At 52.1% G+C, this 68,759-nt stretch overlaps 3 protein-coding genes across 4 annotated transcripts in view; all 3 read left to right on the top strand.

The window, feature by feature from the left end:
* Positions 1 to 2,633, top strand: part of fdxacb1 (ferredoxin-fold anticodon binding domain containing 1) — an 11,526-nt gene extending 8,893 nt beyond the window's left edge. The window contains exon 7 of the mRNA XM_088939769.1: positions 1 to 2,633. This exon is cut by the window's left edge and continues 2,755 nt beyond it. The gene's annotated coding sequence lies outside the window, so the exon portion shown is untranslated.
* Positions 2,634 to 5,316: 2,683 nt separating this feature from the next.
* On the top strand, positions 5,317 to 31,662 carry alg9 (ALG9 alpha-1,2-mannosyltransferase). The gene is made up of 15 exons (XM_088940022.1): positions 5,317 to 5,483; positions 6,782 to 6,917; positions 7,745 to 7,879; positions 8,220 to 8,290; positions 10,560 to 10,648; positions 11,072 to 11,207; positions 12,351 to 12,438; positions 12,614 to 12,719; positions 13,782 to 13,904; positions 16,324 to 16,478; positions 16,608 to 16,737; positions 16,832 to 16,979; positions 19,097 to 19,226; positions 26,427 to 26,557; positions 29,492 to 31,662. Exons 1-15 carry the CDS (start codon positions 5,338 to 5,340, stop codon positions 29,613 to 29,615), a joined length of 1,848 nt encoding a protein of 615 aa, XP_088796148.1. The 5' UTR covers positions 5,317 to 5,337; the 3' UTR covers positions 29,616 to 31,662.
* A 7,090-nt stretch (positions 31,663 to 38,752) lies between these two features.
* ppp2r1ba (protein phosphatase 2, regulatory subunit A, beta a) lies at positions 38,753 to 66,767 on the top strand. Of its 2 annotated transcripts, none has more exons than XM_088940020.1 (16): positions 38,753 to 38,822; positions 38,937 to 39,114; positions 41,102 to 41,192; positions 43,261 to 43,361; positions 43,760 to 43,992; positions 44,848 to 44,995; positions 45,954 to 46,109; positions 48,407 to 48,521; positions 49,774 to 49,844; positions 56,352 to 56,486; positions 58,644 to 58,817; positions 59,469 to 59,529; positions 62,416 to 62,570; positions 63,372 to 63,514; positions 63,998 to 64,089; positions 65,152 to 66,767. In XM_088940020.1, exons 2-16 carry the CDS (start codon positions 39,037 to 39,039, stop codon positions 65,166 to 65,168), a joined length of 1,770 nt encoding a protein of 589 aa, XP_088796146.1. In that variant the 5' UTR covers positions 38,753 to 38,822; positions 38,937 to 39,036; the 3' UTR covers positions 65,169 to 66,767. The 2 variants fall into 2 exon arrangements, with proteins under 2 accessions (XP_088796146.1, XP_088796147.1); XM_088940021.1 differs by having other exon boundaries at positions 38,753 to 38,827.
* The last annotated feature ends 1,992 nt before the right edge of the window (positions 66,768 to 68,759 follow it).

Genomic DNA, 68,759 nt, shown 5'->3' with positions numbered 1-68,759 from the left:
TGAGCTCATCTGTTGTGTACTGTATTGCTGAGTTCATCTGTTGTGCGCTGTATTGATGAGTTTATCTGTTGTTTACTGTATTGTTAAATGTATCTGTTCTGCACTGTATAGATGAGTTTATCTGTTCTGCACTGTATTGTTGAGTTTATGTGTTCTGCACTGTATAGATGAGTTTCTGTCGTGTGCTGTACTGTTGAGTTTATCTGTTGAGAGAGTGTCTTTATTCTCTTGGGGGGGCAAGTTGATTTCTGTATTTTTTAGTTTCTCTGTTGTGCGCTGTATTGCCAGGTTTGTACCCTCAGCTGTTGTGAGGGTTTCCAAGTCAATTATGAAGAGGACGGGCTGCTGATGGGACTGGCATTCGGTGGGTCGGGGTATGATTTTACTCCCGATCGCTCAAAAGCACCGGGACTCTCACGTGCGACAAGCAGGCGTCGATGACCCTGAACTGTGGTTTTGGAAGTGAAATGTTCTCCGGCTCGTTCTGTCTGAAGGGTGTGTGTGGCAGGCCTGCTCGACTGTGAGACGTCTAACCCAGGTGTGTCAGTGACTCAGGTCTGCAAAGCGACCTTCGGCTTATTGATGACATTGATAGTGTGGGTGGTTTTGGACTGATTTATTTTTGTTTGCGGAGGTCTGACTGAGGGAAATTAATGATGCAGCTGTGATTCCCATTAGCAATAGGTTCCTCAAAGCAGGAATGAAAGGATCCAGAAAAAAAAAAGCGAATTCAGAATACAACATTACAAGTCGCTGTGTCCACCGGTGGCAATAAAGAAATGTGATCTGGACATCGGTGGCTCTTTTTAAAAGGCTGTGCCCTCATTCTGGCGTCTCCTGCTACCTGAAGTCGGGTTCACCTCACCCGATGGATGGTGTTAATCTGTAAGCAGTGCTGCTGCTTCAATGCTACATGAAGTGTAGGTGTATCTGACGTGTTGGCAGCAGCGATGGTGGTCTCTGTTGTAGGGAAGATCTCAGCCCTTTGCTGTCGTGCCCGGGCATGGAGTTCAAGAGTGGCACGGGGCTGTGGGGCTTCAGCCCTGGCAGAGACGCGGGGAACAGAGGTGTCGGAGGACTGGTGCGCTCCGGGCAGGACGCGTGCTTTCTCTCCCGCGCGTCCTGAAAGTCAGTAGGAGAACGACATTGCTTTGCACAGAAGAAGACAAGCAACCCTTACTGGAGACTGTTTTCTGCCAGTATAATATCGATCGAGGGTATTGATAAGATAAGATCACTTTATTAGCCCTATACAATTTCTTGCATTAGGAATTTGTCTATTCGCAGACCCCAGCTTGCTCTCCAGGAGACACACAGACAGGGAGAGAGAAGCTGGGGGTCAGAGCGCAGGATCAGCCATTGTACAGCGCCCCTGGAGCAGTTGGGGTTAAGGGCCTTGCTCAGGGGCCCAACAGAGTAGGATCCCTCTACTGCCGGTTCAAATCCGGGATCTTCCAGCCACAGGCGCAGATCCTCAGCCACAGAGCCACCGCTCTGCCCATTGTGGACATTGAAGCTGTGGAAGACCGGGTGAAAAGGTCAAGACAGTGACTGTGCGCGGGAAAGGTTTTCTGTTTGTACGTAAGACCACTGTCTTAGGTGCAAACTAAAGCCTGTGATTCCTCACACCCATTCAACCAGAGAGAAGTGAGACAGATTGCAGGATGCCAAATGGCATCTTCCTGACCTGTTTGTTTGACTTCTGACACTGCCCCTTTTCCCCGTATGTTCCTTTGATATGTTAAAGTCTTGCCCACTTTTAATGTATAGAAAGGAAAGTGTCACTTCAGTGCAGGGAGCATGTCTTCCTGAGTGCTAGGGGAAACCCTTTCTCTGCGATATGCTCCCCTTCAGCTGATTGAATTAAAGATCTCTGTTTGACAGTCTCCCAACCTGAGTGAGGACTGAGTTTTCTTCAACAGAGTCCACAAAAGCTCTGGGGGTTCACCCGTGTTCTGTATTTGTGTGGATCGGCTGTGGTCAGCTCAGCAAAAAAAAAAAGAAAGCTGCAGGTTTTAATTGATGGCGAAACAAATCACTGTACGTTGCCTCATGCTTTTATTAATTCCACACCCTGTGTCCCCATTTTCTGAATACCGTGATGCTACGTTGTGTCTCACAGTACCTCGGTTTGGGGGGTCTGAACTGGCTCCATGTGTTTACTGAGGGAATTATTTTGAGATGCAGAACGTTGCTATCAGGTTAGCATTTGTCTCACTTTTTTCTTGATTCTGGGATCTAAAACTTTAGGGTTTTTATTGTATAGATTGGAAACCGTTAAGTTCTGTTAAACATTCGTAGCTCCTCTTCCTGCTCTGATTGCTAAACTGCTTGCTTATTCCAATCACAGTCCTAACACAATTGTATCGCTTTATTTTAATCTCTTGGCTTTGTAGCTTTCCTGCAAGTGTGCTGTGTGTGAGTATATTTTGACCACAGGCTGTGCCAGGCTCTGTGCAGTGGTCAATAGTGATTCGCTGCTGATTCTGTCACTAAAGTGAGTGGCCTGTTGTGCTGAAAGCTGCGCTCTTTTTTCTCTGGGGTCAGACCACAATCACACTGGCTCTGCTTTGTTGTGGCACTGGATGCACCTTTGTATGCAAAATGTGAGAGGTTTTATTAAAAGAGAAACGTGTAAAAACTGGGTTTATCAGAAGTTTGCTTTTCTTCGCTGGGCCCTGGAGGCCCATGTGTGTGTTACAGACCAGGATACCAGAAGTGTGTAACGCCTGTTACACACCCTCCCTATTCTACACGTGCAGGACGCGTCTGTTAGTGGGCGCGTCACCCAGCTCCAGTCATGGGCCAAGAAAATTCCTCTACACAGAGAAGTGAGACACTCATCCCCTCTGCTTTATTTCAATCCTGTTCCTCTACTGTTGTCTTCAACTTACCAAATGAGTCCTTGACTACTGGTGTGTTAGCAATGGCCTTTAAAACAGCTGCAGTTACCCCTGTGAAAAAAAATCTATTTCTGGACAACCTGAATAATGTTAATCCAATATCCGGCCTACCCTTGCAAAAATATTGGAACATGCTGTTACAATTCGGTTAATAGACCATGTCATTGCAAATAACCTCTTTGAACTCTTCGTATCTGGTTTGAGACAACTACCCAGCAGAGAAACGGCTCTGTTAAAAGTCACTAATGATCTTATGGCTTCTGACTCTCTTTCTATCCTCATTCACCTTGACCTCACTGCTGCTTTTGACACTGTTAACCATGACATCTTACTTTCTCAACTTGAGACTGTTTGGAGCTTCTGACATTACTCTTAAAGGGGATGTGTACTCCCAGTTTCTCAGACCGGTGATTAAATCTTGGTAACAAAATAAATCCACGGACGTTTTAAACATTTTAAACAAATTTCAGATTAAGCACAAAGTCATGAACGTTGTGAAAGTACCAAGTTGCCATGTTGTTGCAAACTTACATTCGAGTTCCCACGAATTGCGAATTGTGATGCGGCCCTTCCTGCTCACTAGTCACTGGAATGACTAATGTAGTGTGATGGACGAGGGAATAAGTACAGGTTGTGCAGCAGACGTTTCACCACAGACATGTTCCAATGTGATCTGCATGCAAAGTTAGAGTAATTTAATGAGTAAAATTGTCTGCAAAACCATCTCAAAATCTAAAGTAATATTTCTATTGGATTTAAAAGATGTATTCACAAGCCTGCTCATTGACGGTGCAATAGGACTACAACACATCATCGGAGGTTTTGTCGCATTATTCTGAATCGCAGAACGTGGCCCTGCACATACCTGGAAATTTCCTCTATTATGTGATGTAAAAAAGGTTTTACAGGGTAATGTGTACATTTTACTTTCACTGTGGTTTGAAATGCACTCATCAATGCCGATTCTTTCTAAGCCCGAAATATACAAATAGTATTGCAGATCACCTTTAAATGGTTCAAATCTTACCTCACTAACACTTTTTCTACCTTGGCAGTTTCAGTTCTGAAGTCGGACTCGTAGAGTCTGGTGTTCCTCAGGGCTCAATACTGAGTCCCCTACTGTTCAGCATTTACATGTTCCCATTTGGTCAGCTATTAAGATCACATTGTCTGTATTATCATTTCTACACTGATGATACTCAAATCTACGTCCAGACTAATCCTGACACTGATGTCGTTGTCTGCTCTATATGCATCTCTGACATAAAAGCATGGCTGACTGCAAATTTCCTTCATTTAAGCTCAAAGTCATGCTTCTCGGCTCCTCCCATCAGCTGTGTAAAGTCAGTGCAGTAACCCTGTCTGTGGATGGCTCTTTACTTAAGCTTCAGTCTAAATTGAAGAACATGGGGGTGATATTTGATCCAGGCTTGACGTTTGACCCACATGTGCAACATATTGTAAAAACATCATTCTTCCATCTCAAAAATATCGCCAAACTACGTCCTATGTTGTCACTAACTGTTACTGAAAGACTGGTCAACACTTTTGTTTTCTTTCCATTTTCTTTTGATTACTGTAATACTCTACTCGCTGGGGTATCTAAATCCAAACAGAATCCTGATCTGGTGACATTACTCCCATCCTGGGGTCCCTGCACTGGCTTCCTATCCGGTTTTGTGACAACCGCATAATTCTCATGTTCACTTATAAGGCTGTGTTTGGCTCTGCACCTCAGTACCTGTCTCAGTTATTATCTCCCCACTCCCCACCTCGCAGCCTTCGTTCGTCTGACTCTGGTCTCCTGTACTGGTTGTCCCCCAATCCCCCACTCTGTGGGTGACAAGGCCTTCTCCTGCTACATCCCCAAACTCTGCAGTTCTGTCCTCAAGGATATCAGAGAGTCGCCTTCCCTGAGCACTTTCAAATCTGGAATCAAACCCTTTTTTAGAAGGACTTTAATTTAATTAATTTGCTTTCCTACTCTATTCCAAACCTTTATTGTAATTGTGTAATTATGGTGTCTCCTCTTATTGTGTGTTTTTTCCTTATTGCAAAGCACTTTTGGCCACTTTTAAAGACTATGTATTATATATAATTATTATATATTGTAATTTAAGACCCTCATTATAAACCGTATGTACAAAAGTATTGCAGGTTTTTCTGGAAATAATCACGTGCAAGTCCAAAGAGGTAAAATATTTTACTTCAGATACCTTCATCTTCTACATGATTAAAGCTTTAATAATTAATAATGGTAATAAATAATGGTCAAACTGGAATTGCGTTATCGATCAATCCTGTGTAGTTTGTCCAATTTATGACGCTGTAGTATGGGCTGTACGTGTGCCCTTACTCAATATGGCCACCTGACAGTCCATTAGGTCCCACGGTTTTTGTGTGCGACTGAAGCCGAGCCGTGCCAGTAGCAGACATGGCGGCGAGGGGTCTCCGGCAGAGAGTCAGGCGAGGAAGCAAGCAGGAGGTAAACAGCGGGAGCCCCAATGTCGGCAGCGACCCCAGGATCAGAGACGAAATCAAAGGGTCGGAGGAGAGTAAAACCTCGGAAACCAGGAATGAGTGAGTGCCGCGATCTCTCTGACAGTGTCAGCAGCTCGCATCTGCCACTCCATTTAAGCTACCCGAGCAATCCCTCTTCTCCCATCTCGATTGCGGGTTTAACATTCAGTCAACGGCATCACGCCTGACTTAGAGATCGGGCTCCGTGCTTTCAGGAGGAGACGCTGATTCGTGCCGGAAAAGAAACGCGCATTGCTTGTTTCGATCTCTTTTCATTCATTGCGAAGCTGCCTCTGCACGACACGTAGCCGCGCACCCGTGCGCTCTGACAGCCGGGAAGAAGAACACGTCACCCCTGCCGTGCGCCCAGAGGTGTCCAGGTGCTGGTGGTGTCGGGCTATGAACATCACGATCAGAGGGTTCCTCCCTGACCCGTGCTTCAGTTCAGTTCAGTTTATTTGTCGTATGCGCAAGTGCAATGAAATGCTTATTTGCATGTATGCTCCGATACTAAGACGTTAAAGAATCACCAAAACATAAACACAGAACAGCAGCAACAACAACAAGTTACAAGTCACAAGCAGTGTGAGAAGAAAAAATGAGTAGCTGGTGTGTGGGGAGAGGACTGGAGCATCATCCAGGTGGGGCTGCACACTGGTGGGGGTGGAGGGGATCCCCGTGACCTGTAAAGTGTTTTGTGGAGTGTCCAGAAAAGTGCTATAGGAGTGTGAGGAGTTATTATTAATTATTATTAGTTCAGTAGTCTGACAGTTTGTGGGAAGAAGCTGTCTCTGAATCTGGAAGTCCGTGCCGTTATGCTCCTATAACGCTTCCCAGAGGGTATGGGGGAGAAAAGTGAGGAACTGTGACCGTCGCGGTTCAGCGCGGGCTCGTGCCCTCCGCCACCCGGTTCGTCCCGCCACACCTGGGGCGCGAACCCCCAGGGAGGGCGATGACGTCACCGTGTCCGAACTAGCTTCGCTACACAACCAGGCTGGCAGGTCTGAGTATCCTGTCCAGCTGTGCTGTGAGTGAATTAAGAGAGGGAGGTATAACACAGCACACAGAAACAGTGGTGCAAGTCTGTTGAGGGGTGCTGTCAATCTGGGGCACACCAGGCTGCTCTGAGAGGCGTGGCAGTGCCGAGGGAGAACTGCGGAGATCTGCGGGTCTGTTCTCACCCCTGAGCTGCCCCAGCCTGGGTGAGTGAGCTCCTGGGGTACTAGTGCAAGTTCCAGGCCTGTGGCAGTCGCCTCGCTAGGATACAGTCACAGGTCTTGTAACACTCTGTGCCTGCTGGTCCCCCGCGCTGCGTCTGCCCCCTTTCACCCGTCTCTCTGTCTCTCCCCCTCCTGCAGGGGCTCCAGCAGGGCGGGGCAGGTGTGGGCGCCCGAGGGCTCCACGGCCTTCAAGTGCCTGGTCTCCGCCCGCTTCTGCGCCGCGCTGCTCAGCAACATCTCCGACTGCGACGAGACCTTCAACTACTGGGAGCCCGTGAGTACCGCCGCCCCGCCGCAGGGCTCCTGACTCCTGCTGCCTGCTCCTGGCTCTCACAGGGCTGGGCATGTTGTCTTGGACACAGCCACGCCGGCTCACGACAGCTCACGACAGCTCACGACGGCTCACACTGGCTCACACCGGCTCACGACAGCTCACACCGGCTCACGCCGGCTCATACCGGCACACACCGGCTCACGACGGCTCACACTGGCTCACACTGGCTCACACTGGCTCACACTGGCTCAGACTGGCTCAGACTGGCTCACACCGGCTCACGACGGCTCACACTGGCTCACACTGGCTCACACTGGCTCACACTGGCTCACACCGGCTCACACCGGCTCACACCGACTCACGACGGCTCACGACGGCTCACGACGGCTCACGACGGCTCACGACGGCTCACGACGGCTCACATCGACTCACGACTGCTCACACTGGCTCACATCGACTCACGACGGCTCACACCAGCTCACATCGACTCACGACGGCTCACACCGGCTCACGACTGCTCACGCTATCAATTTAAACTACCTACTGTAGATTCAAGTGCAATAGAAATAAGTTCTCCTTTAGAATCTTATATTCCCAAGCCTATTGACCTGCTTAATGTGAACAATTGATTGTATATTTTATTGCATTTATGTTTATTTTCTTTCTTTTTCGTCATACATGTATTGTATTATTTGTTAATGTGTTCATGTTGTGTTAACTGTATTGTGCATTGCGTTGTGTTGTTTACCTACCTGCAAAGCAAATTTCCCATCTGGGACAATGAAAGGGAGCACAGTGCAGTAAGTCATGTGTCTCCTCCCTCCTAGACCCACTTCCTGCTGTACGGGAAGGGCATGCAGACCTGGGAGTACTCGCCCACGTACGCCATCCGCTCCTACGCCTACCTGTGGCTCCACGCCCTCCCGGCCTGCTTCCACGCCAGGATCCTGCAGACCAACAAGGTGAGCGCCCCCTGCAGGGCAATAGACTGACAGGGTGAGTGGCCCGTGTAGACTGACCAGGTGAGCGCCCCCTGCAGGGCAACAGGGTGAGCGGCCCCTGTCTGTGGTGGCTCATGGGGCAGCAGAGAGGACACCGTGTTGCACCAGAAGCTCAGGCTCTCCCCCTTGCTGTGGCCCTCGCGGTCTCTCACGCTCTGGAGCCCAGATCCCCCTCCAGCTGTTCCCCACGGATCCGGCGCCCCCTGCAGGTCGGGTCTCGGGAGAGGCCAGCCTCCGGCTCCAGAGACTCCCCCCTCCCCTGCCTGCCTGCCTCTGACAGTCCGCTCTGCTCCCTCCGCAGGTCCTGGTCTTCTACTTCCTGCGCTGCCTGCTGGCCTTCGCCTGCTGCGTCTGCGAGCTCTACTTCTACAAGTCAGTGAGGACTCCCACGCTCGGCTCCCGCCCGCGCCGCGCCCCCCCCCCCGCCACTCCCCCTCACTGCACTACTGAACGTAGGAATGCTCACAAACGAGAGGCCCTTCGGCCCGGCTGGTCCGGCTGGGGGTCGGCAGCTAGTCGATCCTAGCTGGGTCTTCAAGGGAACTGCAGTCCCGGCTTCTCAGACCGGTTATTAAATCTCGATAACAAAATAAATCCGTTGACGGTATAGAAAAAAAATTACGAATTTCTAATTAATCACAAAATCGGGAGCTTTGCGAAAGTGCTGTGAGTCACCATGTTGTCGCAAAGCCCCGGTCTCACCACGGGTGAGAGTGAGTTTGTGAGCACCGTGACGTGAGGCGGCCCTTCCTGCTCACTAGTCCCTGCACTGACTGATGTAATGGGATGGACGAGCGAATATGTACAGGTTGTGCAGCAGACATTTCACAGCAGAAACGTTCCAACATGATCTGCAGCCTGAGTTAACAAGTATGTTGTATTTGTTAGCAAGCCTGTCTCGAAATCAAGCAATATTTCAATTCAATTAAACTTTATTTGTCGTTATACTTACAGGGGTGCAAAGTATAGTGAAAAGTGTTTCTCATTAGTCTCTCGGGTGCAGTATATAAATAGAACAGAAGACAAGACAACAGACAGTAACGCAATAACAATAACAGTGTAAACAACAGTATGGTGCCAGTGCAAAATCGTCAAAAACTGCAAATATCCAAACAGAGAAAAGTATACAAACAGGACAAAAACAGTGCAAAAGTAATACAGTGATTAATAAATAATACAACTCCACTAGTACAGTTTTAAGTACAATTTTGGCTTACATTCAGTTGTCGTGTATGTAGTGGTGTTGGAGTACAGTCATTGTGGGTACAGAGGAGAGATCATAGCATGATGGGAGGGAGCGGGGGCGTCACCAGCTTGACGGCTCTGGGGAACAAGCCATTTTGGAGTCTAGTGTGCGACTGGAGTGCCCAGAACCTTCTGCCAGATGGTAGGGGGGACAAACAAGTTATGACTGGGGTGAGTGGGGTCAGACATAATTTTGGTGGCTTTTTTCAGACTGCTGGTGTTGTAGATTCCCTGGATGGATGGTAAGGCACCGCCGATGATGTGTTGGGCAGTTTTGGCCACCCAAAACTGGTCAGCTGCCGTGCAGTTGCCGTACCAGACTGCGATGCAGCTGGTCAGTATGCTCTCCACCGTCCGTCTGGAGAAGTTGGTGACGATCTGTGGATGCAGGCGGATTTTCTTCAGCCTTCTCAGGAAGTGCAGCCGCTGTTGTGCCTTCAGGATGAGACTGGAGGTGTTGAGTGCCCATGTGAGGTCCTGAGAGAGATATTTCAGTTGGATTAAAAGAGATGTCTTCGAAAGCCTGCTTGTTTCCGGTATCACAGGGCTGCAACACGTCACCAGACGTTTTGTTGAATCGCAGAACGCGGCCCTGCGCGTCCCTGGAAATTTTGTCTATTTTGGGATGTAGATTGGAGGTTTTACACATAACTGTGTCCATTTGACTTTTATGGTGAGTTGAAACGCACTCGTCAATGCTGACTCTTTCTAACCCCGAAATATGAAGGTAGCTTTGTGGTTCCCCTTTAAAAAGAAGCCAGAGTATCAGCTTCTACAGCACAGCTGGACAGCTTGCTCCACTTTCCTAAAGCAATTTGTGGAAAGGTGTGCCTCCTGTCCTGACGGGCGGCTCTCACCCAGCTGTGTCCTGAAAGACCCCAGGGTATCGGCTGGGTTTCCTGCAGCCCCCTGTGTGAAGGAGTGCCTCCTGTGCTGTCTCCTCTTGGGCGGAGGGTGGCTCTGCGGCTCAGGATCTGCGCCTGTGGCTGGGGGGTTGCCGGTTCAAATCCCGTGGCTGGCAGAGGAATCCTACTCCGTTGGGCCCCTGAGCAAGGCCCTTAACCCCAGCTGCTCCAGGGGCGCCGTATAAATAGCTGACCCTGTGCTCTGACCCCAAGCTTCTCTCCCTGTCTGTGTGTCTCATGGAGAGCAAGCTGGGGTCTGCGAAAAGACAAATTCCTAATGCAAGGAATTGTACAGGGCCAATAAAGTGATCTTATCTTATCTCTTCCTCTTGGGTTCTCTTGTGTCCTTTGACTTGTATTTCGCTGTTGGTCTTGAAGGCATCCATGGAATGCAGCACGTTGGTCATGCCCACATGAAAGGTCAGGGCCCTGGGTGAGCAGCTGCCCCCTGCCGGGCCCTCACAGTGTGTCCTGTGTTCTGTGTGCCGCAGGGCCGTGTGCAAGAAGTTCGGGCTCCACGTGGGCCGCCTCATGCTGGCGTTCCTGGTGCTGAGCGCGGGGATGTTCTGCTCGGCTGCAGGTAGGGTGTGGCTGGTCTCGTCCGGGGGGGGGGGGGGGGGGCCGGGCCGACGCCCCCAGCGTGGCGGAGAGGCGCTGCGGCTGGTCAGCCAGCCCACGGCCGACACCCGGCACGAAACCGAGCCCTCACAAACACGCCAGTATCTGTCGTCCTCGGGAGGTCGTCCGGGTTTGTTTTTTGCTCTTTGACCCGCAAAGCTCTGTGCTGCGCGGCTCCCTGAGCTAAACCCGAGTTAGCCAGTGCCCAGTGTTCAGAGTCATTGCGGGATCCTGTTGGGGAGCAGTCCTGGCTCTCTCTCTCTCTGCCAGGACGCCCTGCTTTCAGGTCGTGTTTTTCAGAAATGTGCTGGAATCGTTGCCTCTTTCCTCTCTCTGTCTGGACGCCGAGCTGCGGGCTGACCTTGTCTGGTCTCTGCGTCCCCAGCCTACCTGCCGAGCAGCTTCTGCATGTACTGCACCCTGGTGGCCATGACGGGCTGGTTCCAGGACCGGCCGGGGGTGGCCGTGCTGGGGGTGGCTGCCGGGGCCCTCGTGGGCTGGCCCTTCAGCGCCCTGCTGGGGTGAGTGTGCCGGCCTGCGCTGTCGCTGGGGGGGGGGGGGGGGGGCAGATTGAGTCGCCCAAGAAGCACATGGACACACACACAGTCACTGAACTTCCAGGTAGTGATAAACCCTGTTGATCCGCAGTCTGACGCCCTGTCTGCTGGGCGTGACCCCACGGAGATTTGGAGAGCGAGAGATTTAAGGTTTGGGATGGACGTTGGGGAAACGTGGAACGATGGGACCCTGATCTTGAGCCTGTTACCCTGCAGACGGAGTGAGAGCCCCAGCTGTCTCCCCTGGCTGTTCATCACAAATTCCGTGTGGAACGTTTTAATAGTAATTCCTTACTCTTATAGAGCTCTTTTCTGGACTCTCCACTCAAGGCTCTTTACAGGTCATGGGGATCCCCTCCACCCCCACCAGTGTGCAGCCCCACCTGGATGATGCTCCAGTCCTCTCCCCACACACCAGCTCTCAGTGGGGAGGAGAGCAGAGTGATGAAGCCAGTTCAGAGATGGGGATTATTAGGAGGCCATGACTGGTAAAGGCCAGGGGGGGAATTTGGTCAGGACACTGGGGTAACACCCCTACTCTTTTCGAGAAACGCCCTGGGATTTTTAATGACCGTAGAGAGTCAGGAGAGTCAGAATTTATTTTTTTACAGTATACCTTTGTACAGTATGATATCTTTTTTACAATGCCCCATCACTGTACTGGGGCATTAGGACCCACACAGACCGCAGGGTGAGCGCCCCCTACTGGCCCCACTAACACCTCTCCCAGCAGCAGCCTCAGCTTTCCCAGGAGTCTCCCCTCCAGGTACTGGCCAGGCTCACACCTGCTGAGCTCCAGCGGGGCTGCCAGCCGGGAGCTGCAGGGTGATACAGCTGCTGGCACTTTCTTTCTTATTGAAGACGATCAGTTCGCCCACAGCAAAAAGTTAAAAACACTGCAGCAGTCTGGGCTTGAACACATCGAGGGTCGCAGGCAGCCCCGTCGTCTCGGGGGAGGGGGTTGGGGGGAGTCATAGCCGCGTGGGGTGGGGTGGGCCCCGAGAGAGAGCTGCCCACGCTGGGCTGGGCACGCGGCAGCTGACAGGACGCTGACAGAGCGCCTCCCGGCCGCGACCTTTGACCCCGGCCCCTCCTGTCCCCCCCCAGGCTCCCCATCGCCTTCGACCTGCTGCTGCGGAGGAGGAGGTGGAGGAGCTTCCTCTCCTGGACGCTGCTGGCCCTGGTGCTGTTCCTGGTAAGGCCGCTGGACCTGCGTACAGGGCAGGAGCTCACTGACCGGCAGGCCTGCGGGGGCGGGGGCGCTCTCCCGCGCTGTAGCCTTGTATCGCGGCTCCGGAGAAGAGTCTTGAGATCCTGTCGTCCCCCCCCTCCTCTCGTGTCAAACAGCGCGCTCTCACCTCTCTGCTCAGGTCCCTGTGGTGTTGCTGGACAGTCACTACTACGGCAAGCTGGTGATCGCCCCCCTCAACATCGTCCTCTACAACGTCTTCACCCCCCATGGGCCTGACCTATACGGTGAGGGCTTTATTTTTGTTCCTTTTTTCTAGTTCTTTAGACGTTTGCCATGACGTAACTATGATAAATAACTCTACCAGCCTGCTGCAGGACTCTTTTTCCCTGCAGTACACCGTGTCCCACGGGGCACGGAGAACTGTAATTGGAGGGAATGGCCACAGGAGGGCAGGACGGAGGCTGTAGTGATCGACCACCAAATATCAGCATCGAGCCTGCGAGCTGTAATTCTGAGACACAGCCACAAGAGGGCAGCGTCGAGCTTTGGGCGTGCACAGTGCGGGGCTTCCTGTCTCTGCCCCAGTCCGCCCTACCTGCAGCTGACTGTACTGAGCAGAGGAGCCTGATCAGTGGGGCGTTTCTGCAGCGACCTCGTCCTGCAGTTTCTCCATCTCCTCCAGATTCTGTGTAGGATGAGTGGTGACTGTGGGAGACGCTCTCTCGAGGCGAGAGGCCGTGGTCCAGTGTGAATGCAGGTGCAGGAACCCAGTGTGCTGAACGGGAGCAGGCTTCACAGTCAGCTCAGCGTGGGGGTCCCGGGTTCACCTCCCAGTCTCTCCTATAAAAGCCGGATGGTGAAAAAAAACTTGTTGATCCGCAGTCCGACACCCTGTCTGCTGGGTGTGACCCCCTCGGAGATTTGGAGAGCGAGAGTTTTAAGGTTTGGGATTGACGTTGGGAAACAGGGAGCGATGGTACCCCAATCTTGAGCCTGTTACCCTGCAGCTGGAGTGAGGACCCCAGCTGTCTCCCCTGGCTGTTTGCTATGAATTCCCTGAGGACTGTTTTTCTTGTTGGAGACGAGTACAGGCATCTTTTTTTCCTCGCGACATATCCCATGATGCCCGTTAGTATCGTCCGTGTAAGGCCCTGTGTGGGAGAGCTGCTGAAGAGTCAGATTGCTCTTGTGTTTTTCTTCCTGAACTACGGTTGTGTGCTGTGACCTCTGAGCGTTCGTGCTTGAACAGTCTTCGGTCCCGGTGCAGCAGGGACTGTGATAAATCCAGAGGTCAGGGAGCAGCTGCAGCAGGAAAGTCAAGGTCTGCTCTGTGTGTGTGCTTGCAGGCACAGAGCCCTGGCATTACTACTTCGTGAACGGCTTCCTGAACTTCAACCTGGTGTTCGTGCTGGCGCTGCTGGCCCTGCCCCTCACCGCGCTCATGGAGGCCTTGCTGCATCGCTTCAACGGTAGGGATACCGGATACCGGATACCGGATACCGGCCGCAGAATCCCAGTGTGGATCTCTCGCTGCTGTCTTGATCATGCACAGCTCAACCCTGGTGTCCGGGGCCGTGAGGGGTCAGTGTGTCCGGGGCTGTGAGGGCTCAGTGTGTCCGGGGCTGTGAGGGGTCAGTGTGTCCGGGGCTGTGAGGGGTCAGTGTGTCCGGGGCTGTGAGGGGTCAGTGTGTCCAGCACTGTGAGGGGTCAGTGTGTCCGGGGCCGTGGGGGGTCAGTGTATCCGGGGCTGTGAGGGGTCAGTGTGTCCGGGGCTGTGGGGGGTCAGTGTGTCCGGGGCTGTGGGGGCTCAGTGTGTCCGGGGCCGTGGGGGGTCAGTGTATCCGGGGCTGTGAGGGATCAGTGTGTCCAGCACTGTGAGGGGTCAGTGTGTCCGGGGCTGTGAGGGGTCAGTGTGTCCGGGGCTGTGGGGGGTCAGTGTGTCCAGCACTGTGAGGGGTCAGTGTGTCCGGGGCTGTGAGGGGTCAGTGTGTCCAGCACTGTGAGGGGTCAGTGTGTCCGGGGCCGTGGGGGGTCAGTGTATCCGGGGCTGTGAGGGGTCAGTGTGTCCGGGGCTGTGGGGGGTCAGTGTGTCCGGGGCTGTGGGGGCTCAGTGTGTCCGGAGCTGTGGGGGGTCAGTGTGTCCGGGACTGTGGGGGGTCAGTGTGTCCGGGGCTGTGAGGGGTCAGTGTGTCCAGCACTGTGAGGGGTCAGTGTGTCCGGGGCTGTGAGGGGTCAGTGTGTCCGGAGCTGTGGGGGGTCAGTGTGTCCGGGGCTGTGGGGGCTCAGTGTGTCCGGAGCTGTGGGGGGTCAGTGTGTCCGGGGCCGTGGGGGGTCAGTGTGTCCGGGGCCGTGGGGGGTCAGTGAGTCCGGGGCCGTGGGGGGTCAGTGAGTCCGGGGCCGTGGGGGGTCAGTGTGTCCAGGGGTGTGGGGGGTCAGTGTGTCCGGGGCCGTGGGGGGTCAGTGAGTCTGGGGCCGTGGGGGGTCAGTGTGTCCAGCACTGTGAGGGATCAGTGTGTCCAGCACTGTGAGGGGTCAGTGTGTCCGGGGCCGTGGGGGGTCAGTGTGTCCGGGGCCGTGGGGGGTCAGTGTGTCCAGCACTGTGAGGGGTCAGTGTGTCCGGGGCCGTGGGGGGTCAGTGAGTCCGGGGCCGTGGGGGGTCAGTGTGTCCGGAGCCGTGGGGGGTCAGTGTGTCCAGGGGTGTGGGGGGTCAGTGTGGCTGGGGCCGTGGGGGGTCAGTGAGTCCGGGGCCGTGGGGGGTCAGTGTGTCCGGGGCCGTGGGGGGTCAGTGTGTCTGGGGCCGTGAGGGGTCAGTGTGTCCGGGGCCGTGGGGGGTCAGTGTGTCCAGGGGTGTGGGGGGTCAGTGTGTCCGGGGCTGTGGGGGGTCAGTGTGTCCAGCACTGTGAGGGGTCAGTGTGTCCGGGGCCGTGGGGGGTCAGTGTGTCCGGGGCTGTGGGGGGTCAGTGTGTCCAGCACTGTGAGGGGTCAGTGTGTCCGGGGCCGTGGGGGGTCAGTGTATCCGGGGCCGTGAGGGATCAGTGTGTCCAGCACTGTGAGGGGTCAGTGTGTCCAGGGCTGTGAGGGGTCAGTGTGTCCGGGGCTGTGGGGGGTCAGTGTGTCCGGGGCCGTGGGGGGTCAGTGTGTCCAGCACTGTGAGGGGTCAGTGTGTCCGGGGCTGTGGGTGGTCAGTGAGTCCGGGGCCGTGGGGGGTCAGTGAGTCCGGGGCCGTGGGGGGTCAGTGTGTCCGGAGCCGTGGGGGGTCAGTGTGTCCAGGGGTGTGGGGGGTCAGTGTGTCCGGGGCCGTGGGGGGTCAGTGAGTCCGGGGCCGTGGGGGGTCAGTGTGTCCAGCACTGTGAGGGATCACTGTGTCCAGCACTGTGAGGGGTCAGTGTGTCCAGGGCTGTGGGGGGTCAGTGTGTCCGGGGCTGTGGGTGGTCAGTGAGTCCGGAGCTGTGGGGGGTCAGTGTGTCCAGGGGTGTGGGGGGTCAGTGAGTCCGGGGCCGTGGGGGGTCAGTGAGTCCGGGGCCGTGGGGGGTCAGTGTGTCCAGGGGTGTGGGGGGTCAGTGAGTCCTGGGCCGTGGGGGGTCAGTGTGTCCGGAGCTGTGAGGGGTCAGTGTGTCCGGAGCTGTGAGGGGTCAGTGTGTCCGGGGCCGTGGGGGGTCAGTGAGTCCGGGGCTGTGGGGGGTCAGTGTGTCCAGTGTTGTTTTGGACAGTAAGTCCAGGGCTGACACTCATGACAAAGATGAACAGGGCAGGTGTAGCTCCTCTCAAGCTCAATAAGGTCCGTGGAGAAGGAGCCTGGCAGCCTGGCTGTGGGAGAGAAGAGGCCTCGTCTTCTGAGAGCAGCAGAGAGCCTCAGTGTGACCTGTGTGTGTGTGTCTCTCTTTCCAGTGCAGAACCTGGGCCGGCCCTACTGGCTCACCCTGTCACCCATGTACATCTGGATGCTGGTGTTCTTCACACGCCCCCACAAGGAGGAGCGCTTCCTGTTTCCCATCTACCCCCTCATCTGCCTGTGCGGAGCCGTGGCGCTGTCGTCCCTGCAGGTGGGTCAGAGAGAGGAGCGCGCGGAGGGAGACGGAACGGGCAGGACACGAGACAATGACCTGCCTGGGGCCGCTGCAGGTGTCCGCTCGCGCCCTCTGACCCCGGCCTGTGTCCTCTCCGCCTTCCAGAAGTGCTACCACTTCCTGTTCCAGCGGTACCGCCTGGAGCACTACACCGTGTCCTCCCACTGGCTGGCCCTGGGCTGCGTCCTGCTCTCCTCCCTGCTGTCCCTCTCGCGCTCCGTCGCCCTCTTCCGAGGTGAGGCTGCCGGCGCCGTGCACGCCCGCCTGCCCGCGGGCCCCCGCCCGCAGCTCTGTCGTGACGCCCCCCTGTCCGTCCTGTGCGCCCGCAGGGTACCACGCTCCCCTCGACCTGTACCCAGAATTCCACCGCATCGCCAAGGACCCCACCATCCACACGGTGCCCGAGGGCAGGCCGGTCAGCGTGTGCGTGGGCAAGGAGTGGCACCGCTTCCCCAGCAGCTTCCTGCTGCCGGACAAGTGAGTGGCACCTGTCTGTGCCCCCCCTGCCACAGCAGCTGGAGCTGGGGCACTGCAGAGTGTGTGTGTGTGTGTGTGTGTGTGTGTGTGTGAGTGAGTGTGTGAGTCTGGAGGAGTGTGTGTGTGTGAGTCTGGGGGAGTGTGTGTGTGTAAGAGTGAGTGTGAGTCTGGGGGAGTGGGTGTGTGAGATTGTGGGGGAGTGTGTGTGTGTGAGAGTTTGGGGGAGTGTGTGAGACTGTGTGTGAGAGTTTGGGGGAGTGTGTGTGAGTGAGAGTTTGGGGGAGTGTGTGTGTGTGAGATTCTGTGTGTGTGAGATTCTGTGTGTGTGAGATTCTGGGGGAGTGTGTGAGAGTGTGTGTGAGTGAGAGTTTGGGGGAGTGTGTGTGTTTGAGATTCTGGGGGAGTGTGTGTGTGTGAGATTCTGGGGGAGTGAGTGTGTGTGTGTGTGAGATTGTGGGGGGAGTGAGTGTGTGTGTGTGTGAGATTCTGGGGGAGTGTGTGTGTGTGTGAGAGTCTGGGGGAGTGTGTGTGTGTGTGAGATTCTGGGGGAGTGTGTGTGTGTGTGTGAGAGTCTGGGGGAGTGTGTGTGTGTGTGAGAGTCTGGGGGAGTGTGTGTGTGTGTGTGAGATTCTGGGGGAGTGAGTGTGTGTGTGTGAGATTCTGGGGGAGTGTGTGTGTGTGAGATTCTGGGGGAGTGTGTGTGTGTGAGATCCTGGGGGAGTGTGTGGGGGGAGTGAGTGTGTGTGTGTGTGAGATTCTGGGGGAGTGTGTGGGGGGAGTGAGTGTGTGTGTGTGTGAGATTCTGGGGGAGTGTGTGTGTGTGTGTGAGATTCTGGGGGAGTGAGTGAGTGTGTGTGTGTGAGAGTCTGGGGGAGTGTGTGTGTGTGTGTGAGAGTCTGGGGGAGTGTGTGTGTGTGTGTGAGAGTCTGGGGGAGTATGTGTGTGTGTGTGTGTGTGTGAGAGTCTGGGGGAGTATGTGTGTGTGTGTGTGTGAGAGTCTGGGGGAGTATGTGTGTGTGTGTGAGGTTCTGGGGGAGTGTGTGTGTGTGAGAGTCTGGGGGAGTGTGTGTGTGTGTGAGAGAGTCTGGGGGAGTGTGTGTGTGTGTGTGAGAGTCTGGGGGAGTGAGTGTGTGTGTGTGTGAGAGTCTGGGGGAGTATGTGTGTGTGTGTGAGGTTTTGGGGGAGTGTGTGTGTGTGAGAGTCTGGGGGAGTGTGTGTGTGTGTGAGAGAGTCTGGGGGAGTGAGTGAGTGTGTGTGTGTGAGAGTCTGGGGGAGTGAGTGTGTGTGTGTGAGAGTCTGGGGGAGTGTGTGTGTGTGAGGTTCTGGGGGAGTGTGTGTGTGTGAGAGTCTGGGGGAGTGTGTGTGTGTGTGTGTGTGTGTGTGTGAGAGAGTCTGGGGGAGTGTGTGTGTGTGAGTGAGATTCTGGGGGAGTGTGTGTGAGTGAGATTCTGGGGGAGTGTGTGTGTGTGAGATCCTGGGGGAGTGTGTGGGGGGAGTGAGTGTGTGTGTGTGTGAGATTCTGGGGGAGTGTGTGTGTGTGTGTGAGATTCTGGGGGAGTGAGTGTGTGTGTGTGAGAGTCTGGGGGAGTGAGTGTGTGTGTGTGAGAGTCTGGGGGAGTATGTGTGTGTGTGTGAGAGTCTGGGGGAGTGTGTGTGTGTGAGTGAGATTCTGGGGGAGTGTGTGTGTGTGAGAGTCTGGGGGAGTGTGTGTGTGTGAGAGATTCTGGGGGAGTGAGTGTGTGTGTGTGAGAGAGTCTGGGGGAGTGTGTGTGTGTGTGAGTGAGATTCTGGGGGAGTGTGTGTGTGTGAGAGTCTGGGGGAGTGTGTGTGTGTGTGTGTGAGAGTCTGGGGGAGTGAGTGTGTGTGTGTGAGAGTCTGGGGGAGTGAGTGTGTGTGTGTGAGAGTCTGGGGGAGTATGTGTGTGTGAGAGTCTGGGGGGAGTGTGTGTGTGTGAGAGTCTGGGGGAGTGTGTGTGTGTGTGAGAGAGAGTCTGGGGGAGTGTGTGTGTGTGTGTGTGTGAGAGAGTCTGGGGGGGTGTGTTCCTCAGTTGCACACCCGGAGGTTGTTCCTCTGTGTCCTGGTGACACTCCGGCCTCCCTGTCTGCTCTGTGTCTCAGCTGGCATCTGCAGTTCATCCAGTCAGAGTTCCGCGGACAGCTGCCCCAGCCCTATGCCAAGGGTCCCTGCGCCACGCAGACGGTGCCTGAGCACATGAACGACCAGAACCTGGAGGAGCCGTCCCGCTACGTGAGTCCCGCCGCCGGGGCCCCCCAGTGCAGCACGAGGGGCTGCATGCAAACCGAGGTCCTTCAGCCCGTGCACCCCCATCCCCCCTCCGTGCGTGCTGCCTGCTCTTGCTCACCCTCTCCCTCGTCCTGCGGGGCCGGGGCTGCAGCCCTCTGCTGGCGCCTGCGCCTCTCGCTCGGGGCGAGACAGTGCACCCTGGGTACCGTCTCGTGTGCACCTGCGGGGCGCCTCTCTTTGTGCTCTATGTCCGAACGACCCCCCCCCGCGGCATCGTTTCGTTTTGCAGCCTGCACCCCTGATTGTGCTCTTTGTTGACGCTGGGGGGGCGACCTGTCGATCGGACAGACGGGCAGTGTGAGCCCGGCGCGGGCAGGCTGGAGCGCCGGAGCCCCCCGATCGGGCAATACCGTGCTCTCCTGCGCCCCCTCGTCCGCTCGGCTCACGGACGCGCCACCGACTTTAATTAACGCGCGATGGAGGAGAAAGGCGCTATATGAGCGTGATTCATGGTGGGTTGAGAGTCCCGCACAGCCCGCGGGTGGCGGGGGGGTTAGCGACCAGGGGCCGTGCCAGGGCGGCAGTCTGGCTGCTGGCTCCTGTCCCCTCACTCGCGCAGTGCAGCGTGCAGAGTCTGGGTCACGCTGCCCGACCCTTCTCCCTGGGCCTGTTTCTGAGACACAGGCGCAGAGGGAACGAGAAGAGAAAAGTTGTGCGTTTGAAGTTTTACTCCCAGAAATCCTCCTGCCCCCCAGCCCCCACCCCCTCCAGTGAGCAGTGAGTCATGGCTCCTGTTACAGGGCCCTGAGTATTTTTCTCATTTGCTGTTGTTGGTGTTGGAATCGCAGAGAATATTTTTGTGTGCGTGTCTGAGTCACTGGATAGACAGCTCTTTCTCTCTGGGCCTGGGAGCTGTGCAGCAGGTATTTATGGTCCGTTGACGTTGCCTGTCGTCATTGCGTTCAGGCTACAGTGAATCGGAGAAGCTGATCATCTTGCTGCTCTGTGAGACCCTGCTGTCCACACCCTGTTCTCCTGTCTGCTGCTCCGTGATTCCCTGCTGTCCACACCCTGTTCTCCTGTCTGCTGCTCCTCGATTCCCTGCTGTCCACACCCTGTTCTCCTGTCTGCTGCTCCGTGATTCCCTGCTGTCCACACCCTGTTCTCCTGTGTGCTGCCCCATGATTCCCTGCTGTCCACACCCTGTTCTCCTGTCTGCTGCTCCGTGATTCCCTGCTGTCCACACCCTGTTCTCCTGTCTGCTGCTCCTCGATTCCCTGCTGTCCTTAATCTGTTCTCCTGTCTGCTGCTCTGTGATTCCCTGCTGTCCACACCCTGTTCTCCTGTCTGCTGCTCCGTGATTCCCTGCTGTCCACACCCTGTTCTCCTGTGTGCTGCCCCATGATTCCCTGCTGTCCACACCCTGTTCTCCTGTCTGCTGCTCCGTGATTCCCTGCTGTCCACACCCTGTTCTCCTGTCTGCTGCTCCTCGATTCCCTGCTGTCCACACCCTGTTCTCCTGTCTGCTGCTCCTTGATTCCCTGCTGTCCACACCCTGTTCTCCTGTCTGCTGTTCCGTGATTCCCTGCTGTCCACACCCTGTTCTCCTGTCTGCTGCCCTGTGATTCCCTGCTGTCCACACCCTGTTCTCCTGTGTGCTGCTCCGTGATTCCCTGCTGTCCACACCCTGTTCTCCTGTCTGCTGCTCCGTGATTCCCTGCTGTCCACACCCTGTTCTCCTGTGTGCTGCTCCGTGATTCCCTGCTGTCCACACCCTGTTCTCCTGCGTGCTGCTCCGTGATTCCCTGCTGTCCACACCCTGTTCTCCTGTGTGCTGCTCTGTGATTCCCTGCTGTCCATACCCTGTTCTCCTGTCTGCTGCCCTGTGATTCCCTGCTGTCCACACCCTGTTCTCCTGTCTGCTGCTCCGTGATTCCCTGCTGTCCACACCCTGTTCTCCTGTGGCTGCCCCATGATTCCCTGCTGTCCACACCCTGTTCTCCTGTCTGCTGCTCCGTGATTCCCTGCTGTCCACACCCTGTTCTCCTGTCTGCTGCTCCTCGATTCCCTGCTGTCCACACCCTGTTCTCCTGTCTGCTGCTCCGTGATTCCCTGCTGTCCACACCCTGTTCTCCTGTCTGCTGCTCCGTGATTCCCTGCTGTCCACACCCTGTTCTCCTGTGTGCTGCTCCGTGATTCCCTGCTGTCCACACCCTGTTCTCCTGTGTGCTGCTCCGTGATTCCCTGCTGTCCACACCCTGTTCTCCTGTGTGCTGCTCTGTGATTCCCTGCTGTCCATACCCTGTTCTCCTGTCTGCTGCCCTGTGATTCCCTGCTGTCCACACCCTGTTCTCCTGTCTGCTGCTCCGTGATTCCCTGCTGTCCACACCCTGTTCTCCTGTGTGCTGCCCCATGATTCCCTGCTGTCCACACTTGAACTTGAACTTGAACTTGAACTTTATTGCCATATGTAACCGGTGCTGGTACAATGGAATTCTTACTGACAGAAAGTCTCTCGATTGTAAAACAAGTGTAAAAAACAAGACAAAGTGCAAACAGTGCATCAAGACAGTGTACAAACAAACAATAGACAATGTGCAAGTAAACATGTAGACAGTTTGAATGTAAACAATACAGACGTGTAAACAATGACTGGAGATGTGCAATAGATAAGAAATCATAAAGAGGTAGATGGTGATGGTGTAGGTGTGGTCCGAGGGGGATGGCTAAATGTGTTTGCCAATCTCACTGCTTGTGGGTAGAAGCTATTGAGGAATCTGGTGGTCAGTGTCCGTATGCTCTTGTATCTCTTGCCTGAGGGCAGTGGGGTGAAGAGCTCATGCCCGGGGTGCTGACTGTCCTCTGTGATGGCCAGAATTCTACCACGGCAGCGGTCCTCATAGAGCTGTTTAATCTCGGTGAGACCGCAGCCGATGATCTTCTGGGCCACATTGACCATTCTCTGCAGTGCCTTCCTCTCTCGAGAAGAGGTGTTGCCGTACCACACGGCGATCCCGTTGGTGAGGACGCTCTCGATGGTGCAGCGGTAGAAGCTCACCAGCACATGTATTGGCATCCCCCATCGCTTGAGGCACCTCAAGAAATAAAGGCGCTGCTGAGCCTTCTTCATGATAGAGTCAGTGTTCACAGTCCAGGTTAGATCTTTAGAGATGTGAATTCCCAAAAACCTAAAGCTGGTGACCCTGTTCTCCTGTCTCCTGTCTCCTGTCTGCTGTCTCCTGTCTGCTGCTCCGTGATTCCCTGCTGTCCACACCCTGTTCTCCTGTCTGCTGCTCCTCGATTCCCTGCTGTCCACACCCTGTTCTCCTGTCTGCTGCTCCGTGATTCCCTGCTGTCCACACCCTGTTCTCCTGTCTGCTGCTCCTCGATTCCCTGCTGTCCACACCCTGTTCTCCTGTCTGCTGCTCCGTGATTCCCTGCTGTCCACACCCTGTTCTCCTGTCTGCTGCTCCTCGATTCCCTGCTGTCCACACCCTGTTCTCCTGTCTGCTGCTCCTCGATTCCCTGCTGTCCACACCCTGTTCTCCTGTCTGCTGCTCCGTGATTCCCTGCTGTCCACACCCTGTTCTCCTGTCTGCTGCTCCTCGATTCCCTGCTGTCCACACCCTGTTCTCCTGTCTGCTGCTCCTCGATTCCCTGCTGTCCACACCCTGTTCTCCTGTCTGCTGCTCCGTGATTCCCTGCTGTCCACACCCTGTTCTCCTGTCTGCTGCTCCTTGATTCCCTGCTTTCCATACCCTGTTCTCCTGTCTGCTGCTCTGCGATTCCCTGCTGTCCACACCCTGTTCTGTCTGCTGCTCCTTGATTCCCTGCTGTCCACACCCTGTTCTCCTGTGTGCTGCTCCGTGATTCCCTGCTGTCCACACCCTGTTCTCCTGTCTGCTGCTCCGTGATTCCCTGCTGTCCACACCCTGTTCTCCTGTCTGCTGCTAAGACAGGCTGAAAGAACTGATCCTTTTTAGTCTTGAACAGAGCAGATTATGAGGGGGCCTGACATGGGCAGTAACAAAGTCAACCCATCAGACTTCTTCAGAACCAACAATGAAAAACAGACTAGAGGTCACAAGTGGAAACTACATGGAAGTGCATTAAAAACCGAGAACAGGTGGTGCTCCTTTGCCCAAAAGGTGGTGGGAGTGTGGAACAAGCTGTTCAGCCATGGTCTTGAAGCTAATAATTTGGCTTCATGGCTGGATGAGATAATTGGAACAATAATACGCTTACTACAGTTGTACTGAATACTTTTTCAGGGTCATGTGTCCGTGTACGAAAACATGTCTAAAACCTGCAGTGCTGTGCTGTGGGAGATGGGTCTTTTGCTGTGTACGGCAGAGGCCATGGTTTAATAGAAGTGCAGTAGAACAAGACCAGACCCAGGAGCTTATAGAAAGTTGGTTTAACCAGCAGCCATATCACCCTGCAACTCACAACTGGCAGCCCCACTGAAGCTCAGCAGGTGTGAGCCTGGTCAGTACCTGGATGGGAGACTCCTGGGAAAGCTGAGGCTGCTGCTGGAAGAGGTGTTAGTGGGGCCAGCAGGGGGCGCTCATCCTGTGGTCTGTGTGGGTCCTAATGCCCCAGTATAGTGATGGGGACACTACACTGTAAACAGGCGCCGTCCTTCGGATGAGACGTAAAACCGAGGTCCTGACTCTCTGTGGTCATTAAAAATCCCAGGGCGTTTCTCGAAAAGAGTAGGGGTGTAACCCTGGCTTCCTGGCCAAATTCCCCATTGGCCCTTACCAATCATGGCCTCCTAATAATCCCCATCTCTGAACTGGCTTCATTACTCTGCTCTCCTCCCCACTGAGAGCTGATGAGAGTACTGGTGCACTATGGCTGCCGTCGCATCATCCAGGTGGGGCTGCACATTGGTGGTGGTGGAGGGGAGTCCCCATTACCTGTAAAGAGCTTTGAGTGGAGTGTCCAGAAAAGCGCTATATAAGTGTAAGCAATTATTATTATAGTAAGCCTAGCAGCGAGTCTGTCAGTTTGAAAGTGAGTCACTGGAGGGAGGTATAAAAAGGTACCGGCTGAATGTGGTTTGATAGAATTGTCTCTGACCGTTTGAACAAACAGCATTGCCACTAGAGTCAGGCATTGCCTTTTGAATAGTACCTTCTACCCTTTGGCATTTGAAGAAAGAGATGTATGCTTTGTTTTTATTTCTTCCTTCATTTCACATTGCTCCTTATTTCTTTCAGCAAATATTTGATTCATTTCTTATCCTCAGAAATGAGTCATATCTCTTGAAGCTACAGTATAATCATCTGTCCCTTTGCAGAGCAGACAAGGTACAACACAGGAGCTCTGTCTGTGTATGTACAGTACAGCACAGGCAACAGGAGCTCTGTCTGTGTGTCTACAGTACAGCACAGGGCAACAGGAGCTCTGTCTGTGTGTCTGAAGTACAACACAGACAACAAGAGCTCTGTCTGTGTGTCTGCAGTACAGCACAGGGCAACAGGAGCTCCGTCTGTGTGTCTACAGTACAGCACAGGCCAACAGGAGCTCCGTCTGTGTGTCTACAGTACAGCACAGGCCAACAGGAGCTCCGTCTGTGTGTGTACAGTACAGCACAAGGCAACAGGAGCTCCGTCTGTGTGTCTGCAGTACAGCACAGACAACAAGAGCTCTATATGTCGGGTCCCTACACAGGTACAGCAGATTCAGCAGATCCACCACAGTGTCATTATCCTCAAAGTTACTTTCAATGCACCCCAATCCTACCCAGCTGTTATTGAGAAACAACAATGCTTTAAAAAAAAGCACTGGCAATGCTGATAGCCGTTTGATGGAATGAAAGGGAATACTATTGGACGGCTCAGATCCCTTAGTCCAACCACGTTGGGAAATGAAATATGTACTTGGGCATGAGGATTACCGGGATTTGACTTTAAAATGTTAAAAGTGGGAAAACACGTCATGACTGGGATCACGGGTGTGAGCGTCTGCAGTGGATCAGAGGCAGGAGGGAGAGAGGGTCCCGAGAGGGGGGGTAGGGGGGGGAATTGCCAAGAGCAGATTAGTACTTGAGTCACCTTGTCAGCGCGGACCTGAAAATAGTCACGGCCTCGGCTGTCACAGGTGCAGCGTGTTCCGGAGGTGTCTGGGTTGGAGCTGGAGGAGAGCAGCTCATACAGGAAGCGCACTCCCACACTACGGGCACAAACTCCCCTCCTGTCTCTGCGCTCCGTTAGACTCCCATTGCATAGCGGATAGAGCCATTCCAGGGTTTACCTGCAGCTTCAGCACCCTGCATCGGGGCCATCCTGGTGCTGCTTTGTACGAGCTCAGCTCCCTTCTGTGAGTGATGATGTCAGTATCCTGACAGACGTGCTGTTGCTGAACTATAAACCAGTACGATATGTACGAGAGCCAGCAGGTCTTAAATACAGGAAGGGACCAAAATACCCTGAGCTGGGAAAGGGCTCTTATTTGTTGTTTATCTGACAGGGAAGATGTCCAGTTGTTGACTTCTGTGTCATGGCAGATGTGGCTGTGAGCTAGGTTCCACCTGCGGTGCCCAGATCTGGCCTGTGCATGTTTTGAAAACCCGAGTTTCAAAAAGGAGCTGGCGAGCTCTACACGCAAGTCCAGGTTTAGAAAGATCGAGCACAGCCCAGTCCTGCATGTCTGCCAGTGTGTCCGGCGTGTGTGCGGCGTGTGTCCAGTGTGTGTGCAGCATGTCTAGTGTGTGTCCGGTGTGTGCACAGCGTGTCCAGTGTGTGTCCAGTGTGTGTGCGGCATGTCCAGTGTGTGTCCAGTGTGTGTGCAGCATGTCCAGTGTGTGTCCGGTGTGTGTGCGGCGTGTCCAGTGTGTGTCTGGTGTGTGTGCAGTGTGTGTGCAGCATGTCCAGTGTGTGTATGATGTGTGTGCGGCATGTCGAGTGTGTGTCTAGTGTGTGTGCGGCATGTCCAGTGTGTGTCTAGTGTGTGTGCGGCATGTCCAGTGTGTGTCTGATGTGTATGCAGTATGTCCAGTGTGTGTCCGATGTGTATGCAGCATGTCCAGTGTGTGTCTGATGTGTGTGCAGCATGTCCAGTGTGTGTCCGGTGTGTGTGCGGCATGTCCAGTGTGTGTCCGGTGTGTGTGCAGTATGTCCAGTGTGTGTCCAGGCGGAGAGCATGTGGCGCCCCGCTGTGTGACTATACTAGTGTTGACACGCTCGTCCTCCCCAGGTGGACATCAAGCAGTGCCACTACCTGGTGGACCTGGACACTGCGGCCGAAGCTCCTCGAGAGCCTCGCTACGCGGCTAACAAGGAGGAGTGGACTGTCATCGCCTACAAGCCCTTCCTGGACTCCGCCAGGTGAGCAGCTGCACTGACCGCTGGACGTCCAGCCCAGTGACTCCCAGGAGCAGGGGTGGTGTCGAAGGTGCCTGCCTGGGCTGAGAGACAGTAAGAACCCCACTCTCTGGAGCTCCGGCAGACAGCTCTGTCACAGGACAAGGGCACAGAATGTCAATACATACTGCACACATTCCAGCTGTGCCCTCCCCTGTCTCTCTCTCTGCCTGCTCCTCTCCCTTTCCTCCTGCCCGTCTCCCTCTCTCTCCTCCTGCTCCTCTCCCTCTCCCCTCCTGCCCCTCTCTCTCTCTCCTCCTGCCCCTCCCTCTCTCCTTCTGCCCCCCTCTCTCTCTCCTCCTGTCCCTGTGTCTGTCCTGCTGCCCCCCCCTCCTCCTGCCCCCCTCTCTCTCTCCCTCCTGCCCCTGTGTCTGTCCTGCTGCCCCTCTCTCTCTCTCCTCCTGCCCCTCTCCCTCTCTCTCTCCTCCTGCCCCCCTCTCTCTCTCCTCCTGCCCCCTCTCTCTCCTCCTGCCCCCCTCTCTCTCCTCCTGCCCCTGTGTCTGTCCTGCTGCCCCCCTCCCTCTCTCCTCCTGCCCCTGTGTCTGTCTTGCTGCCCCCCTCTCTCTCCTCCTGCCCCTGTGTCTGTCCTGCTGCCCCCTCCCTCTCTCCTCCTGCCCCTGTGTCTGTCCTGCTGCCCCCCTCCCTCTCTCCTCCTGCCCCTGTGTCTGTCCTGCTGCCCCCCTCCCTCTCTCCTCCTGCCCCTGTGTCTGTCCTGCTGCCCCCCTCTCTCTCCTCCTGCCCCTGTGTCTGTCCTGCTGCCCCCTCCCTCTCTCCTCCTGCCCCTGTGTCTGTCCTGCTGCCCCCCTCCCTCTCTCCTCCTGCCCCTGTGTCTGTCCTGCTGCCCCCCTCCCTCTCTCCTCCTGCCCCTGTGTCTGTCCTGCTGCCCCCCTCCCTCTCTCCTCCTGCCCCTGTGTCTGTCCTGCTGCCCCCTCCCTCTCTCCTCCTGCCCCTGTGTCTGTCCTGCTGCCCCCTCCCTCTCTCCTCCTGCCCCTGTGTCTGTCCTGCTGCCCCCCTCCCTCTCTCCTCCTGCCCCTGTGTCTGTCCTGCTGCCCCCCTCCCTCTCTCCTCCTGCCCCTGTCCTGCTGCCCCCCTCCCTCTCTCCTCCAAGGTCACCCAGCAGCGCAGCAGCAGGCTGGACTGAGCAGTGGTTCCAGTTGGAAGGGAACAGCTGGAGCCTCTGTGTGGATGTTTAAAAGAAATTAGCTTTGAGAAGGAAGACGAGGACAAGCTGTTTCACTCCCGTAGATCAGACCGGATCAGGGGGCCCCATGCAGAGCCGGTAATGAGCCAGCTCTGTTCCCACTTTTTCCAATAAACACCCCCCCCCAAAACACACACGCACAAAGACGGTGTGATCAGAGTTCGGGGGGGAGTGTAGGCCTGACTTCATCTTTGGGGAAGGAGGGGGACGGGGGTTGCTATGGTGATAAAACTCGTTTCCATGCCTGCAAAGCACCTTGACAACTGAGCTGTTATTGATGCTCGCTCTCTCTCTCTCTCTCTCTCTCTCTCTCTTTAAACATCCCGCTGTGTGTGCGTGCATGTAGGTAGATGTGTTTTGCTTTGGGGAGGGTGGGAGGGTTGTGAGTTTGTGTTCAAATGGGGAATCAGGAAGATAAAACGCTACAGTCGCCCGCCCAGCTGAGTGTAAGAAGAGTGAGGACAGTTCCTGCTCGCCCCAGACAGCTCTGCAGCTCCGGCGGCCCCCCCCCTCCCCCCCGTGCAGACTCTCGCTCCTGCGCGCTAAAGAGAAACTTCAGGGCTTCCAAGAGGAGACGATACCGCCGAACAACCTCTTCCCCCCCCACGTTCATGCCTCTTGCAGCAAGGCCTTGTGGGACTGCTGGCGTCTCCCTGCTTGACGTCACCGAGTGCCAGCTCGGCCCCCCGGGCTGCCTGCGCTGATAAATGGTGCCAGTAATTGAATTAGAATAGCGATCTGAGCCGGGCAACTAATTATGCCACTCGGGCAGCTCATTCATGTCAGAGGTACCTCGTTCGCTGAAGAGCCTACTGCTGCACGAGGCTGTCACACAGCAAGCCTGGCAAGGAGAAATATGTTCACGAGTCCACCAGGGAGAAGGGATCTGACTCTTTTAGCTCTTTTAGCTCCAATAGCTGCAGTGAAACAGTTGTTTTTTTTTTCTTGCAAGCATGTAAACCACTGTCTTTAATCGAGTGGTACTGCAGCTCGCAGAACAGGCTGCGCAGTGCAGGCACTGGGCACATCTCTCACCTGCGCAGGTGTGCAGGGCAGGACATGGTAATACTGGGGGACGCACGACGGGGTCCCTCTTCTGACCTCCTCTTTCCGCAGTCCGCCTATCAGGTCCCGTGGCCCCGTGTTGTGGAGAGCACTTCCACTGCCTCATCCAGCGTCGGCCTCTAGCCTCTCTTCAGTCCTCAAGCCGCTGCTAATTTAAAAAGACTTCGAAAGCCTGGTCGAAACGGTCTGTGGAGAGATGGGGCTGCAGACCCCTGGTCTAATCACTTCCCCAGCCTCCTGACCCTTCTCTGCTGTCATTAGGCTGCAGAAAACAGACCTGTTCTTCCCCAGACAGGAGCACCTGGCTGCACAGCCCCACCGTGGCCACCAGAGGGAGCACCGCACTCACACTGTCCCCGCCACCCTGGACCAGGGGAGGCCACAGCGGCTCCCTTGTGCTGTCTTTGCAGCCCTGCGGTGTTTCGAAATGTCTCTCTTTCTTGTGTTCTTGTGTGGTTTGATGTGATTTCATTTGTCTTGCTACATCGGTTATTCCTTGTTTCACAGCCTGCTCGGGGAGTGTCGGCAACATGAGATATAATCGAGAGCAGGACGTTTACAATCGCCCTGGGTGTCTCTGTGCGGTCTGGCCAGAGCCGGGACAGACTGACCGCTCTCCCTGTGCCCTGCAGGTCCTCTCGGCTGCTCCGGGCCTTCTTCGTGCCATACCTGTCCGATCAGCACACCCGCTACACCAGCTACGTCATCCTCAAGCCCAGGAGGCCCAAACCAGCCCGGAAACGGACTCAGCCCTGACCACGTGCGCCCCCCACCCCGGCCTCTCCTCCCTCTCCGCCCGCCAGCCTGTGGGGTGGGGGGTGGGGGGGGGGAGAAGGCGGGGCTCGGTGGACCCCCGCGCTGCGCTCTGGGCCCCGTCTTGCCGGCGCGCGGCGCTGAGGGATGGGCGCAGGTCACTGGGGTGAGTGGGCGCTGGACTGGAGCGCTCCCTCTGCTGGGGTCCCCGCGGGCTCCACCCACATCAAAATACAGGGGTCCCCAGGTGTTCTACACACGTCACAATACAGGGGTCCCCACGTGCTCCTCACATGTCAAAATACAGGGGTTCCCACATGCTTTGCCATGTCAAAATACAGGGGTCCCCACATGCTTTACACACATCAAAATACAGGGGTTCCCACGTGCTCGACACACGTCACAATACAGGGGTCCCCACGTGCTCCTCACATGTCAAAATACAGGGGTTCCTACATGCTCGACACACGTCACAATACAGGGGTCCCCACGTGCTCCTCACATGTCAAAATACAGGGGTCCCCACGTGCTCGACACACATCAAAATACAGGGGTCCCCACGTGCTCCACACACGTCCAAATATAGGGGTCCCCACTGGCCTGTCACACATCAAGTACAGGGGTCCCCACGGGCTCCACACACGTCAAATACAGGGGTCCCCACTGGCCTGTCACACATCAAGTACAGGGGTCCCCACGGGCTCCACACACGTCAAATACAGGGGTCCCCACTGGCCTGTCACACATCAAATACAGGGGTCCCCATGGGCTCCTCACATGTCCAATACAGGGGTCCCCACAGGCTCCTCAAATGTGAAATACAGGGGTCCCCAGGGGGAGCTCTGACTCCGTCCCCACGTCTGCGCTGTGTTCAGACGCTGTCCCCGTTCTGAGCCAAACCGCGCCCCTCCCCAGCGCTCGGTCCACGGGGAGGACTGGGTGGAGACGGGGGAGGGGGGGGGGTGCGAACCTCTCCTTCCGATCACGAGCGTCCCTCCTCTCTGAAGAGCCGGTGAGGGAGGGCGGGTCTGCAGCCAGCGATGCGATGTGCGGAGCTGGGAGGTCGTCCGCTGGCGTCCGGTGTTTTGAAGTCGTCGTCGCGCCGAGCCGGAGAACTCTCGGCGCTCCTCGGGCAGCGCTGGCTGTCCCAGAGGCCTCTCCTGGGGTTTTGCTGACCGTTCAAGCGGTGTGCGACTGTGGAGCTGTGGAGACAGAGGCCCCGTCTTCCTGTCCGGCCTACATTTCGGTGTGAAACAGCAGCCACGGTTTCCAGGCAACACTGAAGACCGCGGCGCCTCGCCTCCTGTCCCATGATGCCCTTTTGGCGGTTCTTCAGGGCGCCGGCCGCCAACCTTTCCCTCACCAGCAGCGGGAGCCTCACTCGCGCGTACACTGAGGGGGGGGGGGGGTCGTCCGAGTCTCTTTCTTCCTTTCATTCCGGTTTGTTGCCACATTCCTACTTCGGTTGTCCTACCCAGCAGAGCTTATTCCCTCTGCTGCTGTTCCTTTTCCGTTACTGTCAGACTGCGTTTGGGGGAGGGGAGGGGGGATAGAGAACAAGGAAGAAAATGAGCATCCTGGACGTCAGGTGACACACTATGGTCCTGCTTTCTCAGCACGAGAAATAAAATCCTATTGTGGGTTCTGGCCCAGCAACCCTGATGTAGAGGGTTGAAGGGGGCAGAAGGCTTTATCCTCTGACCCTGACTGTGCTGGGGGAGCTGCCTGGCACAGCGAGTTCTGGAGGACAGGGCTCGACCCCAGCGGTCTCCTCCTCCCCCCTAGCCTCGGAGGGCCGGCTCAGTGTGGGGGGGGGGGGGGGGAGCTTTGGTGAAGAGTAATGGGTTATTCTGGGACTTCTTTCTCTATTTTTTTCGGGGTGGAGATTGTGTTTGTGTTTGACCTCCTGGCTGGGTAGCTGGGTTTTGGTAGGGGTGTCTGGTCATCCGGCTACTGAAGAGGGCACCTCCTGTCAGTGTTTACATTCTGGGTGTCCGGTGTGTTGTACAGGAAAAGTGTTCAAATCAAATAAAAAAAGTTCAAAATCAAATATATACGAGTCTCCATCCCCGAGCAGCTGTGTTCCTGTGTGTGTTTTTTCCACAGTTCTGGTGCTTCCCTGTATAAAGTCACATTGCCACTCTTGTTTTCATCTGGCTGATTCTGGATAAGTGGGCCGCAAAAGTAGATTTAATTAGCTAATTAATGCATGACCTTGGAAAGTTTTTGCTTCTGCCTCAACGTCAACCTTTTCAGCTCTTTTCCAAGTCACCACTGTGACTGTGACATTTCCAACACGGTCACCACTTTTTATCACACTCAAAACGTCGGTTCACTGAGGTTTTACTTGCTTTTGCAACTTGGCAGTGCTAAATCTCCCCCCCAAACGCATACTTTCTCTCCTCTGTCCCACCGAGCAGGTGCTCGGGGCGCCTGCCTGTGTCTGCCCCTGAGGGACACCCTCCAGGTTGCGCAACAGGAAGTGGGGCGGGGGAAGACAATAGGTGCTGCACGGCCTTCAGTGCGCTAGTGCTGATCTGAGTGTGTCATTATGTTAATGTGGGCAGAAAGAGGAGAAGACAGCAAGACATCAGGCCATTGATCAAGACCGCTAATTACAAAGGAGCAGCCCTTTAGGATGTCTTGAGCCTGTGCCTCCTGGAGTCCCCTCTGGTGTCCCACAGACTGCATACCTGAGTGTCGGCGAGACGGCAGTAGGCACGGTGTGCGCGTGTGTGTGACCCCGCCTGTACGGCTGCACATCAGCTTCTCTGTTCCTGGGAATGACGAGACTCCAGCGTGGTCACATGGTCCCCCGCGGGCTGGCGGGCAGGGAATCTCTTAACGAGGGCAGAACTGATGAGAGGGAACGCTGGGGCTTCCCATTTGCAGCCTAATGAGGGGGGAAGGAAAGTGAGGGGATCCGTGCGTCTTCCTCAGGGAGGAAGGGTTGGCGGATGGCACATCTGGGTAATTTTCCGGGCCGGATACTCGGCAATCCCTGGTGGAGCGCGGTGGGGACCCGTTGGAGAGGCGCTCATCCGCTCCCCCTGGTGGTCCTGGGCTGCAGTGCAGCTCAGGTCCCCCTGAGCCAGCAGTGGTCAATCATTGGATTCTGCGTCACACAGCACCGTCACCCTCGGTCTGGGCCGAGCCCCCTCCTGCCCTGGGAAGAAGATCTCATTGTGCAGCGTGATTTTAACGGATTTAATGGGTTTATCTTTATCTTTATTTTTGGGCGGAGCGGTGGCTCTGTGGCTCAGGATCTGTGCCTGTGGCTGTGGCTGGAAGGTTGCTGGTTCAAATCCCGCAGCAGGCAGAGGAATCCTACTCCGTTGGGCCCCTGAGCAAGATCCTTAACCCCAGCTGCTCCAGGGGCGCTGTACAATGGCTGATACTGCGCTCTGACCCCAAGCGTCTCTCTCCCTGTCTGTGTGTCTCATGGAGAGCAAACTGGGGTCTGCGAAAAGACAAATTCCTAATGCAAGAAATTGTAAAGGGTTAATAAAGTGATGTTATCCTCCACCCCAGTAATGACCAGCACAGCTGTGAAGGGCCCACCCAGTTCGAGCCTGTGCTGCCTGACCAGAAGTCCGCCAGCCAGGACTGAGTCACCCGGCTCTGCTGTGCTGAGGGGCCGGCCAGCAGGGGGCAGTCTGCTCGTGCTGCTGTGTGAAGGCCTGCAGAGTTCAGCTCCAGTGCCGTCAGGACAGGGGCTGACTTCTCCACATGGCCCTGAGCTCGCAGGACTGCTGGGTGCTGGGGACCTCTCGTCCCCAGCGAGAGAGAACAGGCACAAGACATCAATCACTCCAGCGTCTGTGGATTTCACCTCTGTGGGAGAGGAAATGGGTATTTTCAATAGTCAGTGTGTTTGTCTCCAGGTGGTGTTCCTCCCCTGTTACTTATTGCAGCCTAAAGCACAGCACTAAGGCCTGATTGATGACGGGTAATCCAGGGAAAACCCACCTTTATGAGCAGAAAAGCCAGTGGGAAGCACACAGGCAGCCCAGAGAGCTTGTGTGCTTCTCAGTGTGACCTGCGCAGAATAACCTGCACAGCAATTTACTGCACTTTGCTCTGCATTTACTGTGGTTTTACCCTGATCTCACTGTGTGTTGCTGCACTGCACTGTGGTTTTACCTTGATCTCACTGGGTGTTGCTGCACTGCACTGTGGTTTTACCCTGATCTCACTGGGTGTTGCTGCACTGCACTGTGGTTTTACCTTGATCTCACTGTGTGTTGCTGCACTGCACTGTGGTTTTACCCTGATCTCACTGGGTGTTGCTACACTGCACTGTGGTTTTACCCTGATCTCACTGGGTGTTGCTGCACTGCACTGTGGTTTTACCCTGGTATCCCTGGGTGTTGCTACACTGCACTGTGGTTTTACCCTGGTATCCCTGGGTGTTGCTACACTGCACTGTGGTTTTACCCTGGTATCCCTGGGTGTTGCTGCACTGCACTGTGGTTTTACCCTCATCTCACTGGGTGTTGCTGCACTGTACTGGTGTTTTACCCTGATCTCACTGGGTGTTGCTGCACTGTACTGTGGTTTTACCCTGGTATCCCTGGGTGTTGCTGCACTGTACTGTGGTTTTACCCTGGTATCCCTGGATGTTGCTGCACTGCACTGTGGTTTTACCCTGGTATCCCTGGGTGTTGCTACACTGCACTGTGGTTTTACCCTGGTATCCCTGGGTGTTGCTGCACTGCACTGTGGTTTTACCCTGATCTCACTGGGTGTTGCTGCACTGTACTGTGGTTTTACCCTGATCTCACTGGGTGTTGCTGCACTGTACTGTGGTTTTACCCTGGTATCCCTGGGTGTTGCTGCACTGCACTGTGGTTTTACCCTCATCTCACTGGGTGTTGCTGCACTGTACTGGTGTTTTACCCTGATCTCACTGGGTGTTGCTGCACTGTACTGTGGTTTTACCCTGGTATCCCTGGGTGTTGCTGCACTGTACTGTGGTTTTACCCTGGTATCCCTGGATGTTGCTGCACTGTACTGTGGTTTTACCCTGGTATCCCTGGGTGTTGCTGCGCTGTACTGTGGTTTTACCCTGGTGTCACTGGGTGTTGCTGCTTTACATTGGGAATCTCAGGCTGGTAGTGCTTCAGGTGTTTGACGGCCGATGAGGGACAAATTGCAACACTCATATCATTCCCCACGCCACCTCCTCCCAATGTGCCTTTCACATAGATTTTCGTGGGCAAGTCAGTGCTGGGCGGCTTCTACAATGTCAGAATGAGAAGTCATGGCCAGGAGAAGCTCAGTTGGAGCACAGGCTCCAGGATGAGAGGCTCCACCAAGGGGCTGCAGAGCGATTTCTTCTTGCACGCACTCTCCTGGAACGGCCAAGAATAAAAACGAATTTCCCTCTGAAGGAAACAGCCAGTAAAATGAGAAACAGACTTTTTCTTCTTCTGAGAGAAGTTGGGCCCACCTCCCCCTCTGGGAGATACAGTCCTGGTACCGACACACTGTGTGGACCGTTTCTACGTTCCCACGGACATCCTGTCTGTAAGGAGCCTCAGGCGATCTGCGCAGAGACAGCGCCAGGGTGCCCACCGGCACCTGCAGGAGGGACTTGCCCTCCCTGATGAAAGACTCCAGCAGTCCCTGCTAACCGCGACTTCAAAGCCCCCAAACCGAGCTCGCTCGTTTCCAGATCTGCTTATCAGCTGCTTAATGGCATGAATAATGGAGGGCTTTGTTTATTGAATAGATCAATTAAAGGCACGGAAGGGCAGGAACAACTGAAAAGCCACATCAGGGCACGTTTTGATCAGTTGGTTAAGTGTGCCTGTTTCCGTGCGCATTTATAATAATAATAATAATAATAATAAACAACTTTATTTGATATAGCGCCTTTAAAGGTGGCTTCTCAAAGTGCTTTACAGGATGACAACAGCAATAAATAAGAAGAATACACAAGATAAAACACAATTACAATATAGAGAGGAGACCGTGGATGGTGGTAGTAAGAGAAGCAGAGGGGTGAAGAATGGAACCAGTTCAGTAAAGGCTCTTCTGAAGAAGAGGGTTTTGAGTCTGGATTTGAAGGAGTTTAGAGAAGGTGACTCTCTGATATCCTTGGGGAGAGAGTTCCAGAGCTTGGGGGCATAACAGGAGAAGGCCCTGTCACCCATACAATGTAGACGGGCTTGGGGGACAGTAAGGAGACCAGAATTTGAAGAGCGGAGGTTGCGAAGTGGGGAGTAGGGCGATAATAGTTCAGACAGGTACTGAGGTGCCAAGCCATGCAGAGCCTTATAGGTGAGCATGAGGATTTTAAAGTCTACACGGAATTTGACCGGAAGCCAGTGCAAGGACTCCAGGACAGGAGTGATCATTTGCCCTAGACCTGGTCAGGATTCTGTATGTTGCGCTCGTTATTCTGTATGCTAATTGTCGCCTTTGATTTGCGCTGGACGCCGGGCCCGGTAACGCGGCCGCACGGCTGCTCTGCCCGGCTGAGTGTCCGGGAAGGGGACCGGTCCGCGTCTCCTTTTGGGAGGAGTGAGCCGCCGCCGCACCGGAAAGATCCCGCACGCCGGGAGCCGGGATCGACGTCCGCTGGTGTGAGGAGGCCTGGGTGATCCTCTCCGGGCTCCTGCTTCTCCTGCTCGGGAGCCGGGACAGGAAGCTGCTGCTGCACAGCGTTCCCAGATGCCGGCGTGAGGAATGCCTGTGAGGTAAGGAAAATCTGGCTGCCCTATGGTTCCTCCCTGACTCCCAGCGGGGTGCAGGGTTTTAACACCAGTCGTTCACACACAGCCCTGCACCCCCCCCCCCCTCCTCCTCCTCCTCCTCGCACAGGACCGAGAACCTCTGTGGCCCCCTGGGAAGGCAGGGATTGGACAGCTGCCACACCTGCAGCTGCCTGGAGCACAGAGGCAGAGGAGGGAGGCCCTGGCTTTTACTACTGCCGAGAGCCGGCGTGGAGGGAAAGAGCAGGCCAATCCGGATTAAAGAGCCGTCCCAGCGGGAGAGGAATATCGGCCATCATACACAGGGGCCACGAGCTCCACCATTACTATCAGCTGACCGCCGCCCTGAGTCTCATCGGCCTCTCTCCCCTCCACCCGTCAGCACGCGGGCAGGATCTCATGCGAGCAGCGGATGTCAGGGGCCGATTCCCTTTCACTTTCCTAATTGGCTCGTCTCCTAAGCTGTTATGCATGCCCTCTCTCCCATCCTCCTGACTCTATCACGAAGAAGGCTCAGCAGCGCCTTTATTTCTTGAGGTGCCTCAAGCGATACATGTGCTGGTGAGCTTCTACCGCTGCACCATCGAGAGCGTCCTCACCAACGGGATCGCTGTGTGGTACGGCAACACCTCTTCTCGAGAGAGGAAGGCACTGCAGAGAATGGTCAATGTGGCCCAGAAGATCATCGGCTGCGGTCTCACCGAGATTAAACAGCTCTATGAGGACCGCTGCCGTGGTCGAATTCTGGCCATCACAGAGGACAGTCACCACCCCGGGCATGAGCTCTTCACCCCACTGCCCTCAGGCAAGAGATACAAGAGCATACGGACACTGACCACCAGATTCCTCAGTAGCTTCTACCCACAAGCAGTGAGATTGGCAAACACATTTAGCCATGCCCCTCGGACCACACCTACACCATCACCATCTACCTCATTATGATTTCTTATTTATTTATTGCACATCTCCAGTCATTGTTTACACGTCTGTATTGTTTACATTCAAACTGTCTACTTGTTTACTTGTACATGGTCTACTGTTTGTTTGTATATTGTCTTGATACACTGTCTGCACTTTTTTTTTGTTTTTTACACTTGTTTTACAATCGAGAGACTTTCTGTCAGTAAGAATTCCATTGTACCAGCACCGGTTACATATGGCAATAAAGTTCAAGTTCAAGTTCATCCTCCGCTCCCCAGCTCACAGGGCAGCTGGCCAGGCCGGCCCAGGTCTTCCAAGGAAGTGTGCCGGGGAAAGAAATGTGTGTCACCCGCTGCCTAGGAGCCCCGTCCCGAGAGCGCGAGTCCTGGGACCCATGCGCCACAGACACACTTCCCTCCCTCCATCCTGGCCGTTTGCTCCGGAGCTGGATTTGCAGGAACAAAGTGGCAACACAAACTGCTGCCGCCTGTGACAGGGTCACCCGGGACAGAATGTGGGAAAGGAGAACAAGAAGCATGTGTGTCAGCCGCCTCCTGAAGGAACTCAACGGACAGGCTTCATTCGCCTGGCTGGGCTGCCTGTTCCACGCTCCCACCACCCTTTGCGTAAAGTGTTGCCTCGTGTCCTGATTGGAAGCCGGTTCACTTCCAGCTGGTTCTTTGGAGAAGCCAGAGTGAGTGGCTTCAGCCTCTTGGCCCGGCAGCTTGTTTCACACTCCCACAACTCTCTGGGTAAAGAACTGCCTTCCATTCTTTATGAATAAACGCACTTCTGCACTGTTTCCAGCAGTTTTCTGCCATTTCGTGTTTCATCCTTTGTTTTGAAGAAATCCTGTGTTGAATCTGAGAGGGGCTTTGGGGATTTTGAGTAGTTGCTCAGGTTTCCTCACAGTCTTCTCTGTTCAAGACTAAAAACATTCAATCCAGAAGCTTCATTCAAATAGTTTGTTAAAATAATAATAATAATAATAATGAAAAGCACCAATCAAATTGTATTACAAAATACACTCAAATTTAGAGTACAAAATTAATTCTCTTAATATAGGTGGATGCTGCACACTGGTGGTGGTGGAGGGGATCCCCATTACCTGTAAAGCGCTTTGAGTGGAGTGCCCAGAAAAGCGCTATTAAGTGTAAGCAATTATTATTATTATAGATCACCTTGGTGTTATACGTATTATTAATATACATTTTAAACAGACATCGCAAATAATTTATATATTTACAATAAAATGAAAAACGCAACGCAAGCATCACACTTAAAAATCTCCGAAATTTAAGATTGATGCTTTGAGAATCGTAAAACAACACAGAGCCTGACAGTCAGCAAAATCGATACACATAAAAAAAAACAAAAACATCTGCCGTCTGCGCCATACAGACCACACTGCGCATGCGCTTGCTCTGCCCTTAACAAAAATGTTTCCATTTGGCGTCACACTAATCTCGCAGCACGCATGTGCAATAGTCCGTTCATTTCACTCAACTTTATTGATGTCTTATAGACAGACTGCGACGAGTAGTCACCGATAGTTTTAACGGTGCACCAGGTGAGGTAAATTATACATGTTAACAGTAAAGGTCCCAACAACTTAATTTTGACATACAACTCTGGTTTTATGTGCCTTTGATCGATTAAAAAAAATAACTATCTTTTTTTTTAGATAAAAGCTGGTGACCGCCCACCAGCCCCTGGTGGTCATTGTCTTCTCGCAGGAAACCCCGTGCGCGCCGCAAGCCGGAAGCAGCAAACCCGAATCCAAAATGGCAGGAGCCGACGGAGACGACTCTCTCTATCCCATCGCCGTGCTCATTGACGAGCTCCGGAATGAAGACGTTCAGGTAAGCGCCTAAACATGGGCTCTCGGGGAGGTGGGAGTGTGGGGCTGGCGGCCCTCAGGCGCGGCGTTGCGGAATTCAGCGACCCGGAGCGATGAAACGGAGGAGTGACGTCTGGGGCCTGTTCCAGAAATCCCAGCCGGCGAGCCGCGGTGCTGGTGAGAGAGCCGGAGAGATTCATTTCAGGGACACGGTTCTCGGTTTTCCCGTTTGTATCCAAGCAGGGTCTGTCGGAGCGGCCTTTTTTTAAAAAAAAAATCAATAAATGTGGAGCGGTTTTATTTTTTTCTCGCCAAGAGCTGTCGCTGTGCTTGGGGTACACTACAGTAGCCGGAGGGGGAGGGCGGGGACCGGGAAATTCTCTCCGAGCCCGAGTCGGAGGAGCGGTTCCGATTCTGGACTTGGGCTCCGAGGAGGATACGTGCTCGTCCCCCCCCGGGCTTGGTAACGGGGCGGGAGGCGGGGAGGCGGGCCGCGGAGTTGTCATGGGGAGCGCGGAGCCGGTGCCGCGAGTTGCCCGTCATGGTCGGGTGTATCCACTGGCCTGGAATCGCGGACGAGCTACGAGTTGGACGAGGGCACACGGGGGAGCAGGAAAAACGGCTATACAGCTCTGTATATATGTATATGTTTTCATTTTTCTGGTCTCTGTGGTGCACACGGTCGTTTTTCTCCCTCTTCTTCGGTTAGGCTTCGTTGTTGTTGTGGTTCCCTGCTCAGTGAACCTCAGTGCCAGGCGGTGCTCGGTGCTCTCGCTGGCGCGGGTTAAAACTCCCCCCTGGCCTGGGACTGTCGAAACCGGCCGGCCCTCGGGGGGGAGATACAGATTTGTGATTTCATGTGTGAAGATTGAAGGGTCTAATGTTCAGAGCGTGACCAAGCCCTGAACGAGCTGGTATTATTTATATTTCACTTATTAATATGAGGTCCCGTCCCCCATTTCCTGTTGTTTCACAGTATTCACCTGTAATGTCCATTCACATCGCAGAAACCAGTATCAAGCCGATTTTAGGGGAGTTTATTAATGAGGTCTCTTTCTAGATTTCACTCTTTTAATAAAGGCCTTTGACCTCCCTGGCTTTCACAGTAGAAGTGCTGTTCATTCTGGACAAACTCCCGCGCACCACCAGGCGGTCTAGCCAGGGGTTCCTCTGTGGTGGCTTGCGAATGCAGGAGTGGTGCAGTGCTCTCCAGTCGTGGCTGCAGGGACCCCGGTTTTTTTGCAGATGGTTCTGGAAGACTGGTGGGTGTACATGATGGCTCATCTGTTGCCATGGCAACCCTTACGCTCACTGCTAAATATAGGCCCTGTATGAGCTCAGTGGGGCTGCCAGCAGCACTCTGTCTGATTCAGTCCTGTAAACAAATTGGCAGAGTGTGGAGACGGAGATCAGAACTTCTTGGGGGCTTGCTGGTTAGAAACGGTGGCGGTTTGTACTTTCGTGAAGTTGAAGAAGCAGATTCGCATTTTCTGGCGAGCCCACCCACCTGTCCGCACTGTCAGATGACTCTGGGGGACAGGGCTTTGTGCTGTTCTGTGTGAGCGGTCTGCTAGCAGGTCATGTGAAGGAGACGTTCGGCTCTCCTTTCCCCATTTCTGAAGCCCATGAGCTGATTCCCGAGATCAGCTCATGGGCTCATGCTTATCCTTTAGTGCCCGTCACAGTGATGGAAGCTCAACATCGCAGCCTGCTGTGCCTGCGCAGCTCACCCGGTGCCTCATTTCGCTGAGCTGTAGCAGGTTTCATGTCCTAACAGTCTGGGTCAGCAGAACCCCATCTTCAGAAAGGTTACAAATGAGAGGAGCCATTCAGCCCACTCAGCCTGTTCGATAATGAGCAGGTTATTGATCTGACGATGTCTTGAAAGAAGCAGCGGTTTTCGAGCGGTATGGCTGGGTAGCTTGTTGCTTTGCGGCCTGTGTCCGAGCACTCAAGGCTTCTCTCTCTCTCTCACCTGCCTCCCTGATCTCTTCCCTTCTCTTTGGCAGCTGCGTCTGAACAGCATCAAGAAGCTGTCCACCATCGCTCTGGCGCTGGGAGTGGAGAGGACGCGCACTGAGCTGCTGCCCTTCCTCACAGGTACATACCCCACTGCCACCCCAGGAACCAGTGAAACACGTTTTACTGAAAGCGAGGTTGATTTCAGTGGTGTGGCACCAAAACCATCAGGCTTCATGTTCCCCAGCTGCTGTCCTGGGCTGATTATAACAGTCCAGCAGTGTGAACAGGGCAGCACTCGTTTTCGTTTTTAAACTACAGTAGTGTGAAAAAGTAAGGACACCCCATGAAAGGTTTGTCCTTTTTTTACATTTTTGGACAAAAGGATATACGTTTGATCGTCATTCCAACGATACTGATAGACAAAGGTGATCTAATAAAAAAAAATAACATTGAAAAATCACATTTTGCATCGTTTGTACTATTTAAATCAACATAAATGCAGTTTCCTTGTGTGGAAAAAGTTAGTACACCCCTACCTTTATCATTGCATCAAATGCCTAAAACTTAAATCTGGTGCACCAAAACGGGTGCAAATAATTAGAACGTCACTAGAGAGTAATGTGGAGGGCACTGCCTTATATAAACATCAGAAACCCGTGGTCTGGTTTGGTCTTAGCAATTGAGGTGTGTGGCTACATCATGCCAAGATCAAAGAGCTCTCTGAGGCCCTCAGAAGAAAGACTGTTGATGCCCATGAGTCTGGTAAGGGTTTTAAAGCCATTCCCAAGCAATTTGTAGTCAATCACTCCACTGTCCAAAAGATCTTCTACAAATGGAGAAAATGTTAAACCACTGGAAATCTAGGCCTGGTCGTCCCACCAAGTTCAGCCCAAGAGCTGACCGAAAGATGCTGCAGGAAGTCTCCAAGAACCCCAGGATAACCTCAAGGGATTGACGGGCAAGTCTGGCCTCAGCCAATGTCAAAGTGCATGAGTCCACCATCCGAAAGAGACTGCACAACTTTGCCCCACGTGTGAGGTCAGGAAGGAAGAAGCCTCTGCTCTCAAAAATGAATATAGATGCACGACTGAAGGTTGCTAGACAACGCCTAGGTGAAGATCAGGACAAGTGAAACAATGTGCTCTAGAAGGATGAGAAAAAAAGGTAGAGCTTTTTGGCCACAATGCCAGACGTCATGTTTGGCGACAACCAAAAACTGCCTTTGACCAAAAGAACCTCATACCAACTGTAAAGCATGATGGTGGAAGCATTATGGTTTGGGGCTTCTCTCCTCAGGGCCTGGCCAGATTGCCATCATGGAGTCAACCATGAATTCCACATTGTACCAGAGAGTACTTGAGGAGAATGTGAGGCCATCTGTCAAAACGTTGAAGCTGCACCATAAGTGGACCTTGCAATGAGAAAATGACCCAAGACACTCGAGCAGTTCCACACAAGAATGGCTCCAAATGAAGAAATGGAGGGTTATGGCCAAGTCAAAGCCTAGATCTAAACCCCATAGAAATGCTGTGGGGGGACTTGAAGCAGGCAGTACATGCAAGAAAGCCCTCAAACATCACACAGTTGGAGGAGTGGGCAAAAATTTCTCCAAGTCGATGTAGGAGACTGATGGATAATAACAGGGAACGCTTACAAGAAGTGATTTCTGCCAAAGGGGGCAACACCAGCTATTGAAGCTTTGGGGTGTACTTATTTTTTCCACAGCAGACAATTGCATTTCTTACCTTTTTTTGATTGCAAATTTTCTTTGTTAAATTAGATCACCTTTATCTTATCAATATTGTTGAAATGAAGATCAAATATCCATACGTGCAAATATGTGGAAAAACGCACACCTTTTCATGGGGTGTTCTTTTTCAAAGCACTGTACATGTGGGATGTCTTTCGTACTCTCCGTGATTTGATTTGGAAGAGCCGTTTCTCGTGCGAGAACAGAGGGGGTTTGTTGCTGATGCAGATGGTTTGGCTTAGTGCCAGGATGAATGCTGCCTTAATGAGTTGGAACACAGTGGAATGTGACACAGGGAGCGACTAAGTTTTGATGTCTTTACGTGTAGTTATCTTGCTGTAAAGCAGGGAGTCATGGGTAGAAAGAGATGGGATATGTTTTGATTCCTGTAAAGAGATGCTTGTTTTGGGCTCTAGAAGGGTGTAGTACAGAAATTCATTCTCTTTCTCTCCACAGACACTATTTATGATGAGGATGAAGTTCTCTTGGCCCTTGCAGAGCAGCTGGGCAACTTCACCATGCTGGTGGGAGGCCCAGAGTATGTCCACTGCCTGCTGGTAAGATCGAACGCTGAAGCTGCTTGGGAATTCAGCTCCTGTCAGTCCTGCTGTCTGTTCTTCCTGGTAGTCTCTTCCACCTGGGAAACAAGACCTTTTCCTCCTCTTCCTCCTTCACCCACCCCCCCACCCCCCGAAGGCACTCTTGTTTTGCTCATCCTTGTTACTCCTCTCTTTCCCTTTTTGTGTATCTCTCCCTTTCGTCTCTTTCTCTTCACTCTCCTGAATGTCTCTCCTTTCATCACCTTGTCCTTTTCATTTGTCTCCTCTTTCCTTGAACTCCTCTCCCATGTCTCTGCCTCCCAGTTTCTCAATGTCTCCCTCGCACTGTCTCTAAAAGCCTTGATCTCCCTTGTTCCTCTCTCAACGTCTCTCCCTCTCGTCCGCCTGTCCCCCAGCCGCCCCTGGAGAGCCTGGCCACAGTGGAGGAGACGGTGGTGCGCGACAAGGCGGTGGAGTCCCTGCGGAAGATCTCCCATGAGCACTCCCCTGTCGACCTGGAGGTGCACTTCGAGCCCCTGGTGAAGCGGCTGGCCAGTGGAGACTGGTTCACCTCCCGCACCTCCGCCTGTGGCCTTTTCAGTGTCTGCTACCCCCGTGTCTCCAGCACCGTCAAGGCCGAGATCCGCCAGTGAGTGGCCCTGTACACCCCCGTGCCTGCAGAACAGGCTGAGCCTGAGCTCCACTCCCCAGCCCTTTCTCAGTGCAGTAGATGCACTGGGGCCTGTAGGCTTAGCATCTGCATAGCAGGAGCTTGGATCCACCAAAGCTGAGGTTCTGGCAGTAGGGACACTGTAGCAGAATTGACGGTGGGCTACTTCCTCTCTTGACCCTCTGTTCCTTCCAGGTTAAGGTGAAAAGCGTGTTTCACTGTGGGCTGAAACTGCTGTTCTCCAGCCATTGCAGCAAAGAAATTAGCAGGCCTTTGTAGTGCTGTCTACGATTTCATCTGCAGGGAGAGAAATGCTCTCATTTTCACAGCATGGTGCCCTTGCAGCAGCTTTCAAGTACAATTTGTCTAATGGCACAGTTGGTTTTTTCTGTGGGTTTTCCTTTCAGCAAAATGAAATCAGAAATGACACACACGAGAGGAAAAAAGATGTGAAAGACCCTCCAGAGCGCTTAGCAGTGCTTGCAGGAGTGTGGCCAGCAGTTTGGAGGCAGTCTGCAGTGTGTCGGGTAGATCAGGGAGCAGGACTGAGCTGCTGCCAGAACCAGCTGTCGGAAATCCAAGTACCCAGTGCAGATGAAAACTAACATCGCTTAGCATCACTGCCTATATCTTTCCTTAATTACATAACGATTTATAGAATGGCTTCATTCGCTCAAACTGTTAATTACGCTCATGATTTGTTGGTCATGTGAGCGTGCACACGTGTGTTGCCGTCATTCCTACTGCACGGCGCGTTTTAACACTGTCAAGTTAGCCCGTCTCCCGCCTGTGTGAGTGGCCACGGCCTTCAGTCTTCTGTGTCTGTGTCCCCAGACACTTCCGGACCCTGTGCTCCGATGACACGCCCATGGTGCGCCGAGCTGCGGCCTCTAAACTGGGCGAATTCGCCAAGGTGCTGGAGCTGGAGTACGTCAAGAGTGACATCATCTCCCTTTTCACCGCGCTGGCGTCTGACGAGCAGGTACAGCGCGGTGCCGCCCCCTTCAACAAGCATATCGAGATCAAACTCTGCACTAGACACCCATGAGCCCCTGTTCTCCCCCCCCCCCCGCCCGTCCCCTCCTGAGCCCTGCACCTCTGACATCTGATCAGCTCTCATTAACATCCTTTCTCCAACAGGAACATTTCTCTCGCCTTTTAAAGCTTTAAAGTTACGTTCTCTTTTATAACCTTTAATAATAAATTTTAAAGTGCCTTTAAAGGTGGCTTCTCAAAGCGCAGTTTACAGAATGACAACACGTGACATACATGCTTCACTGTTGCCAGTTGTGAAGTGTGTGACTGAATAAAAGAGCTGCAGCAGATGCAAGGCCTTGTACCCCTATTGCTCTGCAGATTGATCCATGACAGGTTTTACCAGCTCCAGAAAAGACGTCTTAGTCAGCAAGATTTACTGGATTTTCTAAACTGGAGTATTTCTACAAAACGAATACTCCCCAAAGTTCCCCCAGCAAATAATATTGCATATTGTTGTATGTCTTCAGTGGAAGTCCACCCTTTTATTTCTAGACCTTCCTCTCTTCGCAGTGGAATTACCATTCTCACGGCTTTCGCATAGAAAGTCTGTGCCCGCGGCCCCACTGCACAGCAGGTCAGGTGGAGGAGCGAGAAAATGCTTCAGCAGTAGAATTAGGGGAGAACTTGGGTGGGGCCTGACTGATCATACTCAAGCTAGGGCACTGAGGTTAGCACCCCTGCTCTTACAAATGGTGTGCCGGGGATCTTGAATGACTTCTTAGTTAGGAGTCTTCCCGGTGGTGATAACTATAGTGCCGATAAGGTTTTTTTTTTTATAATGTTCTTATTGCAAAACTGCATCAAAGGTAGCTCTTGTAAGATCCTAAGGCTGCACCCATCAGCTGCGTTGGGAGGGGTGGGCCTGTGCTCAGTGGGCTGAGGTGCCCTGTGCTGCCCTGCAGGACTCGGTGCGGCTCCTGGCGGTGGAGGCCTGCGTGAGCATCGCCCAGCTGCTGCCGCAGGAGGACCTGGAGGCCCTGGTGATGCCCACCCTGCGCCAGGCGGCCGAGGACAAGTCCTGGCGGGTGCGCTACATGGTGGCGGACAAGTTCTCCGAGGTGAGCGAGACCCCGCTGCTGGCTGCTCCCCTCGCCGACGTTCACCTCGGACCCATGTTCCCCGTTGGTTTGAAGTGGGGGTGGGGGGGGCACGTCAAAGTTCAAAATCTCTCCCTCCTTTCCGTAACCCAGTCTGCAACTCCCGATTTCCGGTTTAAACTTTCCCAGTCCTTCAAGGATTTGTGAAGATAAAACATTGGAATTCTGTAAGTCTTCTTGACACATTATGTGCTACGTTTGATAGAAAGGCATGGTGTTGATTTTTATCCATCCTACCAGGGGAGCATTCAATTTAACAAAAAAAAACTTAGTCATTTCGGTGTGCTAGTCATTATCCTTCTCTGCTCTAGTGCCTCCTAGTCTGGCGGTTTCTTTCCCGTGAGGAATGTAGTTGAAAGGAATCTCAAAGATTCCCTGAGGAAGGACAGAGCCGTGTGCAGACAGTCGGGCCTAGAAGTGAAATTGCTGTAGCTGCAAACAAGCAGTTGCGATCCCTGGAGTTGCTCGCCAGGCTGGTTTCATTAAATGGGGCTTAAAAGTCTTTGTCCTCCCCGTGTGGGTCTGGCTCTTAAGCCCCCGCTTGCCTCCAGGTATGAGCCAGCAGAGCCGCAGTGACAGCGCAGCCCCTGTGCGGGATTACTGTGCTACAGGCACCTTCTGAGGAGCGCGCGGCTCGAGAGGGGTCTCGGGCTCTTCTCCAAGCTGTGCCTGATCGCAGGTCCCCTCAGTGTGGAGACTTGCCCAAATCCGGCCTTGTGCCCCCCAGTCTGGGGTGTTGACGGGGGCAGTTGTGTAACACGATCTCGGTAAGAAACAGGCCTTGAGCTCTGGCAGCAGCACCCGATGTGCAGTGGTGGCCAGGCGGGGTGTTGATTGCTGGCGTGCAGCGAGGCCAGCCGCTGCCTGGGGACACACCCGTTGCTTTGAAAAACGCCAAGCATTTGCCATGTTTTTATCACAGATGTGGGTTTTAGCGTTATTTTTCTATTTGCTACTGGTCTCTACTGCTCTGGCGACAAAAAATTAAGTCTGCAAGGCTGTGCTGGTAATAACCAAATACAAACAGACCAAATAATAGTACAGTAGTGAGGTGGTGCTGTTTGGTCTGTTTGTATTCTGAAAGCATCTAAAAATCTGGTTCCCTGATTCACCTGCATTAATGATTTTAAAATGCAGAGCATGCATTTCTCTAGTCCAGATTTCGCAGAGGTGATGTCAAATAGTTCCCGCAGTAGGTAGTACTTAGTGGATACTGGAACATCTAACAGAGAAAGTCGGTAGTGATTTTATTTGACATTGGAATGAATATTCTTTTAGAATCAATAGCATTGTTAAGTGCACTTAATGCTTGCACTAAAGTCACCTCGGTGAAAACCAGTAGTCACGATTACTTGTCCTGCCAATTAAGTGACTTTGGGTATTGCAGGCTGCTAACGCACATCACTTATGTGTGGGGGGAAAAACACTATAAAATCATGTCAAAATATTGAATTGCGTTCAGCTGTCCTTGGATCCTGTCTTTTTGTTGTGTCTCCTCTCATTTTCCATTCTGGCTGCGAACGGCCCCGGATTAATAGAATTAGTAACCTTGGAGACCATGAACACCTGTACAGAACACGGATAACCTCCCAGCAATCGCTGGCTTGCCTGCAGAAATCCTTGGTAGTGAGGCTGTGATCAGTTTTGTGATGCAGGTACACCTACAAGTGCATTTTACAGAGGCAGTGTGGCCTCGCCTCCAGGAGTGTGAGGTCTGCTTCTGAAACTTCGCACATTAACAAACCCACTACGTAATTCTAATCACTTTTTAAAAATGCTTATTTGTTCAAGTAAAGCTTTCATGTACAGTTTATTTTCATTCAAAAAGTACAAATAGGCCTGTTTAACCTCGCACATATACTACTGTCTTGCTTCTTTTTGGGTTTCTCTATGCATAACATAAAATCACTTTATTAGCCCTGCACAATTTCTTGCATTAGGAATTTGTCTTTTTGCAGACCCCAGCTTGCTGTCCATGAGACACACAGACAGGGAGAGAGAAGCCTGGGGTCATAGCGCAGGGTCAGCCATTGTACAGCGCCCCTGGAGCAGCTGGGGTTAAGGGCCCAATGGAGTAGGATTTCTCTGCCCGCTGCGGGATTTGAACCGGCAACCTTCCAGCCATAGGCGCAGCTCGTTAGCCAGAGTCACTGCTCTGCCCATGAAGTTGCAGTCCCGTTCAGAGATGGTAATGTACGGGTGTTGCACTGTGGGCAAGTGAGATTTTCAGTTTTCCCCTGTTCGCTCTCCTCTTCCAGCTCCAGAAGGCAGTGGGTCCAGAGATTACCAAGAACGACCTGGTACCAGCCTTCCAGAGCCTCCTGAAGGACTGCGAGGCTGAGGTCAGGGCTGCGGCAGCCAACAAGGTCAAAGGTCAGTGCCGGGACAGGCTGCGATTGTGCTGGAGTTGGCCTCCGATTCATTCTGCCCTTACCGCAGTGACGCACAAAGAGCTTTCTTTCCTTTTAATGCTTTCCAGATGATTAGAGAAAAAAATAACTTGCTAAAGCATTAAATCAGGAGTGTAACAGACACCAGGAGTGGAGGCTACAGATGGGAATTAATTGCACATATATTCAGGATCAGAAGCTAGTAGCCTATTTTTCTGTAAGCTGGAGATGTGCAGAGTTACTTCCCAAGCCTTTGTGTTGAGACCATGTCCTCGGAAGTCCCCAGAAAACGGATCATTGAAAGACTAACAGCAACCAAATGAGCATTAAAGTCTTGACAGGCTGTTTGAGACCAAGATCTTGTTTTCTTGAGCTCATTTATTCAATTCCTGTTGGGAGCAGTTCAGCCTTTTGTTGTGATCCTGAGAGATTGCTCTGTGCTTGATACATTAGATTGGATGTGGTTCTATTTTTTTAAAGTTGTTATCTGTTTGAAGTTTGTAAGTCAAATCACCCTGTTATGAGATACGCTTGGTATCAAAATGACATTCCCCTTTCCTTATCTGTCTTAATATTGTATTGAATTTGTATTGTTGTATTAAGATAGCAGTGACAGTACTGGCAGGTGTCGGGTAATAGATTTGCTTCTTTGTTTTAAAGTTAGCAATTATTTGAATATTATGATCCAGCACAAACAGTGACTTTTAGGAAATAAAGGAAGACAGTGGGTGATTTGCAGGAAAATGGTTTAAGCTCATTATAAACCCCATCACTAATCCCTGTCTGCGGCTTCTCCATTAACATTCAGATGGAATGGAAAAAGTAGGACAGACATGGTGATAGTGTTTAGGATTGCAGCACTAGGGCCCTGGGTTCAATTCCTGGGGTGCTAAACTGCATGAAGTTTGTATGTTCTTGTGGGTTTCCTCCCATAGTCCAAGGACATGCTGGTAGGTTAATTGGCTTCTTGGGGAAAACCGGCCCTGGTGTGTGTGTGTGTGTGTGTCTGCCCTGAGATGGACTGCTGTCCCATTCAGGGTGTATCCTGCTTTGATACTGTTGCTTGCTGGGATAGGCTCTGGCTCCCCCGTGACCCAGTGTTGAATAGTGAGGTTAGAAAATGGATGATTGGAAGAAGAGAGATGTAGATGGTAGGATGTTTGTGTAACGGTTTTGATCCCTGCTGCACAAACAACTCCACTCCTGACCAGCTGGTTTTCCCCCCCCCCTCTCAGAATTCTGTGAAAATTTGCCAGAGGACAGCAGGGAGACCATCATCATGAGCCACATCCTGCCCTGCGTCAAGGTAAGTGTCATGTCCACTCTGAGCTGTGTGCTCCAGAGGCACAGGAGTCGTATGGTGGCGCGTGTTCTCAGCGATCGCTTGTGTGCTGTTCTTTGTCTTGCCGTTTCTTCCTCTGTGGTATAGCTCTGACTTCTTCCACCAACGGGCAGTATTGAGATGAGAAAAATACATACATGTGTTTTCTGGATCTCTTGACTTTGTATAATTGTATAAGCTTTTTATTTCATGTCATAAAATGTACTATACTATACCAAGCTATACAATTGACCTACTCTTATAGGACACCACTGACATTACTTAATTTTAGACCTATATAGTATTTCTGACTTTGTGTATTGATGTTTTTCATTTGAAATTCACTAAAACATACGAAACACCCATGGTAAACAATTTGCTTGTCCTATACTTACTGTTATCATGAGGAAAGTCTGGAATTTTTCATTTTGCAGACAAAACTCCACTTGAGCATATTTTGTCTGTGTTAATGGAGTGTTTCCTGTAGACCCGAGGGGATTGTTCTGCAGAGATTCACAGACGACCGGATGATCGTCCAGGAGATCTCGGTTTCTGTACTGTGTGTTTAAGGCAGCGGAGGCAGAGGGGGGATTCAGCAGTCTCTGTGCCGATGGCTTGTCAGCATCTGAGCGTTTCGTATAAATGCTACACAGGAATGGAGATCATCCTGTAGCACCCACACACTCTCCTTTTCTCCTGCTGTCCTTCCTGCCGACAGTTTGGTCAAAACCCTTCTGGCTGCTGCTCGCAGAAGATTGTTGTTTCGAAACTCAAAACCTAGAGACCGCCTGTGCCGAACACGTGCGTGGAAACTGCACTTGCGTGCCTTCGGTGGCTTGACCTGCCCGTCGCCACTTGTTAAGCAGCGCCTCGGTGTGGACCGTGACCGGAGTGTGAAAATCGGACCGTAGGACCAGGCTTGTAGGGGCCAGCACACGGCTCGACCCGCTTGTACGTCTCGAGGATGTACAGGGCACAGGCCGATCACCTCCTAGGAAACTCCCAGGCAGTGCTAGAAGAAGTATTTGTCTCCTCGTTTTCCTGGCGTCCGGTCTCCTAGCTGACCTCTCGGCTTGATAAAACTGTTGTTCTTCTGGTGCACGGATTTGTCAGACTGGGCCTGGCTGTAGGCTTGTTTGGTCTGTTGATGCTGAATCTTCCTCCCAGTTGTATCAGCTGCTGATTGTAGTTTCTCAATTAGAAATTGAGTTCTGATAAAGCCACTCAGGGTAGCGGGGCAATGCCCTTGGCTTCTCGGGGCTGCAGGCCATAACTCAAGAACTACATGCTGACTGGACGGCTGCTGCTGTTCTGCATTCCCAACAGAGGGCGCTGTTGCACACTCATTCGCTCCCAGGTGGTGTTTCTTTCTCACCCTTGGGGAAGGGCAGAGTGATTTTCTTTCTCTATCCAATGGGCTTCCTTGCCGATATCAGCCACTCTGGTCTGGCACCACTTACCGCCCACTGCAGAGACCTTTTACAAGGGCAGGAGTTTAAACTCTTGCAGATGTTGTTCCTGCACAAAAACACTTGCTTTCGCTGAAGGACCTGATGTGCATTACTCCTAAGCTGACTCATAACTGGATATGTTCAGGCATTGCAGGCAAAAGAAAGCAAACATCAGAACTGGCCTTGACTTGGGCTTTTCTGAATTGTCATGCTGGTGTTTTTTTTATATTGTTGACAGTCTAAGTTCCCTCTCATCAAACATATTCTTGAAAGAGTAGCTGTTCTAACGTGCGCCATTTCCATTTTCACTAGTGTGCCGCCTGTGCAAGGAGTTGTGCACTAACAGATCCTGAACGCTGTGTTGAGGCTATAGTGTGCAGCAGCGTTCAGGGCCTCTGCGGTTGTCTTCCTGCTGCCCACGGATTGCTCCAGTAAAATGCCCAGCCTGGGAACAAATGTAAACTGCGTTGGATAAAAAGCCTTAACCGAATCGAATCTATTATTGCTGTATAAATGATCTGAAAATATTTTGGGGAGAATTCCATTGCGTAGGTCTGCCCATCTGGCACGTAGTGTGAAAGCGTGTTTTTTTTCTCCTGCGTGAGTGACGTGCGGGAACCCTGCTGTTTTCTCAGTGAGTCCTGGGGTCTGGCCGTGGGGGGGTTTCCTGGAAGCCCTCCTGCGTCACCGTTGGGGGTGGGTGGGTGTGTACTGTGGAGGTCTGGGAGGCTTGTTTGCTTACCTGTCATGGGCTCTGTGAGTTTGTAAAGGTGGCAGTGGTGTGCACCTGTTTGAGCTCCCATTTATCAGCACCCTTCCTGCTCCCCAGACTTATCTTTGCAAAATAGCTTTGCGGTTCCACCCCCCACCCCCCCCCCCCCCAGTCACGTTGAGTTTCGTTGTTGACTTGAGGCTGTCCAGTTTCCTTTGCTCATTAAAACATGTCTTATCTTTGGCATGATAAGAAATGGAGAGATTAGCGCTAATGGGGCTGTGTTGACAAAGAAGTGTGTTCTTAGGACTTCTCACCCCCCTCAATGTGAGGGTCAGTGAGCAGCGTCGAGCTCATTTGGACCGTAGGGATGGCCTTGGGTTGTGTGGTTGACCCGTTGGAATACAGGTTTTAATTGTGAGCTTAATCATTTTGATCTTTGTTTACAAAACGAGGAGGCCATTTGGCCCATCGGGATGGTTTGGTTTTAAGTGATCCAACAGATGTCATGCAGCTGCTTCAGTGAAAGAATCAAACAACATGGCTATATAGCTTGTTCCAGACTCCGGCAACCCTTTTTATGAAAAGGTGCCTTCTGATCTCTGGCTCAGATGTGCTTTCCCTCTTCGTTGATGGGTGAAGAAACTGTGAAATTCCTCTGGGCCTGTCTTGTCCTCGCAGCTAGAGTTGAGAATTTTCTGTGCTACAGGGGTGGTCTGAGTCCCTAGCCCTATTGTCAGAGAGGAGAATAGACTCTTGGAGTCTCTACCAGCGGCCATATCACTCTGCAACTCACAACTGGCAGCCCCCCTGGAGCTCAGCAGGTGTGAGCCTGGCCAGTACCTGGATGGGAGACTCCTGGGAAAGCTAAGGCTGCTGCTGGAAGAGGTGTTAGTGGGGCCAGTAGGTGGCGCTCGCCCTGCAGTCCATGTGGGTCCTAATGCCTCAGTATAGTAATGGGGACACTACACTGTAAACAAGCGCCGTCCTTCGGATGAGATGTAAAACTGAGGCCCTGACTCTCTGTGGTCATAAAAAATCCCAGGGCGTTTCTCGAAAAGAGTCGGGGTGTTACCGCAGGGTCCTGGTCGAATTTCCCCTTGGCCCTTACCAATCATGGCCTCCTAATAATCCCCATCTCTGAACTGGCTTCATCACTCTGCTCTCCTCCCCACTGAGAGCTGGTGTGTGGGGAGAGGACTGGAGCATCATCCAGGTGGGGCTGCACACTGGTGGGGGTGGAGGGGATCCCCATGACCTGTAAAGCGCTTTGAGTGGAGTGTCCAGAAAAGAGCTGTAGAAGTGTAAGCAATATATATTATTTTTCTGGAGGGGGGGGGGGGTTCAGAATCTAGCAGCTGTCCATTAAACTTCAGTGAACAGCCCTGTTTCGAAATGACCGTCTCCAAGCTGTACTGTGGGATCGCCAGCACCTGGCTGGGTTAAACCGGCAGCCTCTGTCTGGTGAGACAAACCCTCCAGCTGCAGCCACATGATCCCTCATCAGCAGTTCGGCTGACCTATTTAACTCAAACGCGGCGTTGTACAGAACCTGTTTTCTTGATAAGGTTCCCCGCTGAGGCTGTTCTTACTGTTTTGTTTTTTTTTGTTCCCACAGAACAGGCTAGCGTTTATTGAACTTGCATGCAAAAAAAAGTAGATATTGCAGGGCCGAAACTCTTGCACAAGAGACGGTTCAAGTACACAGAGATAAAGAGCGGTTAAGCATTAAAACTGGCCACACGTTCGTGTTTTTTTTTATGTGGCTTTTCCTGCATTGACTTAGTGAGATGGCCGGCTGTAGCCCAGATGCTGGCGATTTAATATCCGAGCCAGAGTCTCTAACGCAGTGCCTGGTGATCAGTTACTTTCCCCTGCCTGAGGTGAGGTACCTTCACAGAACAGGAAGAAACAGGTCCAGCGTCCTGAGGTTTTGAGGTTGCAGATAGTTGCACAGTCAACATCTGACTTCCTTTTCTGTCAGTACTTGGAAACCTCTCCCACAAACGTCTCGGCACGTTCTTGCTCTGGGGCTTCCACCGCCGTGACCTTATCTGACCTTGTGCTGCTGACCAGAGCATGCGACGCCGATCCTTAATGCACTTTGAGGACAAACATGTTGCTGAAATTAAGAGCAGAAAAGCATGCAGCGGCATAAAGATCAAGACTATCACAAAACAGGTTTGTTTTTTTTTCTGTGCTTGAGCACTTGTGCTTAAGGGAGTGTAGAAACGTAAGGCGCCGCATTGAGGCCTGAGAACGGCAGGCAGAACTTTACACTAAGGGTTGTGGGGGACTGGAACATACTGGCTGTGTTGTTGAAGCAGATGCATCGGGGGGGGGTCCATCCAGGAAAGTGCTGAATGAGAGCCTTGTATCACCTTGAGCCAAGTGCTCACTTGTGTTTGTGGCCCTGCAGGAATAGATACAGAGCCCAAGAAGCACTCTTTCAGAAAGCAAGGCCACCATTTTTGTAGCTGCTGCTGCTTGGTTGCATTGCTTTACTGCATTGTCTGGATCTCGATAGTCCCTCTCCCTTAGACCTACAGGCCTCCGCCGGCATACTGTGCCCTTCCCGGCTGCTTTTTTCCCCCCCAAGACAGGATGGTACGGATGTGTGATATGTGCTATCCAAACTTATGACTTCATCGGCTGTTTGGTTGCCCCACTGTGTGAAGGTTGAAAAGCCTGAGATCATTGGGAGGAGCTGAGGGCTCTGGGAATCTCGCCTTGCAGTCTCGGCCAGAGCCATGGAGCACACCTGGGTCACACCATCAGCTGGGAGAGGGATCCAGTGTTGGACCCTCGATTTGTATATGTGCTGCTACTGTGTCTTATTTGCCTGCTTCATGTCATTCAGACCATTCTAGTGTGCAGGTCTAAAAACTCAACAAGAGTGCATGTCGGGCTCAGGGAGGAGACTAGAAGAGACAGTATGTCAGGGCTGTGTAGGCATCATGTACTAATTAATGGCTTCTCCAACACTGATGAGCACTGTGTGCCCTCATTTTCCTCCCCAACTGTATTGTTTTGTAGCTGGTCTGTCAGTAACTTTGCATGTGAATTTGTGACTCAAATTTGTTACCACAATGCAGGTTTTGTGTAAGGATCAAACTGTATTGGGGAAACACATCAATCATTTCAAATAAGTTTAGTGTGCCCAGAAATTCAGTGGTTTACTCACCAGTTTCCCTGTTATACTTATCCTGATTCTTTTTCGGCGTTTTAAAATTTCTCCCTTTTAACCATTTCTGATGTATTTGCTTCTCAGGCTGTGATGTAGTTCCGTCCGTTTCCCCCAGTTTACAGAGGTGCTTTTTGGAGACTTTGCTGAATTGGTCCGACGCAAGAGAGCCGAAGGAGCTGCCCGAGGGAGCATATGTGCGAAATCTTTAATCCGCAGATCATTCGTGTGTAGTAAAATTCCTGCTCCTGAGAAACTGCCTGTGGGGTTTTGATACTGTCCCCTAGGTAGGGGAGAAGTGTGCGTTCTTGTCGGGTCGCGCTGGGCAGCGGTGGAGAGCTGTAAGCTTCTGAATTGATGCTTCGATGAAAGGATTGTTTCGTTGGTGCGAGTACTTCACTCGTGACCGGTCTGTCCCTCCATTCTCGGCGGGTTTGATCGGAGCCTGTCCTGTCCCGGCAGGCTGGCCGGGCAGGGGGCTGCTGGCTGTTGCAGAAACAGCGGTGACTCCCAGCTCCATTACAGTGAGGCTGCTGGCGCGTCTGCTTGGTGATAACCTGCCTGCTTCCCACTCCAGCGTGTTAAGGTCCCTGGTGCTGGATGTGGGCTCGGTAAAAGAAGCAGTGTGTGTGTATGTTTTTTTTTTAAACTGGCGAACTAATTCCAAACCCTTCATAGCTACAGCAACGCAAATAAATCTTACCCGGGCGAGGGGTTAATGATCTGTGTGTAAATAAGAGAGGTGGCCCTGTGAGCGACGCATGTTTTGGTTTCCAGTCTGCTGGAAGGAGGCCTGCAGCGCTGGTGCCTGCGGATGGGCGTCTTCCCTGCGGCATGTGCCTGCCAAGCCTGCCCCTCTGCAGGGGCGGACAGACTGGGTCCCACAGCACACCTGTCCAACTGTTTCTTCAGCTGTTTTTCTAGTTCTCTCAAGCACAGTGCAGAGTGTTTTTCCCCCCCCGTGCAGACAAGCAAGCCAGCCATTCCCCCCCCACACACACACACACAATTCACTACAGATATTTTGAATGTGTGGCAAATGTCTCTGCCTCAGGAAGGAAGATTATCGAAACGGTGACGATGCCGAGCGTCCTGTGCCCTCTTCTCTGTATCTGATGCCATTCTTTCCTTTTGCCTGCTCACAGGAGCTGGTGTCGGACACCAACCAGCACGTGAAGTCGGCGCTGGCGTCGGTCATCATGGGCCTGTCCACAATCCTGGGCAAAGACAACACCATCGAGCACCTGCTGCCCCTCTTCCTGGCGCAGCTGAAAGACGAGGTGAGTGTGCCCACGCCCCCGGAAAACATCTGTCCTCTTTTCCTGTGTCCCTTAGGGTGTCTGTCTCTTTTGTTTTGTTTCCTCCTTAAAAATGGTGATTATTTTCAAGTAATATTAATTTCCTTTAAAAAGGAGGCAATGCACCCAGTTCCAAATGAAAGATGCACCTCTCCCGTGTGCTGTCAGTGCAGAGAGAGGGGAGACACTTCCTCAGAAATTTTTCAGTCTTTTGAAACATCTGTCCACTCCCCTCAGGGCTCGTTCACATGTGGTAGCAATCATCAGGAACACTTGTGTCCTTTGCCACTCCACACGCCCTGTCTGTTGTAAGTGTTGGCCGATGCAGACCATTCGTGTGTCGGGCGGGTGTCCGTCTCCCTGTTGCCCAGGGTGGCTGGGGGCTTTGTGCTTCCAAGCCCTCTCTGCCCTCCAGGTAAATCGGCCCTCATGTCGTGACATCGGGCGCACGTTTAAGTTGTTGGCTTTCTGTAGGCTCTGAAGCCAGTTGCCAGATCTATTTCCGGGGTAAGAAGAATTCCTCAACATTCCCAAGAAACCTGGGATTTTTTTTCCCCCTCCTCCCCCCCCCCCCCATTTCACGAATCATCTCCGACGCATCCCGAAAAGCCTTGATGTTTTGACCGGGGTGGGGTGGGAGATGTGAAGGGAGCAGGATCGTGAGGCCGAGGGGGGTGAACATGGTGCTCCCCAGCTTTCCAGGCCCTTTGATGTGGATGTGCTGGAGACCGCTTGCTTCCTGCGATGCCTGCTGCTTCCTGTTTGAAGTCCTCCCCGGTCTCCGGCAAGAATAGCTTGCATTCACGTCTCTGCCCCTGCTGCAGCTGGGAGCACCGCGGCGCTGGCCAAGCTTCTGGCGTGCAGCACTGAAGCCTTTTCATCCCCAGAGGCAGGAAACAGCCTGGAAGGGAAAGGCCGAAGGGTAGGAAAAAAAAAAAAGAAAGCTGGGGAGGCATGCTCAAACAGGACCCGCAGTTTTAAAGTTGCGTTCATGCTGGATTCAAATTGCCTTCAGGTTTCGTGACTCGGATTTAAAATTTGAAATTGAAATGGATCGTCTTTTGATGTGTGGCTTAAGAGGGGGCCCTCCTTTTCAAGTTCCTGAAAGCGGGAGGAAAATTAGCAATTGTATGTAGCAAATCCAGGTGGGAGCTGGCAGCTCTCCGTCGCCGACAGACACAGCTGCCAAGGGAGGATCTGGGCTCTCTTCACTGCGATTGTTAAAACCTTTTCGGAAGCTCAAAGAAACTGTCAACGGACCTCCTCTGTAATCCATCTTTCTTTTTCATTGCGGCACAAATTAACTTGTCCACAGTTCTTTTTTTTTTAAACTTTTTAGTCTCCTAATTATTATTCTTGTGGCCATTTATAATCCTGGCTGGTAATTCAGGCTGCTGTGCGTTTGTTGCGAGCGCACCAGACAGCTGGCACGTCGGTGCCTCCATCTCAGACACTGGAGAAGAAGCGTTCAATATGTCCTGTTATATTCATCTGCATAATATTTAACTCTGCATGCTGGAGATATTGGTAACGTTCAAATCGCTATGAATTTAGGGAAGGCAGAGGGCAGCTCAGGTTCATGATGCGACTTGAACAGGGTAACCAGGTATTGATCACCTTGTAACATTTCACTTGTCAGCATCGGGTCTTTGGCCAGCGACCAGTGTTCCTAGAAGTCAAGAGACAACAGTGACTTCTGATCAATTTTGCTCTGTCCCTGAACACAGTGTGCGTTTTGCTCAGAAAAATGCGGGATTTTGATAAGATGTCAGGAGCATCTTATCAAAGGTTTTTGTGTTTTGTCGCACATATATTTTTTTTTCCTTTCAGAGTCAAAGAGCATGAAATGTTAAGGGAGACATCAGCCCCCAACCCAGGCCTACCTTTTTTTCTAAACTTATAATCAGCACAGTCACCTTGTTACTTGTACTATAAGGACACCAGCGCAGTTAGTGACAGGAGGATCCCTAGACTGAAGCCTTTTAAAAAGATAAAGGAACAGTAAACCGGAGCCCTTGGCAAAGAGATGTCATCTGTTCTTCTCTGCGGTGCCAGCTTTCTCATCAGCCTCCGTTTGCCAGAGTCCCTGACAAGCGTGCTCACCCCCGTCCTCTTTCTCTCTCTCTCTCTCTCTCTCAGTGCCCCGAGGTGCGCCTCAACATCATCTCCAACCTGGACTGTGTGAACGAGGTGATTGGGATCAGGCAACTGTCTCAGTCCCTGCTGCCCGCCATCGTGGAGCTGGCCGAGGACGCCAAGTGGAGGGTGCGCCTGGCCATCATCGAGTACATGCCCCTGCTGGCCGGGCAGCTGGTGAGTCCTGACGCTGCGATTGTCTCGGGGGTGTGGTGGAGCTTCAGGGGGGGCAAGCATGTCAAATGTGTCCTGTTGGCACAATAACCAAGATGAGGCTCTCGAGAGACCTTTTAATATTTTTGCATATCTGGGGGCACTGAACTATTTCAACAGATGGGCACAATGTTATTCCCTGGAATGTCTTAACTACAGCTTGCTCAGGTGAGAGAGTATGCACTAAACACTGAAGAGGCCTTATTGACTTGCTAAGGGGTTAACGGTATTAATTGCACTTAATCTTTTTTTGGCTGAAGTATAACCACTTTTTATACCTGCTGATATGTGTGCAGTTGTGATCTTTTTTTTATTTCGCTGTGGTGTTGCGTATTATCTGTCATTATATCATTTTTGCAGCATTGTGGACAGAATATTGGGAAGACATTGTATAATGAAGTGCAGAGCCCTGCTTTGATTTAGTGCTTCCTCCAAGTTAATCACACCCTGTCTGTCGCTGATGCTGCTTCACAGCTCAGCATTAACCATGGGTGTGGGCAGGTGTGATTTATAACCCTGAGTTGCAGCTGGACGTGAGGGGGCCCAGTGGTTTTTCAGTTCACGTGCCCGTCTCGACCCCAGCCCGCGGACCTGACTGCTCTTCTCTGCCCTCAGGGGGTGGAGTTCTTCGATGAGAAGCTGAACTCCTTGTGCATGGCGTGGCTCGTCGACCATGGTAAGCTCCTCGCTCCTCCCCTTCATCGAGATCCTGGCGCTCCTCCTGCATGGGGTGATGGGGTTGAGAAGTGATTTTGGGCGACAAAGCCTGCTTCTCTCTCTGCGTCTTAGTTCCGCCTAGACTCCTTTCTTTCACATCTTAACATCCGGACAGGCGGGGGCACAGCGAGCTTTTCCAGAGCCAGGCAGAATGAGTTAAATGCTCAAGCTCACTCCCCTGTTTCATCAGTGCCTGGTGATTCATAAGGATCAAACTCTTGCATTACATTTTTATGTAGAACCTTTCAAGGAAATCGGCTTTGGAGAGGAAAAATACGTACCTCCAGCACATTTAAAACTGTCTGAAACATGTAGGTAAGAAATATATCATCCTGCCCCCTGGGACCAGTAGGTTTGCTGTGATTCAGTCCTCCTGCAGCCGGGAGGCTGGAGTGAGCTCGAGCCCTGTGCTGCCCGGGACCAGCCCCCCCCCCCCCCCCCGCCCCACACTGGGGGACGGACGTGCGGGGCTGCAGCTCCTGGTCTGTCTCCCCCGGCTGGGCCGAGCGATGACAGCCTGCCTGGCCTGTGCGCAGGCCCAGCCATGCGTCTTGACGGAGTGTCCGAAAGGCGTCGCCTACTGTAAATGACAGTCGGATAAGAAAGTGGAGCAGCAGCCTGGGAAATGCCCGTATATGCTTTGTTCTGAATTGCTTTCTTGGCTCTAGTATCTACTTGAAAACAGCATTTTATCGATTTATTGCTTTGTGTAATTAAGTCTGGACTATATTCTGAAAGTATAAGATAACATTTTACACCGCTCCTACTACAAAGACGCCTAAAAGACGCCCTATCTTTGTTGACTTCTTGCTAGATTTTGTTTTCAGAAGAATGTTGGGAGAGACAGGTGCAGACATCACTGCAGATGTTGTAGGGCTGCATCCCATTAGGAAGTTACAAGAGCCTTTGAAGTGGCGAGGTGCTGTCTAAATAGGATCCAGACCTCCAGCTCTGTGAGGCTGTGGTGGGCAGCATGCCAGCGCTCGGTCTGTGGGATCCGAGCACTGCGCTTTCGTCCTGAAACTTACCGTTTCCTGAAATGCCAGCAGTCCCCTTGGCAGCACAGAAAGGGCACACGGGGAGATTAGAATCACTGGTCTCCAGCCACTACAGACCCCGTACTGGACTACCAAGCATGATGGGGTCTGGTAGTCTTGGCGAGATGCCCTTTTGTTTTTAATCTTGTTTTTTTTCTACAAAGATGTTCCATGCTGACATCCTGTGTGAATATGACCCGTGCGTGTATTTGAGGGCATGGTAGCTGCAGTGCGCAGCTCCCATCTGCAATCTGTGCGTTATCACTCTCTCTCTGTCTCTCAGCCTGCAGTCCTTCCTCTCCAGTTATCCCACAGACACGCCCCAGTGTCCCACTCGAAAGGCTGTGCACTTCGGAGCCAACTTCAAAGCGAATAATTTACTGGGGGGGGGGGGGGAGCTTACATCACTGGAATGTTCCTGCCTGTCATGGTACAGGATAGCTATTTCTGATGACGTGAGAGTGTATGATGAGCTTGGCTGGAGAGAGAGAGGAGCTCAATCCCTGGCTGTAGCAGTGGCAGCAGTTTTCCTTGAATGGTATTGTGCTGTCTGTTTTATTGTGGCCCCAGAAAGCATCTGTCAGCACTGAATCACTCCACAGCAGGAGAGATTAGGACCACAGTGTAGCCGTACTCTTGGCATATATTCTCCGGTTCCAAATTTCCAGGCCTGGTGATTACCCATCCCGTTTTACCATCCTAAAAACATTCCAGACTGTTTAGAGAATCCAACCGATAGATTCAATCGGTCTTGTGTTAACGTGTGCAGAGTAGCAATACCTCATGCGTTTGACATTCTCGGAAAAGTGTGGGCTTGCAGATTGAATTGAGAGTGAAATTGCAGGTACTGGTCTGTACTTACTAAGATCTAACTGCTCTGTTAGCAAGCATGGTGCATTTAAACTGAGAATAAGAGGCACTTTTTTACACTCTGGGCTGTGGTAGTCCCAGACTAGCTGCCCAGTCATGTGGTTGAAGCTGATACGGCTTCTTTTAAGCAACACCTGGATGATCAGTTAGCTATTAACGAGGGCCAGGATGGGCATTATGCCGACCTCTTGTTTGTGATTGTTCTTCTTTTATGACTTCTTATTACCCCTGTTCTGTTGGGACTCTGGAAGCTGGAGGTGTAGTTTTATGAGTGATGCTAATATTTCTTAACAGATTTCGTTGTCACTGCTTCCTTTTCCTTCTGAGATAAACCTCAAAGTTCCATTGCTATATTCTGGTAGTTAAGCACCTGAAATTTCATAATACTTCATAATTCCTCAGAGCTGGTCTGTTTTGAAAGAATGTGTACACTTCCTTTTTAGACAAGTAGTGTTCCATTATGACATCCTTAATGGGCGGAGCGGTGGCTCTGTGGCTCAGGACCTGCGCCTGTGGCTGGAAGGTTGCTGGTTCAAATCCCGCAGCCGGCAGAGGAATCCTACTCCCCTGGGCCCCTGAGCAAGGCCCTTAACCCGAAACTGCTCCAGGGGTGCTGTACAATGGCTGACCCTGCGCTCTGACCCCAGGCTCTCTCCCTATCTGTGTGTCTCATGGAGAGCAAGCTGGGGTCTGCGAAAAGATAATTTCTAATGCAAGAAATTGTAAAGGGTAAATAAAGTGACGTTGTTGTTGTTATTATTATTATACCAACAATTTTTGGTTGGTGGCGGTGCTGCATGTTCTTATGGTTCAGATTTCATTCCTCCCCAGAAGAAGGCTCGGGACAGTGGTGTCCAACACGTGCCCATCAGGTTGTGCAGCACACACACACACACTAAAGATACTAGACAGCAGCCGATGTGACCTTGTTTCCGCAGTGTACGCTATCCGAGAGGCAGCCACCTGCAACCTCATGAAGCTAGTGGAGAAATTTGGGGCGGAGTGGGCACAGAACACCATCGTCCCCAAGGTCCTGAGCATGGCCAATGATCCCAACTACCTGCACAGAATGACCACGCTCTTCTGCATCAATGTGAGTCCAGTCGCGTTTGCTGCTCCAGGGCATGTCCGCCTCTAGCAGTATTGCCTCCAGTGAAATGGGAATCGGGGTTAGGCTGTCTGCCGAACATGTCCTAATATACTGACACGTAGCTGTCTGCCAGTAGAGAACTGACAACAGTGACAGCATACCTCTAAACTCATAACAAAACACCTTGTCAGGCCTTTTCGGTTTCAAATTATTCTCGTATACTCAGGGGAGCCGTGCTGTCTTTCCCATTTCAGAGAGCCTGCCGTCGTGTTTGAAACAGCCTTGTGCCTTGTCCTTAAACAGCTCGCATAGGGATGGGTTGTGTTTCACACACTGCCTCTTCAGTTGAGCTTTCGAAAAATGAAAATCAGCCTTCACCTGAAATGATATTGATATTGTCTCCCGACGCTTCAGAGGAGGGAGGGAGAGAAACAGGGTTTTCAGCTATCGTGTTTCCCTGTTACCAGCCAGACTCCTGGCAGTGCTTCTGTTGCTGTGTCAGTGTTGGCTCAGTGCACGTTCAAGGGCCTTTCGTATTCAGGTCTTGCCCAATAACATTCCACTTACAAGAATTTTTGGAAAAGTCCATTAAAGAAATCGCCACCAACTGCTACAATGGAGATAAAAGACAAGTGCTTTGTCATTAAAGCACTTTAAAAGCAATTCAGTCGAATGCATCTTAAGTAGGAGAATTTTCTTTTTGGCTAAGGCAGACTTATCGCATTCTTTGCTTTTCTTAGTTTGTAGAGGGAAATGTTTTTTTTTTTTGACCATCCCGCGTCAGTGCTGTGTGTGGCTTTGCAGGCTCTTTCTGAGGCCTGTGGTCAGGAGATCACCACCAAGCAGATGCTACCCGTGGTTCTGAAGATGTCCAACGACCAGGTGGCCAACGTGCGGTTCAACGTCGCCAAGTCCCTGCAGAAAATCGGCCCAGTTCTCGACAGCAAGTACGCGCTGAAGCGACTGGCGTTTGTTTTTCATTTTGGGTTTTGAATTCCGAGCCGAGTGGCAGATTGCTGTTTATCTACTAGGCAGCCATTGCTTAAGTTCATTGCTAACCATAAAGCCAGCACTTTTTTTTTTACTTTTGGAATTGACGGGGAAGGGATGTTGAAGAAAGTCTAGACCAAAGCCTCAGCTCAGTGTACCGGCTTTGTAGACTTGGGTTCTCTAACGTTCTCTCTGGGTTTTCTAACGTCTGTCTGCAACAGCAAAGCAGTACTTGACATTTGACATGTGAGCGAACCCACCGCCAGGGTGTGATGTGGTTTTTGCTATTTTGAGAGGATGTGTGTGGTTGGGAGAAGGGGGAGGTAGTCTGTTGCAATACGAGACAGAACAGGACTTGGGGTTGGGAGGGGGCAATACTAAGGAGACTTGGCCTGTAAGTCTGTAAGAGCCTGAGTTCACTTGTCCCCTGTGCCTTACAGTGCCCTGCAGACAGAAGTCAAGCCTGTGCTGGAGAAGCTGGCCACAGATCAAGACATGGATGTCAAATACTTCGCCCAGGAAGCTATAAGTGGTATGCATTCCTACTTAACTTTTTTACATCTCACTGACAGACCACATGGTGAATTGTAAATGCTTGGACAAGACGACATGTCTTGGCTAAAGAGTTCCCCCAGCTCAGCTTGCAGATTCATGAGGAAACAGCCAGCCTTACTCCTTCACAGTTAATCATGTCTGACCCCCCTGACCTCAGTGGGAAATTATAGATTGCTTGATTACTGGGAGTGCAGTGTTCCTGGTTGTTAGCAGGGCTCTGTGCTGCTCAGGTAAGCCTAGCAGGCTCGCTGTCCTTTTCCCTGAAGCTGCTGTCCTGATCTTGCTTAACTTGGAGAAACGGCTGGTTGAGAAGAATATTGCCCAGCTTGTTTGTGGTTTTGTGTTTGTAATGCTTTGTTGCATGTTCTCATGCATGCACTGTCGAACCTTTCTACGTTTACAGCATTGTTCAGTAAAAATGGTTTAGTGAGGCTGGTGACGAATTGTGATGGTGTGCTTTTAGGCAAAGTTTATTGGCTTGATGTGGCTTTAAGGGGTCTTGGGCGCCTCTCTGCCCATCATGGATCCCGTCTCTTCCTCCTGGAGGGCCTAGTATCTTCTGGCTTGTGTTCCCACTGCAGTCGGCAATGCAGGAACCGAGTTGGAGACCCCTGCAGTATTTTATCTAGGCAGTGCATTTCAAGGAAGGCTGCTCTTATGAGAGCAGGCCTTTCTGCGTCTTGGATGTATTTTTTTAATCTCGTGAAGTACCTTTTGCACTACTGAGTGTAGTGTAACTTAAGACTAGGACAGCATGAAGTGATGGGTTTAAAGAACAAGGTTGACTTAACTCAGTGATGGCCAGCAAGCAGTGGATGTTTTTCCTTCCACCTTCCCATTGCACAACATCGGTCGAGATCAGAAACGACTGAGCTGCTTTTCAGTGTTTGCTTGTTACTCCACTCCAAAGCATGGTTTCAGTCCAGCTACATTTTAAAACTTGCGCATTTATAGGCATTTGTGCGATTAAGCTGATAGTATTGTGCGTCGGGGGATTAGACATGACCTTGTAATTTGTGTTTTTTTTCCTTCTCTGCAGTTCTTGCCCTGGCTTAAGTCGGACACAAAACAAAACGGATTCGCCGGCCGATCAGTGTCTGCTGAACGTGCAAGACATCCCACGACATAACCACATCCTATTTATTGATATCCAGGATCAACTGGCTACTTTAAACAAAAAAAAAAGAGGAAAAAAAGTCTTTAATGTCAAAATCATTGTTCCCTCCTTTGCTTTCAATGGTAGTAATTGTACAAGGGAAGTTCAGATATTGGCAACGCTTGCTGTAAAACTGACTGCACTGAACATTGAATGAGCCTGTCCCATTTTGGTAGACTAGAGCACACACAGTCATCACCACTCCTGTTGCTGTGGTTTAATATGGTTTTGCATGGAATCTAAAGTCTTTGATGTGTAGATGTTCTCCTTGTTGCTTTTCACTTCATTTTCCATCCCGGATCTTCGTTTTAAATAATTGTACAGTTAACCGTTGTGTTCCAGTGCTTCTATACAGCGGCTTATAAATCTGCTTTTCCCTTGACACGTTTTGCTGTGGAATACCATGCCCAGCAGCCTCTATTCTGAGGGGTGACCTCAATCCTGCAGCAGATGGGCAAGATGGTTTGAAGGCCCAGAGCTTCTCGGAATTGGTTAGGTTGTGCTCCACAAAAGGGCAGTCATGCAGCGAACCGACCCTACCCCTTTACCCTCAGTGCGCCTAGGAGTTTAGGCATTTCAGATCGAATTCTCGTGTTCATGGAGCTCCATTCGAGTAGTTAAAAGCCTTCCCCTCGTGCTCCTTGTGCAGTCTGTGAACTGACGAATTGGGACCACCATAAGAAAAAGCAGTGACCTCACTGGGGAGGAGGTGGGCGGCAGGCATGCCACTGGTTGGAGGCTGCACTGTGCAGTACTGGGCTTAGCCCCCGACCTTGTTTTTTCCGTCTTGTACCCGTGTTCGCTGAGATGTGCACCGCGGCAGGTTTGCTGCTGTGAGAGGAGTGGGCTGGCCGGAGTTTCAGGTTGTTTCCCCCGGGCGGTGTAGCTGTGTAATCTTGGGGTGCCTGAAGGATCATCTTGCTCTCTTAACCTGCTGTGCCAGTAACTGTGCTGTTGAAAGCATTTGTTTTTTCAGGTCACATTTGAACTTTTTCCCCCCTCTCATTCTAACACGTTTTTTCCTATTTTGTGTTCTCCGTTTGTATGAATACAAACCCGCTGGTTTCTCTTTTTTGTTAACAATTTTTTGGCATTGAACCATGAGCCACAGCTGGTCCCGGGGTACAGACAGGACCGTCATGGCAAACCAGTTGGTAAAAGACCAGGCAAACTAGCAGCCAGAGAAGGTGGTTATGTGAAGTCTTACCGAGTGTCTGTACTTCCCTGGGTAATATTTCATGTATTTGGATGTAGTGGATTATATGGGTTCCCATTATTATACGGTATAATGAAATTAACTTGCTTGCTTCCCAAACCTCTCACCCCTTAACCCCACATCCTCCACCTACAGACATTCATGTCTTTTGAGTTCAGGTTTATACCTTGATTGTTCTGTGTCAATAGACTGTGCTTTGGTTTTATATGACATGAACTCCCCTTAGAAGGGGAGCTGTACTGTATATCTAGGGGATAAAAATGAATAAAAGTTCTACAACAGATGCCTTTTCCTCCTCCTTGTGTCCGGTCAGTGTGATGCTTTGTGTCCCTAGCACTGGGGTACCACATGTACTCTACAGTGAATATCAAAACTCTACACACCCTTATTGAAATTTCAGCTTTTGTTGATGTTAAGGCTTAAATCATGACAAATCATGTCAGACCTTTTTTCACCTTTAAAAAAATCTTGGAACAACTATTTAAGTGAAAAACATGTTATGTTTGGGGAAAATAATTGAACTTTCAATGCATTTCCTGTACAGGGATGCACACTCTTTATAAACGTAACTGTGTTCAGATTTAACCAATCACGTTCCAAATCATGTACAAAGTTAATTCGCCTTCACCTGACATCAACTGAAGTGATTCTGATTAGCCCTAAATAAAATCAGCTGCTCCTGTAGGATTTCCCTGAAGGTTTCTTGGTTGCTTAGTGCAGAGATAACCAATGTCCACAAGGAGCTAACGGAAGATCTACGCGATATTATTAAGGTACAGATCAGGAGAGGGATTTAAGAGAATTTTGTTAAAAGGAATTACATCATGGGACACTGAAGAGCATCATTACGAAGTGGAAGAAATATGGCACCACCAGGACAGTGCAAAGGTCAGGATGTCCTTCCAAAATCAATGACCGGGCAAGAAGAAAGCTCAGCTGGGAGACTGCCGAGAGGCCAACGGCAACCTTAAAGGAGGTGCAGGAATTTAGGGCAGTAACTGGCCACTCGCTGCATATTGCAATAATTCTATGTATTCTCTTTACATCAACAAAAGCTGATATTTCAGGGTCCGTAGATTTTTGATATCCACTGTATACGCGTGCAGGGCTGTGTGAGAAGAGCTCGGCACCCTGCCAGGCTACAGTCAGCTCCCCCAGATCTCAACATGTCAGAAAAACAGAAGGTGTTCTCATTCGGCGCTGATGGCACAAAGACCCTTACACGGGAGCACTGCCATCTTCCAGGACTGCCTGATTGCAGATCAGCACCGCTCAAGACCGCCACAAACCAGGCTGTAGAATCCTGAACACGCACTCCTGCTCAGGATGATGCCCTACAAGGTGCTTGTGGGAGAAATAACTTGTCAGTGGTTTTGTTCTGTATTTTTAACCTGGGGCTCCAAAGTGTTCAGTTCACTGCGCCAGCTGTGTGGCGCAGGTCATGCCAAGTTTTAACACTGCCTGCGGCTTTAGGATCTGGATTTCCCAGCTCCTGCGGTCTAGAGCACCTGCAACAAATGTTAGTGGACTCTGTTCCTTGATTTTGACCTGAGAACGATCTACTTACGTCAAAATCTTTATTTGCTTGGCAGATGCATTTGTCTAGGGAGACGTACAGTAAGTGCTTCCAATCCGTTATATAAAAATCCATTGTGATAGCGTTTTTTTTTAAAAAGCTTTCATTAACCACAAAGAGGAACTCTGTAAGTATACACAGGATGGACATGTGAAAGTATTTTTTTAGTAAAAGCTAAAGATTTGGTATTTGTTTTCGGTGTGCTTTGTCTCAGACTCTGGGAAGTCTGGGGTAAAAAGGCTGGTCTTAAGTTAGTCTAATGTTTTTATGATTTAAAAAGCCACTAACAGGAGGTTGTAACCTTGTCCCACTGGGCGTGAGGCAAATTTAAGCCCCCAGGGCATGGAGGAACTGCTTCTTCATTCTTGAGCCTTGCTGCAGTGTGACGGCTGGTACCAGAATGAAAGGGGACAAGACTGATGTTGACTTGGAGAGCAAAGCACTTTCACGGTCTTAAATGTGCTGGTTTTGAACCCAGAACCTGCACTTGAGACTACTTCCTCTTCCCCAGTCCTTTGCCAAGGCAGTGTCCTCTGACCTCCCGGCTCCAGCTGCTCCTAGCTGGAGGAGTCCAGGCTGGGGATGTGAGCCAGCCGGGTGCTTCTCGGCTGTTGGCAGAGCCCCGACTCCTGCAGCCAGGGCTGCGGGTCCCCCCCATTCGCTTCACGGTGTACTCGAAGGCAGCGGGGTTCACTGCGG

Source organism: Atractosteus spatula, chromosome 22, assembly GCF_055471065.1.
Source record: "Atractosteus spatula isolate fAtrSpa1 chromosome 22, fAtrSpa1.hap1, whole genome shotgun sequence".
Classification (NCBI taxonomy): Eukaryota; Metazoa; Chordata; class Actinopteri; order Semionotiformes; family Lepisosteidae; genus Atractosteus; species Atractosteus spatula.
This window is presented reverse-complemented; position numbering and strand designations above follow the sequence as displayed.

What these genes read in the sequence shown, in the direction of transcription:
- ppp2r1ba (XM_088940020.1), top strand. Translation starts at nt 39,037, where the DNA reads ATGGCAGGAGCCGACGGAGACGACTCTCTCTATCCCATCGCCGTGCTC. An exon ending in GCTGCTGCCCTTCCTCACAG is followed by an intron (nt 41,193 to 43,260) that starts GTACATACCCCA and finishes TTCTCTCCACAG; the next exon opens with ACACTATTTATGATGAGGAT. An exon ending in CGCTGGCGTCTGACGAGCAG is followed by an intron (nt 44,996 to 45,953) that starts GTACAGCGCGGT and finishes GCTGCCCTGCAG; the next exon opens with GACTCGGTGCGGCTCCTGGC.
- alg9 (XM_088940022.1), top strand. Translation starts at nt 5,338, where the DNA reads ATGGCGGCGAGGGGTCTCCGGCAGAGAGTCAGGCGAGGAAGCAAGCAG. An exon ending in ACCTCGGAAACCAGGAATGA is followed by an intron (nt 5,484 to 6,781) that starts GTGAGTGCCGCG and finishes CCCCTCCTGCAG; the next exon opens with GGGCTCCAGCAGGGCGGGGC. An exon ending in TGGCCCTGGTGCTGTTCCTG is followed by an intron (nt 12,439 to 12,613) that starts GTAAGGCCGCTG and finishes CTCTCTGCTCAG; the next exon opens with GTCCCTGTGGTGTTGCTGGA.